Genomic DNA, 72,089 nt, shown 5'->3' with positions numbered 1-72,089 from the left:
TCATACATACAATCACTCATCTTTACAACACTATCATATGCACTCATACACCTATACAGACACTCACACTCTGCCATTCATCCATGGAGTTACTCACACACCTAGTCAGTCCTGTAAAGAATCAATCACACTTCCATTTTCTAATCAATACAGTTAAACATAGAGTACCTTACATTTTCAAACATATACTAACACATACTTACTCTCTTATACAATCATTGATACAAGAACACATTGATCTCCACAGAGTCATACATCTCCCAGCCAGCCACACACACACTCAGTCTCCCATACAAATACTTGGGCAACCAATCAATAACCCATATAGTTACTCATATAGCTACTGATCAACACATGCAGCAGTTTACAGAACAACAGACATAATGATGCACAAATTAAGACAGTTTAGTCACTAACCCATGCACTTAGTGAGACACATTTGATCACTCACTCATACAGTCAGTCACGCACCTACTAAATCCTTCATCCAGACACTTCTACATCTACTCATTCTTCAATATGTAAAACATATTTAAACTTTACAGAAACACACAGTCACTGGATGATGTCCTCAGTGATGTCATCAGTGATGTCACTGACCATGTCATGAATGATGTAATATGTGACATCATCAGCAGTGGATTGCGGGTGCGCGATATATAGTTAGCGCATCTAACTATATATGGAATTTCAATGGTTTTATGCGAGTAAAATAAGGTTTTGTAAATGCAAATTCCTAACTATATATGTTCTATAACCAATGGTTTTTTCATTGAATTTTCAAGGTTTTGTAAATGCAAATTCCTAACTATATATGGACTATAACCTATGGTTTTTTCTGTGAATATATATATATATATATATATATATATATATATATATATATATATATATATATATATATATATATATATATATATATATATATATATATATATATATATATATATATATATATATATTCACTGAAAAAACCATAGGTTATAGACCATATATAGTTAGGAATTCGCATTTACAAAACCTTATTTTACTCACACAAAACCATTGAAATTCCATATATAGTTAGTTGCACTAACTATATATCGCGCACCCGCAATCCACTGCTGATGATGTCACATATTACATCATTCATGACATGGTCAGTGACATCACTGATGACATCACTGATGACATCTCAAATGACATCACTGATGACAACATCCAGTGACTGTATGTTTCTGTAAAGTTAAAATATGTTTTACATATTGAAGAATGAGTGGATGTATAAGTGTCTGGATGAAGGATTTAGTAGGTGCATGACTGACTGTACGAGTGAGTGATTAAATGTGTCTCACAGAGTGCATGGGTTAGTGACTAAACTGTCTTAATTTGTGCATCATTATGTCTGTTGTTCTGTAAACTGTTGCATGTGTTGATAAGTAGCTATATGAGTAACTATATGGGTTATTGATTGATTCCCCAAGTATTTGTATGGGAGACTGAGTGTGTGTGTGGGTGGCTGGGAGGTGTATGACTCTGTGCATAGCTGTGTGAGCAGTTGATTCACTAGATGTATGGTTTCAAAAGTGCATGTGGAAACAGCTGTATGGGCGGTTGACTGTGTGCATGAGTGTATTGGTGAGTGAATGGATATCTCAGTTCTACATGTCAAAGTAAGTACATATGTAAAACACAGTACATGTGAGAGTTGACATATATAAATAACTGTGCATAAGAGCCAGTGAATGTGTGAGTGGCTGTATGGATCATTGTGAACTTGTATCAGGGATTGTATAAGAGAGTAAATATGTGTTAGTATATGTTTGAATAAGTAAAGTTTGTATAACTGTATAGTTGAGGAAATGGAGGTGTGATTGATTCTTTGCATGACTGACTAGGTGTGTGAGTAACTCCATGGATGTGTGACAGTCTGTTTACACTGAGTGTATCTAAGGTTATATTACAGTCTGAAGATGTTCATTGTATTATCACATAAATGATATCATCAGTGATGTCATCAATAATGTCAAATGAGATGTCAGTGATGTCATCAGTGATGGATTTGAGATGTCATCAGTGATGTCATTTGAGATGTCATCAGTGATGTCATCAGTGATGTCACTGACCATGTCATGAATGATGTAATATGTGACATCATCAGCAGTGGATTGCGGGTGCGCGATATATAGTTAGTGCAACTAACTATATATGGAATTTCAATGGTTTTGTGTGAGTAAAATAAGGTTTTGTAAATGCGAATTCCTAACTATATATGGTCTATAAACTATGGTTTTTTCAGTGAATTTTCAAGGTTTTGTAAATGCTAATTCCTAACTATATATGCTCTATAACCTATGGTTTTTTCAGTGAATTTTCAAGGTTTTGTAAATGCAAATTCCTAACTATATATGGCCTAAAACCTATGGTTTTTTCTGTGAATATCAATGGTTTTTTAATAGCAAATATCAAAAGCTGTCAAATGTCAAGTACGTGATAGGTAAAAACTTTTTTGTGTTTATGCACGCTGATGTGCTTTGAACGCTGCCCCCCTCCCCTCTTTTCTCTTAGTAGTACTCTCTCTTTGCAGATAGTGAAGGGTAGTTAACGCAGGCCTTTACCCCCGTTGTAATCCGTCGTGCCTGCTTGTCTCTCCATTTGATTGATTGTTATCCAAGCATTTACTGTTTTACAATTGATTCTCTTTGGTTCATTCTCTATTTACAAACAAGCACAAAGTCGCAATACTCTGTTTAGTCTTTGCAGATAGTGAAAAATCGTGTAAAAAAATAAAAGTAATCGAGCAAAATCAGTAGGCCACTAATTGGATCTCTTTTTGACCTCGCTAAAATAGAAACATTAGGAACAACCCTTCATGAGAAATACGAAAATAGTGAGATGAACTGAGCTCCACACCATGAGGGCTGCAAGACAGCTCGGCTCCGTCACCCACCCCGCCCAAAATAACGACAAACCCTATGCAAATATTAAAAATATATACAACACACCAGCAAAGTAACAGGGTAAAACATTTTATTAAATAACTATTTACATAACTATTTGATACTTTTTGTTGCCCGATCCGGCTAGCTCAATCGATCGAGCATGAAACTCATGCACTCTGATAGCAAGCGTTGCTGCTGATGCTATGCAGACCAAAACTGGTTTTCAGTTTGTACATTCTTCTAGATTTTTCCATCCAAGGTTGGTTGAGTTTGTAGAACGATGGCTTCAGATTTTCAACATACGGTGTGGTGGCGCGGACTGGGAGGGGGCGCTTGGCTCCTGCCCCCTCCCCAAGTAAGATTTTCATACGTGAAAGTACGTTAATGGTTTTGGTCCCTCAGTTGCTTCGATGCCACTGCCATTCTCAAATGGCATAAGTTCTGGATGTTGGGTGCCATAGTTCAGAGTTCTGAGCAGCGCTTGTAACACTGTCTGAAGCTTATTTGCACCTACTGCAGCTTCACTATTCTCAAAGTAAGTGAGGGCCGTTTGTGGACCTGACTGCATTTGAAAACAATGTGATATGGTACCTCCCTAAACCGCTTGACGGAGGCCCCCGAGGGGCGGTGTGATGGCACGGACTCGGAGAAGAGGCTTGGCTCCGACCCCCTGCCCAAGTCTTATAGCACTGGTGTAGCCTGAGATCGCCCCCGACATAGGCGGCCGGCTCCCGGGGTCCGGCGGAACTTTTTGCCTTTTGATGACTCTTCTATTCTGGACCTTGTCCCACAATCTGTTTGACCTGAAGACACGCTGTAGTGGGGCGCCCCTTTACCGTTTTAGTTGCCATTCCGCCCGCTTTTGCTACACTGTGCCTCTTCCACCATTCAGCTGTTTACCGCCCGCTCTTGCGACTACAGCGTCTCGCTCACCATGTAGTTGAGTTGCTCCCGCTCTTGCGATGCAACGATAGGCGGCTGCCACAGGACTCTCAAAATGGCGGCCGGCTATTCAGATTTGGGCGTGGTCCACTAAAATGGCCCTGGGACACCTTGCAACTCGGACGCTTGCCTGATAGGGCTTGGGTCCCATTCTCGAAAGCGTCCCCTCAGCCGTGAAGATTCTACAAAAGTCTTGGGGGCCCCCGACTCCCGCAGGCTTCTGGTGGGGAGCGGCTGCCATGATTGCTCGTGGAATGGCCACGACGGAGCTACGAGATAGTGGTGCTCTCATGCTGACCCCAGCTTCAGTCTGAAACATCCAGAAACACTGTAGACTACCAATTCGATCAGTTCCGGTAGCGCCCCAACATGACCCGGTAGAGAAGAACTTGCACTCCCCTCTTTGACTGATGGTTCTTGTTGCCTGTCCCCTCTGTTGTCATTTAACAGAACTTTTTGGACTGCTGAAAGGGGTTGTGTTCCGAACGCTGGTTGGTGGAGACATTTTGACTATATTCTTGACCTACGTTGTCGCGTAATGCGTTATATGACACGCCGCGTTAGCGCACCCGGAAGTGCTCCGGTGCGCGAAGCGCAGCTTCCCGGAAGCGATCCGGGGCGCAGCGCGTAACGTAAGCATAACAGGTCATGTGACTTGTTAATAAAACTTTTCATTGGTTCATTTTACTTTTGTTATTTTAATGATGAAAAGCTTGGTCATATGACCTAAAAATTACGCTTTTTATTGGTTTCGAACATTATTTTTTTTTAAACATATATGTTATAATGTTCCAGGCTAATGTACTTTCCCGGAAAATTTACAACTGTCCTGCAAGTAAAATATATTCCTTTTTTGAGAAAAAGGGCGTTTCTTCGTCCCATGACGGAGCCGTTGAGTAAAAGAGGCTCGGCCTGCTGTCTTAGTCGCCGATACGCCTGATTATCAGATTCTTATCGATCACTTTATGTTGCAGGAGTGGAAAACACAACTGCCCTTGACCATTTATCTTTACTGCGTTCCTACGTATTATACCTTTTATCCGTCATGTAATTGGACTGCTTTATTTCACTTGCCTTTTACTGATTCGAACACAGTGACTAAAAGTAAAAACTTTACCAATGTAAATACTACTACCATGTTTTGTTTTAAAAACCTTTATTGTGAAAATGTCAGTATACAAATACGGGCCTATAACCACGTGGGCCGGCCACGGAGCAAACGGAAATCGTATATAATGAGGAGACATTTACATTGTAGAAGAACGTAACAAGCGGGCCATTAGGTTGCAAGAACTAAGGTGTCTAACAGTTGCGGAATCGGTGGACGTACATTTTGTAATTAAAATACGACAGGGCCACTTACAAAAAAATTATCTAGATATACATTTGCGGGCAAGTACCATGGGTGACGTTAATTCGAACTTTCAATAGTACAGTAATCAATAACACATCAGAACTTAATATCAATAGGGATGTTGAAATGTTCAATCAGTACTCGTCCCCGCCCGCCATGTGCTTCAAAACTGCATACGTATCTCGTGATATCAAGGTTGGGCAACCAGTACACAACAAGGAGTTACGAGTCCCATTTATACCAGCGCCATTTTGGGCGAGGCCGGGCAGGTCCAGAATATAGTCAAAATGTCTCCACCAACCATCGGCCAGAACAGAACCCCTTTCGGCCCTTTATGCTACAAGATGGTGTCTTCCATTCAGAAAATATTGTTGGCAGCATTTTGAAAGGAAAGATAAACAGCCGTTCTCCTAGTGAGTCTCACATTGTTACATTTAGGAAGAATGTTGTAGAGTAGTATGTTGAAAATCTGAAGCCATTGTTCTACAAACTCTCAATCAGCCTTGGATTGAAAAAAAAATCCTAAAGAATGTACAAACTGAAAACCAATTTTTGTCTGTATAGCATCAACAGCAACGCTTGAGTCAGCTTTGTGTGAAGCCGCCATTTTGATTCAATCAATAACGTCCCCCTGCACACATTCAGGGACCTGGTCGTGTCTTCAGGTCAAACGGATTGTGGGACAAGATGCAGAAAGGAAAAGGAAAAAAGTTCCGCCGGACCTCGGGAGCCGGCCGCCTATGTCATGGGCGATCTTTGGCCACACCAGGGCAATAGTGAAGCTGCAGCAGGTGCAAATAAGCTTCAGACAGTGTTACAAACACTGCTCAGAACTCTCAACTATGGCACTCAACATCCAGGACTTGCCATCCGGATCTTGGCGCCTTGTGCTGGTTCCGACCTATTCACACATCGGTCCACTACTGACATCACCTCATAAGCCAACGGGGCACCCCACGCCGACTTTCGGCGCAGCATTGTAGGATGGCCACACCAGTGCAGCAACTTGCTGGACACCACCTCGGTGCCATCCGGATCTCGGCGCGTTCGAGTCACTGTACCGCAAGAGTGACCGGAACTCAGCTGGACACGCCGTCTTTCGGCGCAGCATTGTAGGATGGCCACACCAGTGCGGCAACTTGCTGGACACCACCTCGGTGCCATCCGGATCTCGGCGCGTTCGAGTCACTGTACCGCAAGAGCGGGAGAAACTCGGCTGGACACGCCGTCTTTCGGCGCAGCATTGTAGGATGGCCACACCAGTGCAGCAACTTGCTGGACACCACCTCGGTGCCATCCAGATCTCGGCGCGCTGTGCTGCCTTCGGCCTACTGTAGCCGCAAGTGCGGACGCAACTCAGTTGGACGGCGAGTGAAACGCTAAGGGGCGCGCCACTGCAGCCGAGGAGCCTCCATCTTGGGGGAGACGCACAGCCCCCACTGACTGACGCGACCTCACAGGCCAGCGGGGCGCCCCACGCCGACTTTCGGCGCAGCATTGTAGGATAGCCACAACAGTGCAGCAACTTGCTGGACACAACTCGGTGCCATCCGGATCTCGGCGCGTTGTGCTGCCTTCGGCCTATTCGCACATCGGTCCGCTACTGACGCCGCCTCACGTGCCAACGGATTTACTACGCTTTTTGTAGCCCTATGCCGCATAACAGGTCATGTGACTTGTTTATAAAACTTTTCATTGGTTCATTTTACTTTTGGTTTCCTAATGACGGAAGGCTTGGTCATATGACCTAAAAATAACACTTTTCATTGGTTTAGAACATTTTTTTTTCCCAAACTATGAAAGCCCCACCTTGTTTCTGGATGTTTCAGACTGAAGCTGGCGTCAGCATGAAAGCACCACCATCTCGTGGCTCTGTCGTGGTCATTCCGCGAGCAATCATGGCAGCCGCTCCCCACCGGAAGCCTGCGGGAGTCGAGGGCCCCCAAGACTTTTGTAGAATCTTCACGGCTGAGGGGACGCTTTCGAGAATGGAGCCCAAGCCCTAGCAGGCAAGCGTCCGAGTTCCAAGGTGTCCCAGGGCCATTTTAGTGGACCAGGCCCAAATCCGAAGAGCCGTCCGCCATTTTAAGAGTCCTATGGCAGCCGCCTATCGCTGCACCGCAAGAGTGGGCGCAACTCAACTACATGGTGAGCGAGACGCTGTAGCCGCAAGAGCGGGCGATAAACAGCTGAATGGAGGATGAGGCACAGTGTAGCAAAAGCGGGCAGAATGGCAACTGAAACGGTAAAGGGGCGCCCCAGTACAGCAGACGAGCCTCCACCTGGGGAGGCCCGTTCACGCCGCCTCCCCCACGCCCCCCCCCGGGGCGCCCCACGCCGTTTTTCGGAGCAGCATTGTAGGATACCAAAACCAGTGCGGCAAGTTACTGGACATCACCTGGGTGCCATCCACATCTCAGCGCGTTCTGCTGCCTTGGGACTATTCGCACAACAGACCGCTACTGACGAGGCCTCCCCGCGCACCCCCGGGGGCGCCCCACGCTGTTTTTTTGAGCTGCATTGTAGGAAACCAAAAACCAGTGCGGCACCCAGGTAACATCACCTGGGTGCCGTCCAGAACTCAGCACGTTGTGCTGCCTTGGGACTATTCGCACAAAAGACAGCTACTGACCATTGTTGCTTCTTTTTTCCAAATTTTTTTTAAATGTATTTACAGTTTTTGTTGCGTTCTATATATTTATAAGTTAATAAAGTTTTATAATCCTACTACTTTGTTGGAGTGCTATATATTTTTAAAAAATCGGGTGAATGGGGCCTTGAATCGGGTTATTGTCATGTGTGGGCTTTGGAAGTGTGCTGCTACAGGATCGGACATTTCAAACTCAAATGCACGTTCTTTTTCTTACCTTTCCGAAGCATGGAGCGCAATAGCAGGCAGAGAAAGGGTGATGCAAGTGTTGAACACTGCCTGGCCTGGCAAATTGCTGGCAGTGCCCCCCCCCGCCCGCTCCTGAAAGAGGGCACACACACACCGCCGCCCCGAGTACTTCACAGATCTTTAAAAGACCATGCGCTTGTTAATGAGGCTTAAATGGTTTATCACCCCTTCTAGAACCCCTGCATCGGCCCTCTGACGTTTCCTGCAAGAATTAGCACGTAACACAATACCAAGCCCTGTCAGCTGAAACCCCCGAGGAATCGGGTTTTTGCTTGCAGGAATCGGGAGGCGGGAGACTAGCACTGAAATCGGTAGTCTCACGCCTGAATCGGGAGGGTTGGCATGTCTGGATTCTCTACAGCTGGGGCCATAAACTACATCCGCAGGGCTAGGTGATAGCCTGGGACCGGCCTGGACAATCGGACACAGAGGAAGAGGAGTGTCAGAGGGTGCGGTAGTGAATAGGGTGAAAGGGAGGTGTCGGGCGGGCACAGGGTGTTATTCTCAGGGAAGAGCAGCGCAGATGGGGGGAAGTTTATGGCCCATGCATGAGAGAGAGAGCGGGGGTGACCAGTGCGTGGGGGAGATGATTGCGAGGGTGGAGAGCCGTGCTGAGAATCGACGGCGTGCAGAGAGTGGGTCTGGTCAAGGCATCTAAAATGGCTGCCGTGCACGACAAAATTGTGGCATTGGAAAAAAGGCAAGATGGCGCAGACAATGTTTATCAATAAGGATTCATTTATAACAAAATATTTTATCGCAGTGACAAATTGGCGGTCAACACTTCCTGATTTCCATCGAATCGAACGTTAACAGACGTCACGCAGCAAAAAAAAAAAACGCTCACGCACAGCCGCTGGAAGACATGTATCAACATATATGAGCCTCCTCAGCCACCCTCAGAAAACATAAGGGATCAGGATACGTCTCCCGCACCCCCTTATACCTAGTAATTTAATTAAAACGAAACACAAAATGGCGAATTCCCGTTTCGCTACCAGTTTGCGGCCCAGTTCGCGGCCCGGGAAGCGCTTCTACCGTGAAAAATCTTTTTTTTTTTATTTTCCCCACGGGACCCTTTAATAACCCCAACATCATTCCTAGGGGGTCAAGAGGGGTCTACCTTGCCCCCTTTCATTCAATTCCCCCTTCGTTTTTCACCTCCTCTTGTCTCTCGATCCTACCGAGAGACAAGATGGCGGCCGCTCCGGACTGTTTAGAATGTTGACAGACACCGGAAAGCCAATCAGCTTCGCATCGCAAAGTTCCGTTTCGCGAAAAGTACGCGAACTGGAGCGCAGCCCGGAGCGCTGTTACAGATATATATCTTTTTTTGAACGTTAATTTCTCAAAATCCACTGAAGCACATATATTGAGACCTAGCAAAGGCACATCGGGCTAACAGTCCCTACAATTTTGCCAAGTTTCGTGCAAATCCATTCAGCCGTTCGAGCTAAAAGTGAGGCCAACCGCCCTATGGAAATTAACATGGGAAAAACGCGTTTTGGGACCCCCCTTTTTTCTCGGCCCCCCCTTGACGAAACCCCCCCCCAAATTTTCAAGGGCTGCTCAGAAACAAAATGTGCCATTTTCCTGAAAATTTTAGCCGATTCCGTCCACAAACGCCAAAGTTATTAGACATAGGATTTTTTCCCTAGGGGATTTTTGAAAATTCTAACTATATATACCTACTGGTAACAGCCAGTAGGTAATATATATATATATATATATATATATATATATATATATATATATATCGTGAGAGACAGCTCCGCTTTGCTGGGGGCCACCGGTCCTGCAGGGCGAGCTCCGGCCAGGAACGGAGATCCTGGAAAACTGCGCGTTCAGCCACAAACAGAACAGAGCTCTACAGTGTCTCATGGTGCAGCGGACCTTTATTCGTCACATCCTGTACACAAAAGCTCATTACCTAACGCGTTTCAACGTCCCTGACGTCTTGATCACAGGTGAGCAGTTAATTAAAACCCAATGGTCACGTGCCTGTTCGTATTCCTTCAGGCCCCAGAATGCATCAACATAGTCTTAAGGGATGTGCACGTTATTTCAAGTACTGCTTAATAGCGTTTTTACAAAGTTGCAATGCTGTTCCCAGTTAATGCCATTCATATTTGTTGCATAGTGCTGGTTGTTGTGGCAAGATGTTCAATACTTGCTGCATCTGCACTGTTCCAAGGAGAGGCGTGCCCTCTCCTATCTCCCTTTCTCCCTCGCTTTAGCCAAATTGCCACGGAAAGTCCATTTGAGCTGGCAGAATGCGGGGAGCGGTCCATGCCCCCTCATTCAATATCGTGAGAGACAGCTCCGCTTTGCTGGGGGCCACCGGTCCTGCAGGGCGAGCTCCGGCCAGGAACGGAGATCCTGGAAAACTGCGCGTTCAGCCACAAACAGAACAGAGCTCCACAGTGTCTCATGGTGCAGCTGACCTTTATTCGTCACATCCTGTACACAAAAGCTCATTACCTAACGCGTTTCGACGTCCCTGACGTCTTGATCACAGGTGAGCAGTTAATTAAAACCCAATGGTCACGTGCCTGTTCGTATTCCTTCAGGCACCAGAATGCATCAACATAGTCTTAAGGGATGTGCACGTTATTTCAAGTACTGCTTAATAGCGTTTTTACAAAGTTGCAATGCTGTTCCCAGTTAATGCCATTCATATTTGTTGCATAGTGCTGGTTGTTGTGGCAAGATGTTCAATACTTGCTGCATCTGCACTGTTCCAAGGAGAGGCGTGCCCTCTCCTATCTCCCTTTCTCCCTCGCTTTAGCCAAATTGCCACGGAAAGTCCATTTGAGCTGGCAGAATGCGGGGAGCGGTCCATGCCCCCTCATTCAATATCGTGAGAGACAGCTCCGCTTTGCTGGGGGCCACCGGTCCTGCAGGGCGAGCTCCGGCCAGGAACGGAGATCCTGGAAAACTGCGCGTTCAGCCACAAACAGAACAGAGCTCCACAGTGTCTCATGGTGCAGCTGACCTTTATTCGTCACATCCTGTACACAAAAGCTCATTACCTAACGCGTTTCGACGTCCCTGACGTCTTGATCACAGGTGAGCAGTTAATTAAAACCCAATGGTCACGTGCCTGTTCGTATTCCTTCAGGCCCCAGAATGCATCAACATAGTCTTAAGGGATGTGCACGTTATTTCAAGTACTGCTTAATAGCGTTTTTACAAAGTTGCAATGCTGTTCCCAGTTAATGCCATTCATATTTGTTGCATAGTGCTGGTTGTTGTGGCAAGATGTTCAATACTTGCTGCATCTGCACTGTTCCAAGGAGAGGCGTGCCCTCTCCTATCTCCCTTTCTCCCTCGCTTTAGCCAAATTGCCACGGAAAGTCCATTTGAGCTGGCAGAATGCGGGGAGCGGTCCATGCCCCCTCATTCAATATCGTGAGAGACAGCTCCGCTTTGCTGGGGGCCACCGGTCCTGCAGGGCGAGCTATATTTATATATATAAATGAATGGATGACATCCATAAATCAACAATATATTATTCCAACTTCGAACAAAATATGCCACTCGAAATTTATGCTAAACCTATGGTGTATTGTAAAGTGATCCACTAGTATTTTCTTTATAATTATTATTTGAGCATCACATGGTGTATACAAACGTGGTTAAAAAGAGGGCATGATGGGAAATATTTTTTATGTGAGCAAGGGCAACCGCCCGAAACGCGTCATCTGCTAACGCTGCTGTGACCTTTATGAAATAAAGTACCTTTTACCAGCATCTTTGGGATTCGTTGGTCTCTTCCTTGTGGAAATCTCCGAAGCGATTGGTGATTTAGGAGTGATCTGTGTTGCTGATATATATATATATGAACCAAAATACCCAACTCCCACAGAAATTCCATGGAAAAGCAGGCACGGACACGAAGTGGCATTGGATTCAGCATTTATTTCTTAGTGCAAGACGCCCTCAATCACGAGCACAAGGAGAGACGCGTTTCAGCCTACAAGAGGCCTTTGTCAATCTAGTTTGGCAATGTATAGCTCATAGGTTAAATAGCCCATCCCACTGACCCAATTGGTAAACATGGAAAACATACTATTCCGTGTGAATTCCCATTACAGCTGAAATGCAAGATGCTCACGTTGCCTGAAGCTCTTCATCAACATAAATGCAGGTAAAATAAAACCTACTGATATAAAGTGCCCAATGCAATTACCAAAGTAGCAATGTTACCAGTAAAGCAGACAAAAATAATACGGTGAAACATGTATAGCAATTGAAACACAGCTCAGTGGGAAGCATGCGGGCATTTAAAACAGTTCTGCCAAACTCGCATCCAGTGTTGCCTGTATATTCTAAAGAGTTATCACAAACTAGTAATAAAAGTAAAACTGCTGCCGCATATACTTTCAGGACTGTCCCATGTCCCCTTAGCTTAATGACGCTGTTATTGGTCCAGCCACAACACAGTATCTGACATTGTCCAGGAAGGTGATATAATCTCTGCCTTATCTTTATCAACAGCAGCTGCTGAGTGGAGCCCCGTGATCGAAAAAACAGACACAGCGCTGGAGGTAACACCCTTGCCTCGTTAGTGTTATCTCACCTCAAAGTTCATTCGAGCACATATTCTGCCACATTAATATCAGCAGTTCTCAGCAAATGTTGCCGCGTGGAGCCCCGGGACATGTACAAATTCTTCATGCAAGAGTGCACATTCTTATATCATTGAAGAAATGCAGCCTCACCGTAAAAACGGGCACATGCTTGCTGTCCCAAAAGACTGCAAATCCCACAATGCAGTATAATACTCTGTTGAATAACGGCAAAGTGAACCTCCTGAAGTTCTTGCACAGTTAGTGTCAGAGGCGGTTCATATCCAGGCAAGGACAGCCAATATCTTGTGGAAAAACGGCAAGCATCGATTATTTAAATGTCACAACCTCGTGATGGAGGGGGGCCCATTCGCAAAATAGATAACGCCATCACCACCTCACCGCATCAGCAATGTAGTATCTGCGGTGCCCAGTCATCAGTATGCGCCAGTAATCCAGGCAAGGCATTTCTTGTCGGTGGGATACAGATCCATGCTGGCAGTCGCAAAAAAAAAACGCCCCTCATATATATATATGTCCTCCAAACGCCCTTGCTCTCATGAGAGCACTCTCTGATGCTCCTTTCAGTCAATGCCTCGATGTAGCGCACACACTCCTTGGACTCACAGTTTCCAGTTCAGCTCGACGCGTTTCGAGGCAAACGCCTCTTAGTCATGAGCTTTTGACAAAGGCACGAACAAGCTCACCTGTTTATCCACTTCATTTTATTGATTGAAGCTGCGCCCACTAGGCGTTGCATTATGGTACTTGCAGTTCCATCAGGTGAGTATTTAGTGATAGACCTTAGGCTTCATGTCCTTATGTACATTAACAAGCTTTATCAAATCCTTTGGTAGGTAAGAGCCTTGCGGGGTGCGTGCTTTAATTTGCCTGGAACATCGTGACCTTTTGAAGAAAGAGATCATCGCTTTCCTCAGCCTTCCCAACTTGTAAATGGTGCCAGTCATGTTAGCACGGCTCGGGCAGCCGCGCATGATAATGTCCTCCAAGAGCCCTTGTGCTATTGAGAGCACTCTCCGATGCTCCTTTCAGTCAATGCCTCGATGCATCGAGGCATTGACTGAAAGGCACATCGGAGAGTGCTCTCGTGAGCGCAAGGGCGTTTGGAGGACATATATATATATATATATATCTATACTACTATTATAAAGAGAGAACTTGCACCTTTTGGCCAGGTAAACTCGGGAACCACAGCGCCAATCTACACACCCGATACATCTATGAAAATGTCAGGGTGTATAGATGGACATATGCTATATAAATTAAAAAAAAAAGTAAATTAAAAAAATTAAGTTTGTAAACAAAGTAGTCGCCTGAAAGTAGCGCCGGCCAGGACCTAGCGCTTGCCGCGACGTTCGTGATGACGACGAAGGAGGAGCTGCGGTGCAGTGACGAGCAGCTGTGCAGTGAGGAGCGGCGCCACAGGTAAGGAAAGGGAAAGTGAGACTGTGTGATGCAGGGGGAGGCAAGAAGGAGGCACTAGTAAATGAAAATGTCGGAGCGCGAGTGAGTCGGGCGGGAGGAGGGCGCGAGTGAGTCGGGGCAGGAGGGGGGGCGCGAGTGAGTCGGGGTGGGGCGGGAGTACTGCCCCCAGCCCCTTTCTGCCCCAGGCAACGCTGGGGCGGGCTGCTAGTATATTTATATATATATATATATATATATATATATATATATATATATATATATATATATATATATATATATTCACTGAAAAAACCATAGGTTATAGACCATATATAGTTAGGAATTAGCATTTACAAAACCTTAATTTACTCGCACAAAACCATAGAAATTCGCATATATAGTTAGTTGCAATAACTATATATCGCGCACCCGCAATCCACTGCTGATGATGTCACATATTACATCATTCATGACATGGTCAGTGACATCACTGATGACATCACTGATGACATCACTGATGACATCTCATTTGACATTACTGATCACATCACTGATAATATAATTCATGTGATAATACGATGAACCTCTTCAGACTCTAATATAACCTTAGATACAATCAGTGTAAACAGACACTCACAGATTGTCACTCATCCATGGAGTTACTCACACATTTAGTCAGTCATGAAAAGAATCAATCACTCCTCCATTTCCTCAACTATACAGTTATACACACCTTACTAATTCAAACATATTCTAACACATATTTACTCTCTTATACAATCTCTGATACAAGTTCACAATGATTCATAAAGCCACTCTCACATTCACTGGCTCTTATGCTCAGTTATTTATATATGTCAACTCTCACATGTACTGTGTTTTACATATGTACTTACTTTGACATGTAGCACTGAGATATCCATTCACTCACCAATACACTCATGCACACAGTCAACTGCCCATACAGCTGTTTCCACATGCACGTTTGAACCCATACATCTAGTGAATCAACTGCTCACACATCTATGCACAGAGTCATACACCTCCCAGCCACCCACACACATACTCAGTCTCCCATACAAATACTTGGGCAACCAATCAATAACCCATATAGTTACTCATATAGCTACTGATTAACACATGCAGCAGTTTACAGAACAACAGACATAATGATACACAAATTAAGACAGTTTAGTCACTAACCCATGCACTCAGTGAAACACATTTAATCACTCTCTCATACAGTCAGTCATGCACCTACTAAATCCTTCATCCAGACACTTATACATCCACTCATTCTTCAATATGTAAGACACATTTTAACTTTACAGAAACATACAAACACTGGATTATGTCATCAGTGATGTCATCAGTGATGTCACTGACCATGTCATGAATGATGTAATATGTGACATCATCAGCAGTGGATTGCGGGTGCGCGATATATAGTTATTGCAACTAACTATATATGCGAATTTCTATGGTTTTGTGCGAGTAAATTAAGATTTTGTAAATGCTAATTCCTAACTATATATGGTCTATAACCTATGGTTTTTTCAGTGAATTTCAATGGTTTTTTAATAGCAAATATCAAAAGCTGTAAAATGTCAAGTACGTGGTAGGTAAAAACATTTTCGTATTTATGCACGCTGATGTGCTTTGAACGCTGCCCCCCCCCCTCCTCTTTTCTTTTAGGAGTATTCTCTCTTTGCAGATAGTGAAGGGTAGGTAACGTAAGCCTTTGCCCCCATTGTAACCCGTCGTGCCTGCTTCCCTCTACATTTGATTGATTGTTATCCAAGCATTTACTGTTTTAGAATTGGGTGCTCTCATGCTGACTCCAGCTTCAATCTGAAACATCCAGAAACACTGTAGACTACCAATTCAATCAGTGCGGTGGAGCCCCAACGTGACCCGGTAGAGAAGAACTTGCCCTCCCCTCTGATTGTTCTTGTTGCCTGTACCTTCTCATGTCATTTAACAGATCTTTTTGGACTGCTGAAAGGGGTTGTATTCCGACCTCTGGTTGGTGGAGACATTTTGACTATATTCTGGACCTGCGTTGTCGCGTAATGCGTCATATGACGTGCCGCGTTAGCGCACCCGGAAGTGCTCCGGTGCGCAAGGCGCAGCTTCCCAAAAACGATCCAGAGCGAGGCGCGCAGCGTGTAACGTACGCATAACAGGTCATGTGACTTGTTAATAAAACTTTTCATTGGTTCATTTTACTTTTGTTATTCTAATGATGAAAGGCTTGGTTATATGACCTAAAAATAACGCATTTAATTGCTTTCGAACATTTTTTTTCCCAAATGATGAAAGCCCCACCTTTTTTTTCTCACTCTGACTTGTAAAGCAAAGGACCCAGATGCATTTACAGTTTATCACTTACAATGTTCCAGGCTAATGTATTTTCCCGGGAAATTTACAACTGTCCTGCAAGTAAAATATTCCTTTTTCGAGAAAAAGGGCGTTTCTTCGTCCCATGAGGGAGCCGTTGAGCAAAAGAGGCTCGGCCTGCTGTCTTAGTTGCTGATAGGCATGAATATCAGATTCTTATCGATCACTTTATGTTGCAGGAGTAGAAAACACAACAGCTCTTGACCATTTTTCTTTACTGCGTTCCTGCGTATTATACCTTTTAACAGTCATGTAATTGGACTGCTTTATTTCACTTGCCTTTTACTGATTCGAAAACAGTGGCTATTATTCAAAACTTTAGAAATGTAGGTACTACTACCATGTTTTTTAAAAAAAACCTTTATTGTGAAAATTACAGTATACAAATACGGGCCTATAACCACGTGGGCCGGCCACGGAGCAAACTGGAATCGTATATGATGAGGGCACATTTACACTGTAGAAGAACGTAACGGGCGACCCATTAGATTGCAAGAACTAAGGTGTCTACCATTTACGGAATCGGTGGACGTACATTTTATAATTAAAGTACGACAGGGCCAGTTACAATAAAATTATCTAGATATACATTTGCGGGCAAGTACCATGGGTGACGTTAATTCGAACTTTCAATAGTACAGTAATCAATAACACATCAGAACTTAATATCAATAGGGATGCCAAAAAATGTTCAATCAATTGTCGTCCCTGCTCGCCATGTGCTTCAAAACTGCATACGTATCTCGTGATATCAAGGTTGGGCAACCAGTACACAAAAAGGAGTTACGAGTCCCATTTATACCGGCGCCCTTTTGGGCGCGGCCGAGTAGGTCCAGGATATAGTCAAACATAACAAATGAGGCTGACGTCTCTGAAGCAGTTGATGCACAGCAGGACATAGCAAATAAACATGAAGTCTCCGAAGCTGTTAACTCACTGCAGGACAAAACAAGTGAACCTGAAACCTCTGGAATAATTGTCGCTCAGAAGAACAACACACAAAACTCTGTAGTGTCTGAGGAAAGTAAAACAGAGAAGGGCACTGTAGTTTCAGACACACTTAACACTAATGACTTTACAAAGATATCGTCTGTCTATGAAGCAGCTGTCATGTTCACAGAATTGACAAAGAAGTGTGCAGACACCAATGCTATTAAGAAACACAAGGAAATCCCTAATGCATCAGCATTCTCGGAAGAGGATGACACAGATGACATCTTAAGGAACAAAGAAAGACAAATTAAGAATGAGGAAGTTGTCACTTTAGTTTTTTCATCAGCTAGCGACAGCAACAAACACATTGTAATGGAGATTAGAGAGGCTACGGATGGGTGAATAAATTATCAAAAGAAATGGCGACTCCCCCCTTTAGTAGATTAGCTAAATCTTTGCGTAATTTGGGCATAAAAGTTATATTATTGGAAGTAGATGGTTATAGTTCTGGTTAATTTCTATTCAGAGTGTCCTACACAGCACCACTCTAGGTAAATACTACTTTATGTAAAACCTGGGACATAGCACTCATTGGAATGTTTGTAATCTTTCCTGTTAAGTTGCATCATAAGTTATTTTAACCATTCCATATAAAGTCATGCATAAAAATGAATACACAGACACAAATAACATGTGTATCCAAAAACAAAATTCAGATTTCGGCCTTATTTATTGCCTCTAGTTTTCATAGGCAAATTTCTGTGGAAAACATGCACATTAAGGGTTGCCTTTCCTTAAACCTTTGTTTTTAAAAAAAAATTGGAAGAAACAAAAAGTCTTCCCTTCCATAAATAACCCAAGACTTTTATTTTGTTATGGCAAGGGAACGAAATAGAGAATAAACTATAGTTGGTCACCATGGGGTTTAAAGAAGGGATGGTTCTTCACCAGATTAGATATTTACCCAGACCCTCATTCTCCAATGTGATGAACTAGGCTAAAATTCTTCTGGTGCCTGCACCCTGTCACAGAATATCACCCCAAAACATGGAAGCGCCCAAACACCAGATTGAGTTGAACCCCACAGTAAGCCTTATTTCTTCAGGGCCTCAGAATTTCTTTTGCTTTGCTCATGGAAATTGTGGGATATAGGAGAGATAAGGTGTCACCATTAAGAAAAGGTAGTATTTAAATTTGCATATCAATTATGTTTAACCTTTTAGACATATGATATGCTAGCTTGAACTTATGCTTTACATTTGAAGCCGAATTCAACAGCTTAAGTAAGTAGGTTTTCGTAGTTGTAACTTTAAAGGGTGATCTAGCAAGCTGTAAAGATTTTCTAAAACAGTGGAGCGTATTTAGTTTTTTAATGTACATGTTTATGAAATGATTACACCCCCTCCCCCCGGGCACCCCACGCAGTCTTTCGGCGCAGCATTGTAGGATGGCCACACCAGTGAAACTTGCTACACACCACCTCGGTGCCATCCGGATCTCAGCGCCTTCGAGTCACTGTACCGCAAGAGTGGGAGAAACTCAGCTGGACACGCCGTCTTTCGGCGCAGCATTGTAGGATGGCCACACCAGTGCGGCAACTTGCTGGACACCACCTCGGTGCCATCCGGATCTTGCCGCGTTGTGCTGCCTTCGACCTACTGTAGCAGCAAGTGCGGGCGCAACTCGGCTGGAAGGCGAGTGAACCGCTAAGGGGCGCCGCACCGCACATGAGGTGCCTCCACCTGGGGAGGCGGAAGAGGGCCGTTTGCGCCGCCTCCCCCCGGGCACCCTACGCCATCTTTCGGCGCAGCATTGTAGGATGGCCACACCAGTGCAACTTGCTGGACACCACCTCGGTGCCATCCGGATCTCGGCGCGTTGTGCTGCCTTCGGCCTATTCGCACATCGGTCTGCTACTGACGCCGCCTCATGGGCCAACAGGTTTTGTATGCTTTTTATAACCCAAAGCCGCATAACAGGTCATGTGACTTGTTCATGAAACTTTTCATTGGTTCATTTTACTTTTGGTTTCCTAATGATGGAAGGCTTGATCATATGACCTAAAAATAACACTTTTCATTGGATTAAAACATTTTTTTTTCCCAAACGATGAAAGACCCACCTTTTTTTTTCTCACTCGGCTATCAAAAAAGGTTCCGTTAGATGACAACAGAGGGGACAGGCAACAAGAACCATCACTCAAAAAAGGGGAGGGCAAGTTCTTCCCTACCGGGTCACGTTGGGGCTCCACCGGAACTCATCGAATTGATAGTCTACAGTGTTTCTGGATGTTTCAGACTAAAGCTGGCGTCAGCATGAGAGCACCACCATCTCGTAGCTCCGTCGTGGCCATTCCGCAAGCAATCATGGCAGCCGCTCCCCACCGGAAGCCTGCGGGAGTCGGGGGCCCCCAAGACTTTTGTAGAATCTTCAAGGCTGAGGGGACGCTTTCGAGAATGGAGCCCAAGCCCTAGCAGACAAGCGTCCGAGTTCCAAGGTGTCCCAGGGCCATTTTAGTGGACCAGGCCCAAATCCGAAAAGCCGGCCGCCATTTTAAGAGTCCTGTGGCAGCCGCCTATCGCTGCACCGCAAGAGTGGGAGCAACTCAACTACATGGTGAGCGAGACGCTGTAGCCGCAAGAGCGGGCGGTAAACAGCTGAATGGCGGAAGAGGCACAGTGTAGCAAAAGCGGGCGGAATGGCAACTGAAACGGTAAAGGGGTGCCCCACTACAGCAGACGAGCCTCCACCTGGGGAGGCCCATTCACGCCGCCTCCCTCCCCCCCCCCCCCAGGGCGCCCCACACCATTTTTTGGAGCAGCATTGTAGGATACCAAAACCAGTGCGGCAACTTACTGGACATCACCTGGGTGCCGTCCAGATCTCAGCGCGTTCTGCTGCCTTGGGACTATTCGCACAACAGACCGCTACTGACGAGGCACCGCGCAGCAAAAGTGGGCGGCAAACCGCTGAATGGCAAGTGAAACGCTAAAGGGGCGCCCCACTACAATAGACGAGCCTCCACCTGGGGAGGCCCGTTCACGCTGCCTCCCCCCCACCCCCTCCGGGGCGCCCCACGCCGTTTTGCGGAGCAGCATTGTAGGATACCAAAACCAGTGCGGCACCCAGGGGCGCATACGGTGCATACGTATCTCGTGATATCAAGGTTGGGCAACCAGTACACAACAAGGAGTTACGAGTCCCATTTATACTGGCGCCATTTTGGGCGCGGCCGGGCAGGTCCAGGATATAGTCAAACATAACAAATGAGGCTGACGTCTCTGAAGCAGTTGACGCACAGCAGGACATAGCAAATAAACATGAAGTCTCTGAAGCTGTTAACTCACTGCGGGACAAAACAAGTGAACATGAAACCTCTGGAATAATTGTCGCTCAGAAGAACAACACACAAAACTCTGTAGTGTCTGAGGAAAGTAAAACAGAGAAGGGCACTGTAGTTTCAGACACACTTAACACTAATGACTTAACAAAGATATCGTCTGTCTATGAAGCAGCTGTCATGTTCACAGAATCAATTGACAAAGAAGTGTGCAGACACCAATGCTATTAAGAAACACAAGGAAATCCCTAACGCATCAGCATTCTCTGAAGAGGTTGACACAGATGACATCTTAAGGAACAAAGAAAGACAAATTAAGGATGAGGAAGTTGTCACTTTAGTTTTTTCATCAGCTAGCGACAGCAACAAACACATTGTAATAGAGATTAGAGAGGCTACGGATGGGTGAATAAATTATCAAAAGAAATGGCGACTCCCCCCTTTAGCAGATTAGCTAAATCTTTGCGTAATTTGGGTATAAAAGTTATATTATTTATACCACGCCGTTTTTCGGAGCAGCATTGTAAGATACCAAAACCAGTGCGGCACCCAGGTGACATCACCTGGGTGCCGTCCAGAACACAGCACGTTGTGCAGCCTTGGAACTATTCGCACAACAGACCGCTACTGACCATTGTTGCTTCAGTTTTAATAAAAAAAAATTTAAGGTGTTTACTGTTTTTGTTGCGATGTATATATTTATAAGTTATTAAAGTGTTATAATCCTACTACTTTGTTGGAGTGCTATATATTTTTAATGTGACACGTAATTGTGAAGACTTTGATGTACAAAATGGCATCCCTGGAATCTTCCGCTTCAGGCTCGGTCCCACACACCCTTACAGTGAGAATCCCCTCCCCAATCACAATACAGGATCGTTATCAGATAGTAGGAACGCGTGTGGTGTGACGGATCTCATGGGGTGGGGGCCTTGATCTACTGTAACTCCTTTGAAGAGGGGTGATTCTTTACAGTTGGGGCCATAAACTACATCCGCAGGGCTAGGTGATAGCCTGGGAACGGCCTGGACAATCGGACACAGAGGAAGAGGAGTGTCAGAGGGTGCGGTAGTGAATAGGGTGAAAGGGTGGTGTCGGGCGGGCACAGGGTGTGATTCTCAGGGAAGAGCAGCGCAGATGGGGGGAGGTTTATGGCCCATGCATAGGACAGAGAGCGGGGGTGACCAGTGCGTGGGGGAGATGCTTGCGAGGGTGGGGAGCCATGCTGAGGATCGGCGGCGTGCAGAGAGTGGGTCTGGTCAAGGCATCTAAAATGGCTGCCGTGCACGACAAAAGTGTGGCATTGGAAAAAAAGCAAGATGGCGCAGACAATGTTTATCAATACGAATTAATTTATAACAATTATTTTTAACAATATATTTACTCGCAGTGTCAAAATGGCGGTCAACACTTCCTGATTTCCTTCGAATCGAACGTTAACAGACGTCACGATCGGCGTCGTGCAGAGAGTGGGTCTGGTCAAGGCATCTAAAATGGCTGCCGTGCACGACAAAAGTGTGGCATTGGAAAAAAAGCAAGATGGCGCAGACAATTTTTATCAATACGGATTAATTTATAACAATTATTTTTAACAATATATTTACTCGCAGTGTCAAAATGGCGGTCAACACTTCCTGATTTCCTTCGAATCGAACATTAACAGACGTCACGCAGCAAAAAAAAAAAAAAAACGCTCACGCGCAGCCGCTGGAAGACAAGTATCAACATATATGAGCATCCTCAGCCACCCTCAGAAAACATAGGCGGTCAGGATACGTCTCCCGTACCCCCTTATACCCATTTCTCACATTGTTTTTCCTCCATCTTGTAATTTAAATAAAACGAAACACAAAATGGCGAATTCCCGTTTCGCGTCCCGATTCGCTACCCGGTTCACGAACTGGAAAGCGCTTCTTCCGCAAAAAATCAAATTTTTTTTATTTGCCCCACGGGACCCTTTAATAACCCCAACATCATTCCTAGGGGGTCAAGAAGGGTCTACCTTGCCCCCTTTCATTAAATTCGCCCTTCGTTTTTCTCCTCTTCTTGTCTCTCGATCCTACCGAGAGACAAGTTGGCGGCCGCACCGGACTGTTTAGAATGTTGACAGACGCCGGAGAGCCAATCAGCTTCGCTTCGCAAAGCTCCGTTACGCGAAAAGTTCGCGAACCGGAGCGCTACCCGGGACGCTGTCACAGATATATCTGTTTTTTAAAACGTTAATTTCTCAAAATCCACTGGAGCACATATATTGAGACCCAGCAAAGGCACATCGGGCTAACAGTCCCTACAATTTTGCCAAGTTTCGTGCAAATCCATTCAGCCGTTCGAGCTAAAAGTGAGGCCAAACGCCCTATGGAAAAATAAATGGGAAAAACGCGTTTTGGGACCCCCCTTTTTTTTCGGCACCCCCTTGATGAAACCCCCCCAAATTTTTAGGGGCTGCTCAGAAACAAAATGTGCCATTTTCCTGAAAATTTCAGCCTATTCCGTCCACAAACGCCAAAGTTATTAGGCATAGAATTTTCAAAAGTTCCAGAGAGAAAAAATCCTAACTATATATACCTACTGGCGACCGCCAGTAGGTAATATATGTATATATATATATATATTCACTGAAAAAACCATAGGTTATAGACCATATATAGTTAGGAATTCGCATTTACAAAACCTTATTTTACTCACACAAAACCATTGAAATTCCATATATAGTTAGTTGCACTAACTATATATCGCGCACCCGCAATCCACTGCTGATGATGTCACATATTACATCATTCATGACATGGTCAGTGACATCACTGATGACATCACTGATGACATCTCAAATGACATCACTGATGACATCTCAAATGACATCACTGATGACATCACTGATGACATCTCATTTGACATTACTGATCACATCACTGATGATATCATTCATGTGATAATACGATGAACCTCTTCAGACTCTAATATAACCTTAGATACAATCAGTGTAAACAGACACTCACAGACTGTCACTCATCCATGGAGTTACTCACACACCTAGTCAGTCATGCAAAGAATCAATCACACCTCCATTTCCTCAACTATACAGTTATACAAACTTTACTTATTCAAACATATACTAACACATATTTACTCTCTTATACAATCCCTGATACAAGTTCACAATGATCCATACAGCCACTCACACATTCACTGGCTCTTATGCACAGTTATTTATATATGTCAACTCTCACATGTACTGTGTTTTACATATGTACTTACTTTGACATGTAGCACTGAGATATCCATTCACTCACCAATACACTCATGCACACAGTCAACCTCCCATACAGCTGTTTCCAAATGCACTTTTGAAACCATACATCTAGTGAATCAACTGCTCACACATCTATGCACAGAGTCATACACCTCCCAGCCACCCACACACACACTCAGTCTCCCATACAAATACTTGGGCAACCAATCAATAACCCATATAGTTACTCATATAGCTACTTATCAACACATGCAACAGTTTACAGAACAACAGACATAATGATGCACAAATTAAGACAGTTTAGTCACTAACCCATGCACTCAGTGAGACACATTTAATCACTCACTCATACAGTCAGTCATGCACCTACTAAATCCTTCATCCAGACACTTATACATCCACTCATTCTTCAATATTTAAGACATATTTTAACTTTACAGAAACATACAGTCACTGGATGTTGTCATCAGTGATGTCATCAGTGATGTCATTTGAGATGTCATCAGTGATGTCATCAGTGATGTCACTGACCATGTCATGAATGATGTAATATGTGACATCATCAGCAGTGGATTGCGGGTGCGCGATATATAGTTAGTGCAACTAACTATATATGGAATTTCAATGGTTTTGTGTGAGTAAAATAAGGTTTTGTAAATGCGAATTCCTAACTATATATGGTCTATAACCTATGGTTTTTTCAGTGAATTTTCAAGGTTTTGTAAATGCTAATTCCTAACTATATATGGTCTATAACCTATGGTTTTTTCAGTGAATATATATATATACATACATATATAAACATATATCATCTGTATATCTATATAAATACAAACATAAATGCATGCATACATATACTTATATGCATTTTAGGGTTGTTAGGGCGTTTTCATGTGTATTATGTTGCTTTTTTAGGGCTTTTGGGTCAATTAAGTAGGGTTCCCAGAGCCTAGGGCTGAGGGGCCGGTTCAGTTTCGTGCGTATTGGTGTTGGCAAGGTTTTGAGGGATTTTGGCGGTTTTTGGTCGAGATTTGGCCGTTTTATGGCTTTTTTTTGTGTTTGCGGGGGGCGCGTATTCGGGTTGAAATTCGTCCCCGTTCCAGTGGATGGATTGGGCTGATTTTTGGTGAGATGTTAGGGAATCGCTGGAACTAGTGTCCAGCCAAGTTTGAAGCGGATCGGAGCAATGGAAGTGCTTTAAAGAGCAATTTTTGTGCGGAGTAGCGAATTGCAATGTTATTCAATGGGAGTTTTTGGTGCGCATGGAGAAGGTGAATTTAGGGTGTTCCAGTTGCGCTAGAGGGACGGGGCTTGGGTGAGCTGTAGGGAGTGTGGATCGGCAGGTGTGCCGAATTTTTGGGATTTGTTGGCTGAAGGGAAGGGTGTGCTTGGGCAAAGTCGATTTGGTGAACACGGTGCGTTATTTACATGAAAGTTGAAAAAACACTAATAAAAGCAAAGCTAAAAAGCCACCTCATTACAAACAGAATGGCTTTAACTTAAACGAGGGCGAGATCTATTGCATTTTCAATGCTTGTTTACTTTGGTTCCATCAAGAAGGCATTCAGATGTGTCACACATTTGCCATAAATTCTGAATGTTAGCACTCTAGTTGCACATTAGATCACTGTAGTAAAGCTACTGCTCACCAGGGACGTCTGCTGCTGGTATTCAAAGTGCATGTTTCAGTCTGCATGTCAGAATTTTTTTAATGAAATAGAAGAGGATTTGAGAAGTCACTCAAAATGATCCCTAATTTTTCTTTCTGGAGCACTAATCATACTTTCCATGGCAAAATTAACCCCCTCATGTTGTTCCTTTTTAAATTGAGTGTTTTCAGACTTTCCACTTCATTCCAATCAAGATGGCTTCTGGTGTGCCATACTTTTGTCATAAGTAAGACTGTTAGTGCTCTAGTTGTTCTTTAGAACACTCTGGGACATTCTGTCATTGGGCTATACTTGGGGTACATCTGGGTGATATTTGGGCTACATTTAGGCTCTTTTGTCTCTGGTGGCCATCTTGGGAGACTATGTCAGAATTTTTTAATGAAATTGAAGAGGGTTTGAGAAGTCACTCAAAATGTGCCCTAATTTTTCTTTCTGCAGCACTAATCATAATTCATATGGCAAAATATACCCCCTCATTTTGTTCCTTTTTAAATTAAATGTTTTAAGAGTTACCACTTTATTCCAATCAAGATGGCTTCAGGTGTGCCATACCTTTGTAATAAGTAGGACTGTTAGCGCTCTAGTTGTTCTTTAGAACACTCTGGGACATTCTGTCATTGGGCTATACTTGGGCTACATCTGGGTGATATTTGGGCTACATTTGGGCTCTTTTGTCTCTGGTGGCCATTTTGGGAGACTGCATGTCAGAATTTTTTAATGAAATAGAAGAGGATTTGAAAAGTCACTCAAAATGTGCCCTAATTTTTCTTTCTGCAGCACTAATAATACCTTCTATTGCATAATATACCCCCTCATTTTGTTCCTTTTTAAATTAAATGTCTTAAGAGTTACCACTTTATTCCCATCACGATGGCTCCAGGTGTGCTATACCTTTGTAATAAGTAGGACTGTTAGCGCTCTAGTTGTTCTTTAGAACACTCTGGGACATTCTGTCATTGGGCTATACTTGGGCTACATCTGGGTGATATTTGGGCTACATTTGGGCTCTTTTGTCTCTGGTGGCCATTTTGGGAGACTGCATGTCAGAATGTTTTAATGAAATAGAAAAGGATTTGAGAAGTCACTCAAAATGTGCCCTAATTTTTCATTCTGCAGCACTAATCATACTTTCTATGGCAAAATATACCCCCTCATGTTGTTTCTTTTTAAATTAAATGTTTTAAGAGTTACCACTTTATTCCAATCAAGATGGCTTCAGGTGTGCCATACCTTTGTAATAAGTAGGACTGTTAGCGCTCTAGTTGTTCTTTAGAACACTCTGGGACATTCTGTCATTGGGCTATACTTGGGCTACATCTGGGTGATATTTGGGCTACATTTGGGCTCTTTTGTCTCTGGTGGCCATTTTGGGAGACTGCATGTCAGAATGTTTTAATGAAATAGAAAAGGATTTGAGAAGTCACTCAAAATGTGCCCTAATTTTTCATTCTGCAGCACTAATCATACTTTCTATGGCAAAATATACCCCCTCATGTTGTTTCTTTTTAAATTAAATGTTTTAAGAGTTACCACTTTATTCCAATCAAGATGGCTTCAGGTGTGCCATACCTTTGTAATAAGTAGGACTGTTAGCGCTCTAGTTGTTCTTTAGAACACTCTAGGAGGCTGCAGTAGAACACAAAGGAATCAACTGACAGTCTCTGTCCTTGTTGGATGTACATGTTTTACTGAGAATGTCAGACTTCATTTTCACATGACTGAGAAAGATAATGTGAATTTACAGAAAATATGCTTTCAGTTTAGCTTATAGATCCCCTTCCAAACCAGTGTGGGAAAATCATGAGATATTAGTTTTCTTTCAAACAATATGCATGATATCACAGCAGAAGGTTTTTTCACATGGTAAAATCACCTTAGAACCCACCACAATTCCTAAAACGAGTATGGTACCATCAACAAATGATTTATAATGTAACTAAAGTCCTAAAACCCTCTATTAACTACAATGCTTTTTAATGAGGTGCTATCATGTATATTGGTCCCAAGATGGCTGCCAACACTTCTTGGATGAAGCGCTGACAGCCAATCAGATCAGATGTGTGGTTAGGCTCCGCCCAGATATATATCTTGTTTTGAACCTAAATTACTCAAAATCCACTGGTGCACATATATTGAGACCTAGCAAAGGCACATCGGGCTAACAGTCCCTACAATTTTGCCAAGTTTCGTGCAAATCCATTCAGCCGTTCGAGCTAAAAGTGAGGCCAACCGCCCTATGGAAATTAACATGGGAAAAACACGTTTTGGGACCCCCCTTTTTTCTCGGCCCCCCCTTGATGAAACCCCCCCAAATTGTCAGGGGCTGCTCAGAAACAAAATGTTCCATTTTCCTGAAAATTTCAGCCAATTCCATCCACAAACGCCAAAGTTATTAGACATAGAATTTTCAAAAATCCCATAGAGAAAAAATCCTAACTATATATACCTACTGGCGACCGCCAGTAGGTAATATATATATATATATATATATATATATATATATATATATATATATATATATATATATATATATATATTACCTACTGGCGGTCGCCAGTAGGTATATATAGATAGGATTTTTTCTCTATGGGATTTTTGAAAATTCTATGTCTAATAACTTTGGCGTTTGTGGACGGAATTGGCTGAAATTTTCAGGAAAATGGAATATTTTGTTTCTGAGCAGTCCCTGACAATTTGGGGGGGTTTCATCAAGGGGGGGCCGAGAAAAAAGGGGGGTCCCAAAACGCGTTTTCCCATGTCAATTTCCATAGGGCGGTTGGCCTCACTTTTAGCTCGAACGGCTGAATGGATTTGCACCAAACTTGGCAAAATTGTAGGGACTGTTAGCCCGATGTGCCTTTGCTAGGTCTCAATATATGTGCTCCAGTGGATTTTGAGTAATTTAGGTTCAAAAAAAGATATATATCTGGGCGGAGCCTAACCACACATCTGATCTGATTGGCTGTCAGCACTTCATCCAAGAAGTGTTGGCAGCCATCTTGGGACCAATATACATGATAGCACCTCATTAAAAAGCATTGTAGTTAATAGAGGGTTTTAGGACTTTAGTTACATTATAAATCATTTGTTGATGGTACCATACTCGTTTTAGGAATTGTGGTGGGTTCTAAGGTGTTTTTACCATGTGAAAAAACCTTCTGCTGTGATATCATGAATATTGTTTGAAAGAAAACTAATATCTCATGATTTTCCCACAGTGGTTTGGAAGGGGATCTATAAGCTAAACTGAAAGCATATTTTCTGTAAATTCACATTATCTTTCTCAGTCATGTGAAAATGAAGTCTGACATTCTCAGTAAAACATGTACATCTAACAAGGACAGAGACTGTCAGTTGATTCCTTTGTGTTCTACTGCAGCCTCCTAGAGTGTTCTAAAGAACAACTAGATCGCTAACAGTCCTACTTATTACAAAGGTATGGCACACCTGAAGCCATCTTGATTGGAATAAAGTGGTAACTCTTAAAACATTTAATTTAAAAAGAAACAACATGAGGGGGTACATTTTGCCATAGAAAGTATGATTAGTGCTGCAGAATGAAAAATTAGGGCACATTTTGAGTGACTTCTCAAATCCTTTTCTATTTCATTAAAACATTCTGACATGCAGTCTCCCAAAATGGCCACCAGAGACAAAAGAGCCCAAATGTAGCCCAAATATCACCCAGATGTAGCCCAAGTATAGCCCAATGACAGAATGTCCCAGAGTGTTCTAAAGAACAACTAGAGCGCTAACAGTCCTACTTATTACAAAGGTATGGCACACCTGAAGCCATCTTGATTGGAATAAAGTGGTAACTCTTAAAACATTTAATTTAAAAAGAAACAACATGAGGGTGTATATTTTGCCATAGAAAGTATGATTAGTGCTGCAGAATGAAAAATTAGGGCACATTTTGAGTGACTTCTCAAATCCTTTTCTATTTCATTAAAACATTCTGACATGCAGTCTCCCAAAATGGCCACCAGAGACAAAAGAGCCCAAATGTAGCCCAAATATCACCCAGATGTAGCCCAAGTATAGCCCAATGACAGAATGTCCCAGAGTGTTCTAAAGAACAACTAGAGCGCTAACAGTCCTACTTATTACAAAGGTATAGCACACCTGGAGCCATCGTGATGGGAATAAAGTGGTAACTCTTAAAACATTTAATTTAAAAAGGAACAAAATGAGGGAGTATATTATGCAATAGAAGGTATTATTAGTGCTGCAGAAAGAAAAATTAGGGCACATTTTGAGTGACTTTTCAAATCCTCTTCTATTTCATTAAAAAAATCTGACATGCAGTCTCCCAAAATGGCCACCAGAGACAAAAGAGCCCAAATGTAGCCCAAATATCACCCAGATGTAGCCCAAGTATAGCCCAATGACAGAATGTCCCAGAGTGTTCTAAAGAACAACTAGAGCGCTAACAGTCCTACTTATTACAAAGGTATGGCACACCTGAAGCCATCTTGATTGGAATAAAGTGGTAACTTTTAAAACATTTAATTTAAAAAGGAACAAAATGAGGGGGTATATTTTGCCATATGAATTATGATTAGTGCTGCAGAAAGAAAAATTAGGGCACATTTTGAGTGACTTCTCAAACCCTCTTCAATTTCATTAAAAAATTCTGACATACAGTCTCCCAAGATGGCCACCAGAGACAAAAGAGCCTAAATGTAGCCCAAATATCACCCAGATGTACCCCAAGTATAGCCCAATGACAGAATGTCCCAGAGTGTTCTAAAGAACAACTAGAGTGCTAACAGTCTTACTTATGACAAAAGTATGGCACACCAGAAGCCATCTTGATTGGAATGAAGTGGTAAGTCTGAAAACACTCAATTTAAAAAGGAACAACATGAGGGGGTTAATTTTGCCATAGAAAGTATGATTAGTGCTTCAGAAAGAAAAATTAGGGATCATTTTGAGTGACTTCTCAAATCCTCTTCTATTTCATTAAGAAAATTCTGACATGCAGACTGAAACATGCACTTTGAATACCAGCAGCAGACGTCCCTGGTGAGCAGTAGCTTTACTACAGTGATCTAATGTGCAACTAGAGTGCTAACATTCAGAATTTATGGCAAATGTGTGACACATCTGAATGCCTTCTTGATGGAACCAAAGTAAACAAGCATTGAAAATGCAATAGATCTCGCCCTCGTTTAAGTTAAAGCCATTCTGTTTGTAATGAGGTGGCTTTTTAGCTTTGCTTTTATTAGTGTTTTTTCAACTTTCATGTAAATAACATGCATCTGTATGCATATAAGTATATGTATGCATGCATTTATGTTTGTATTTATATAGATATACAGATGATATATGTTTATATATGTATGTATATATATATATTCACTGAAAAAACCATAGGCTATAGACCATATATAGTTAGGAATTAGCATTTACAAAACCTTGAAAATTCACTGAAAAAACCATAGGTTATAGACCATATATAGTTAGGAATTAGCATTTACAAAACCTTGAAAATTCACTGAAAAAACCATAGGTTATAGACCATATATAGTTAGGAATTCCCATTTACAAAACCTTATTTTACTCACACAAAACCATTGAAATTCCATATATAGTTAGTTGCACTAACTATATATCGCGCACCCGCAATCCACTGCTGATGATGTCACATATTACATCATTCATGACATGGTCAGTGACATCACTGATGGCATCACTGATGACATCTCAAATGACATCACTGATGACATCACTGATGACAACATCCAGTGACTGTATGTTTCTGTAAAGTTAAAATATGTCTTACATATTGAAGAATGAGTGGATGTATAAGTATCTGGATGAAGGATTTAGTAGGTGCATGACTGACTGTATGAGTGAGTGATTAAATGTGTCTCACTGAGTGCATGGGTTAGTGACTAAACTGTCTTAATTTGTGCATCATTATGTCTGTTGTTCTGTAAACTGTTGCATGTGTTGATAAGTAGCTATATGAGTAACTATATGGGTTATTGATTGGTTGCCCAAGTATTTGTATGGGAGACTGAGTGTGTGTGTGGGTGGCTGGGAGGTGTATGACTCTGTGCATAGATGTGATCCCCACGGAGACCAGGAAGACCGTCACCCAGGCCCTCGTCACCAGCCGACTGGACTACGGCAACGCACTCTACGCCGGAACCACCGCCAAGATCCAGAAGAGACTCCAGCGCATCCAGAACGCCTCAGCCAGACTCATCCTCGACATCCCACGACACAGCCACATCTCCGGACACCTAAGAGACCTGCACTGGCTCCCGGTCAACAAGAGAATCACCTCCCGCCTCCTTACCCACGCACACAAAGCTCTCCACGATCAAGGCCCGAGCTACCTCAACAACCGCATCAACTTCTACGCTCCCAAACGCCACCTCCGATCTGCCAGCCACGCCCTCGCCACCGTCCCACGCATCCGTCGAGCCACTGCAGGAGGAAGGTCCTTCTCCTACCTGGCCGCCAAGACCTGGAACTCCCTCCCGGCCGACCTGCGCCTGACCCAAGACCACCTCTCCTTCAGGAAGAAGCTCAAGACCTGGCTGTTCGAGCAGTAGCGGCACCCCCCCCCCCCCCCCAAGCGCCTTGAGACCCTACGGGTAGGTAGTGCGCTCTATAAATGTTCTTGATTGATTGATTGATTGATTGATTGAGCAGTTGGTTTCAAAAGTGCATGTGGAAACAGCTGTATGGGCGGTTGACTGTGTGCATGAGTGTATTGGTGAGTGAATGGATATCTCAGTGCTACATGTCAAAGTAAGTACATATGTAAAACACAGTACATGTGAGAGTTGACATATAAATAACTGTGCATAAGAGCCAGTGAATGTGTGAGTGGCTGTATGGATCATTGTGAACTTGTATCAGGGATTGTATAAGAGAGTAAATATGTGTTAGTATATATTTGAATAAGTAAAGTTTGTATAACTGTATAGTTGAGGAAATGGAGGTGTGATTGATTCTTTGCATGACTGACTAGGTGTGTGAGTAACTCCATGGATGAGTGACAGTCTGTGAGTGTCTGTTTACACTGATTGTATCTAAGGTTATATTAGAGTCTGAAGAGGTTCATCGTATTATCACATGAATGATATCATCAGTGATGTGATCAGTAATTTCAAATGAGATGTCATCAGTGATGTCATCAGTGATGTCATTTGAGATGTCATCAGTGATGTCATTTGAGATGTCATCAGTGATGTCATCAGTGATGTCACTGACCATGTCATGAATGATGTAATATGTGACATCATCAGCAGTGGATTGCGGGTGCGCGATATATAGTTAGTGCAACTAACTATATATGGAATTTCAATGGTTTTGTGTGAGTAAAATAAGGTTTTGTAAATGCGAATTCCTAACTATATATGGTCTATAACCTATGGTTTTTTCAGTGAATATATATATATATATACATATATATATATATTCACTGAAAAAACCATAGGTTATAGACCATATATAGTTAGGGATTAGCATTTACAAAACCTTAATTTACTCGCACAAAACCATAGAAATTTGCATATATAGTTAGTTGCTATAACTATATATCGCGCCCCCACAATCCACTGCTGATGATTTTTTTTTTTTTTTTAAGACGTTTATTAATGTTCAAAGGTGCAGTACATATAGCAAAGCCTACAACCCTGCGGGCCGGCTGCAAAGGAACGGTAAATCGTGAGGGTGCAAGTCTGCATAAGAGGGCATGTCATTGCGCCCCTTGTGTCCCCGGTACACTAGGACCTAGATAGTATAGTCACATTACCTTGAATCAAGAAAAGAAAAGGTCCATAAATGACGTCTTATTTTTCATTTTTTCTAGAACTGAGCCATGAAATCGGCAAACTAAACAAAACAGTTCGTATCGGTATGTCCCAATGTTCCTATCGCGACTTCACCACTTAAAGTCCGTCCCATTTGCACGGTGTTGGTAGGAGACACCTCTGATCAGTGTGGTATATGTCGATGATGTTACAGTACATCAGGAGGTCAGTGGTGTGCATGCGGAAGTGTTCTCCTTTGGGCCATGGTATTTCGCCGGTCGCCGGCCTGATTAGTGGAGCATGTAGCAGTCAGTTGGAGTAGCCTCGCTGTCGGTATATCAAGCGGCGTCTACGCCTGCAGTCGCCGCCTGGAGCGCCGCTGATGGCTTCTACCCACCGTAGCATGGGGGGTTGGAGAGGCCACCGTCGGTGAGCAGGGGTCCGATACTACAAACATGTGAACATATATGAGGAAGGGGGTGGGGGGGGTGGAGTGTACTTGCGGGGGCGATGTCAGCAACTCTGTGCTGGGGGCGTATTGCTGGGCAATGACTGCTGGTGGGCGCCCGCGTGGGCGTCGAGCCGTGTCTGAGGTCTGCGCGCTGGGTGATTCGTGTCGGTGTCGGGGGGGGGGGGGCGGCGCCGCATGCGGTGGTTCCTGCAATAGAGCATTAGCCTCTGTGGCCCACCTCCGGTGTCGCTTATTCTACGTGAGCCCCCTGGCAGTGCCCTCCCCCTGCAGGGACCCCAGGATGCCATCCCAGAGCTTTGCTATCGGGAACTGCCTCAGACCCGCTATTTCTTCCCGGTGGAGCGCCGTGCCTTCCGCCCTGGCCCAGTTAGTAAAGGATGTGAACCAGTGTTTCGGGGTGGGCGGTTCCCGCCGTTTCCAATGTCGTGTGAGCAGCCGTTTGGCCGTGATGAGGCCCAGATCCCAGAACCGTGCCTGTGTTTTGTTCAGTTTGTTTCTTTTATAGAGTCCGAGAATGCACGCCTCCCACGTGTCCGGCAGACCCGGGCCCGTGCTGTGATTCAGGAGTGAAATCACCTCCCCCCAGTACGCGGTCAGGGTTGGGCAGTGCCAAAGCATGTGCAGGATATCTGCACCCAGCAGGTCACATCTGGGACAAACGGCAGTGTCGATCGCCAAGTATCTGTTTATTCTATCTGGCGTTAGGTATGCCTGGTGCAATATGTACAGTTGAATGACACGGAAGCGGGAATTGCGGGGGACGTTCACGGGACTGGCTAGGACTAGGTTCCACTCCTTATCTGTCCAATCCCTCCCTCGGTGCGCCGCCCATTTAGCCCTAATCTGCTGTGTGGGTTTTTGCGTGTGGATGAGAAGCGCCTGTGCTAACCAATGCGTGATGTGCGAGCCTCTGCCCATTGCATGTAGATATTGGATCAGGTGGTGCATCGGCGGCTCATCCTGGATGTCACCCCAGGAGTCAGTGTATGCCCGTAGTTCCGACGCATGGAATAGGAATTGCCCAGCCGGGAGTCCCGTGTTTTCCGATAGTTCCGCAAATGGGAGCAGGGCCCCGTCAGCATACAGGTCACCCATGGTCTCTACTCCAGCTGTGATCCAGTGGTCCAGATTGCGCGGCGTAACCATCCCGCTCCTCCTGGGGGTGCCCAGCAGGGGGAGGGCAGGAGCATACGGTCTGACATTTTGTGTCAGCTTCAGGCTACGGAGAAAGCATTTGCGGGCCACGGCCATATGCAAGGGCAGAGGACGGGGTCCTTTGGTCAATGGGTGAAACAGGGCGCAAACCTGGGGGTGGGTCCATTGGTAGTCCGCAGTGGCCGTATCGTCTAGATGCGTATCGCTGAGCCAGTACGTCACCCATTGGAGCTGTGCAGCTAGGTAATACAGCTCCATGTTGGGGACAGCCAATCCTCCCTCGGCAGTCGGGGAGTACAGTTTAGCCAGCGCCACTCGTGGTCGTCCCGCGTTCCAGATCAAGCCGCGAAGCATTGATTCCAGGTCGCGGAATATCCGCGTGGGGACATACGTGGGGATATTCGTGAAGTGATAGAGTAGCCTAGGGAGCGCTATCATTTTGGAAAGAGCTATTCGGCTGGGCACGTTCAGCGGCAGAGTTTTCCAGAAGGACATCTGGGCTCGCAGGGAGGAAATGGCGCGCACCAGGTTGCCCTCCAGTATGTCCTGTGGGTCTCTATAGATGTGCAGCCCTAGGTATTTAAACGTGGTCGGGTACCAAGCGAGCCGGGCTCCTCCAAGATGCACATCGCATTCCTCCTGGTCGCGGCTGAACGAGTATACCCCGGACTTGGCCCAGTTGACCCTGAGGCCCGAGACCTCCGCGAAGGTCTGGAAGATGTCCGATAGCTCGGCCGGTACCGCGGTGAGGTCCCGCACATAAAGCAGCAGGTCGTCTGCATAGAGTGACACTGTGTGCGTTCCGTCAGCCAATGGGATCCCCCATTCCGCTCCTCTGTCCCGTAGCAGAGCCGCCAGTGGTTCAATGGCTAAAGAGAAGAGGAGGGGTGACAGGGGGCAGCCTTGCCTGGTGCCTCTGCGCACCCTGATCTTCTCCGACAACAGCCCACCCGTCCTCACTTGGACACTGGGTCTCTGGTAGAGCAGTCCGACCATGTCAGCAAAGGCATCTCCCACCTCGAATCTGTCCAACACTGCTCCCAGGTATGGCCATTCTACTGAATCGAAGGCCTTCTCCAGGTCTAAGACCAGACACCCCGATCTAGGCCAATGCGTCAAAGCCGCTTCCTGAATCCGGAAGAGGCGGCGTAGGTTACGAGACGTGCTCCGCGCCGGCATGAAGCCGTTTTGATCCGCATGCACCAGAGTTGGTACCTCCAGGGCTAAGCGGCGGGCCAGGAGGGAGGTGAAGATTTTATAATCGGTATTCAGCATGGCCAACGGCCTATAGGACCCCATGAGTGCGCCATCCCTGCCGGGTTTCAACAGCGAGACCAGGTTTGCCTCGTTGAGTGAGTCTGGGAGTGCTGATTCCTCCATCGCAGTATGGTACAATTTGAGCAGCTCCGGAACCAGCGTGTCCGAACACGCCTTAAAGAATTCGGCGGGTAGTCCATCCGGACCAGGTGATTTGCCGTTGGACAGTGCGAAAATGGCCTCGTGCATTTCTTCCGGGGAGAATGGCGCCCCCAGGGCGTCTTGCTGCGAGTCTATAAGGGAGGGCAGCGGGATGTCCGCCAGGTATTCTGCTATGTAGGCCACGGAGACTCTCAGTTGCGATTTGTATAGGGCCTGATAGTGCCCCACAAACGCTTGATGTATCCTGCTTTGGGTGTACACTAGCTCTCCCTCAGCCGTGCAGATGACGGATACTGGCTCCGTGCGTTCCTCCTGCCTGACTAACCAGGCCAATAGCCTACCGGGCTTGTCACTGTGTTGGTGCACCCGCGCCGAATGGGCCGCAAAGTTGACGTGTCGCAGCCGTTCCAGTAGTGTTTCGTGCTCCGCCCGGGCTGCCTGCAGCCGGTCTCCTGCGCCTCCCACCGCCTCCTGTTCCCTGCCGAGTAGGTCCGCTTCCACCCTGCGCAAGTCCTCCTCCAGCTTCCACCGTATGCTCCCCTGAGTGCTCAAGCAATGTCCCCTTACCACCACCTTGAATGCGTCCCACTCTACTCTCGGGGAGGATGCTGTATCTGAGTTGTCAGTGAAGTATTGTGCTACGCAGGCCTGCAGGGAGTCTCTGAAGGGGCCATCTAGCAGTAATGCAGGTTGCAGTCGCCATGTGGGGATTGGTGGGCGCGGGCGTTCCCAAGCCATGTGTAGTGTGTGGGGGTTGTGGTCCGAATGTGTCCGACCCAGGTATTGAGAGTCAGTGATATGCAGCAACATTTCCGTTGATACCATGTATCTGTCAAGGCGAACGTGTAACGTATGTGCTCCCGAGAAATAAGAGTACACCCTAGTGTCAGGATTGTGCGCACGCCATGCATCCTTCAGATCCCACTGTGTCGCCCACTGTGTGAGTGCCCTCGTGGCCCCCTGGGATGTTGCCTCTGGCCTTGGCGGGACCGAGCGGTCCAGCACTGGGTCTAGTACCGTGTTATAGTCGCCTCCCAGTATCCATGGGATGCCGTGCCAGGGCGCCAATTTCTCTGAGATGCGCGCCAGGAAGGTGCCCTGACCGTGTTTGGAGCGTAAATGGACGCCAGGACCACTGGTTGCCCGTCTATGCGACCCTTCACCAGGACATACCTCCCCTCCGTATCTGTGTGAACTTCTGACATTACGAAGGGAGTTCCCGGCTTTACCCACAGCAGCGCTCCGCGGGCATATGAGGAGTATTCAGTGGCATACAGTTGTCCCCTCCATCTTCGCCTCAGCGCTGTCACCTCCGCCCCACTCAGGTGTGTTTCCTGCAATAGCGCGACCTGCACGTTTTGCCTCTTCAAGTAGGAGTATATTTGATACCTGCGCGCGGGTGTGTGCATACCTCTAATGTTCCATGTACATATTTTTATGGCAGACATTTTGGCAATACACAGTCCTCCCTGACATTCCCAACAGCAGCGGCTCCACCAAAGGCCCCAGCAGTGGCTCTCCCAGCTCTCCCGTTCCCACCCCCCACAGTACACTCAGCAAAGTTTGGGAAGACATTAGGACAGGGAAAAAAAACAATGAATAACAACAACCACCAGCGGGCTATCCCCACTAAAATACCAAAAGGGCAGTGGCGGAACGGGCCACCGTTTATGCTCTCAAGGGAGAGGAACATTCTTACTTGTCTAAGGGGCAGTGCGTGCTAAGCACAAGTTCGGCAGGAAGGATATATAGTCAGTTAGGGGAAGCAGGTCACTTCCCTGAGCCATTCAATACAGGGTGTTAGTGGCCACCTACTACGGTCCAATGCTCCGAGTAACCCATCCTGTGTGCGGCCAGGTGCGGATGTGTGCTGAAAGACCACCCCTTTAGTGCCCTCCCTGCTTACCACTAGTGCCACAAGGGCATTACTCACTGTTCCAGGTGTCCACAGTTCGGTCAGCTGGCAGGGGGGGGGCTGGGGGGGGAGGGAGGTGGCCCCAGCAGTGGCGGGCGCCAGTCGCGCATCATTGTCCAGTCGACCACTGCCAGCCCTCCCTCGTTGCGGCAAGGCCAATGCAAACATCACCTGTAGAATCAGTGGATCAGGTCAGAGGTTTGCGGCGTGACGATAGGCAGTTCCACCGAGATCTGTGAGTTCGGGATCCCCTATATGGCCTCGTCGTCGTCGCTTGGTGCCGGCTGTTGGCCGTCCTCCTGGGCTGTCTCTTGGGAGGGTGAGTTGCTCATTTGAGAAACCTTCTGTAATGCATCACGTTGTTCTTGGAGCATCTGGTCTAGTGTGGGAGAGTGTCTCACCCCCTCCTCCGCGTGCTGGGACTGTTGGGTCCTGTGTCTGCGGCGGCGTCGCGGTCCTCGTGGCCTGGTCCTCGACTCGCCTCCGCGAGAGTGCTTGGGTGCCGTGTCCGTGCCCCCGTCCAGCCACTCGCTGGCCTCCACGGGTGTGCTAAAGAAGTAAGTGTTGTCTCCCGCCACTACTCTCAGCTTGGCAGGGAATAGTAGGGAGTACTTGAGGCCCGCGGTGCGTAGCCTCCTCTTCACTTCCATGAAGTCGTGCCTCTGGCGCTGTACCTGGATGGTGTAATCGGGGAAGAACATGATCGACGCATTGTCTATGCGTACCTCGCCCAATCGCCGTGCCTCTCGCAGCACCGTGTCTCTGTCTCTATAGTTCAGTATCCTGAAGAGCAGCAGCCTTGGGTTGGCGCCGGTGGTATAGGGCCTCGTTGGCACCCGATGTGCGCGCTCCACAACGAAGTGTGGTGACAGCGAGCCTTCGGGCAAAAGTGTCCGCAGCCAGTCTTCCACATGTTCGGCCGGGCGGGCCCCCTCCCATTTTTCAGGAACCCCCACAAGTCTGATGTTGTTGCGCCTCGCCCTCCCTTCCGCGTCCTCGGCCCTGTCCTCCAGGAACTCCACTCTGTTCAGGAGGTCCTGCATTTGCCTGTCTGTCTGAGTGACCTTGGGCTCGATCTCCTTCACTGCGCCTTCCAGGGTCTTGGTTCGGTCGGACAGTTTCCTGTGGTCATCACGCAGGAGGGTCAGGTCCACTGCGACCCCATCTATTTTGGACTCCAGGGAGGTTCTAGTTTGCTGGAGGGACTGTTCCATTCGTTCCATCGCTGCCAGCACGCTGTCGAGCCTCGCAGCCAGTTGCTCGGCGGCCATTTTGTGTATCGGTCTGCCCGTCTTCCCCTTCGGCGGGGCCCCACCAGTCCCGGTGCGGGTCCGCACTCCCCCGGACATGTGCGGGTGGCGCCTGTCCGGCAGGGTCGTCCCCCGGTGCTGCTCCAGTGATGGTGTCTCCTGATGTGCTGCGCTCCTGGGTGGGGGACTCTGCGGGTGCCAGCTATTCCCTCAGGTTAGGCCATCGTTGTTGCCCCCGAGGGGGGGGGAGGGGGTCCACCAGGGGGTGCTTCGCCCTATCGCCCCATGGCTGCGCCTCACCGGCTCGAATGTTGCAGTGGCCGAGGGGGCGTGTATGACACGTGTGCCGGTGTGGTCTGGGCAGGTCGGTCTGGGCCTGGTCCTCCCTTCACTCATGCCCCACTGTCTCTCCGGCCGCCTTCACCTCCATGGGGGGGGGTCCGCAGGAGCGCCCCTCCGTGCGTCTACAGTGTGGGGGGGGATGGCTGTTCTGTCCCCGGTGGTACGCTGCCCCCCGGTCAGAGTTCCAGGCCCTCAGTGTCTGGCTCGGGGGCCACTGCCTCCTGCCGGCCCCTCGGTGTCTGCTTCAGCGTGGAGGGCACCCCGGGTGGCGCCGGTTGCTGTGTGGTCCCTCCGGGGGGGGTAGTCTGCCGTTGGGGCAACCGCCGTCGCCTGCGTCCCCCCCCGGGTCGACCACTGCCCCGCCGTGCCTCACCTTGGTCCGGGGCAGGTCGTGTGTAGGGGCCACGGCGCGAACGGGGGGCGCCTGCTCTCCCCGCCGCCGGGCTCGTCCCTGGCGGTCTGCAGCAGTTTAGGGTGTCTTCCGGACCACCGGCGGGTCCACCCGGCAAGGCAGTGTGCAGCCCGTGAGGCCCGGGCAGTTCGGCGAGGGCGGGCTGTCGGGCCTGTCTTCCGGGCCCAAGCCTCGGTCTTTCCTGGATGTGCCACCGGCCCGGGAGCGCCCTGTCCCGCAAGAGGGCTGTGGGAGAGGTCGGGGTCGGCCCCGTCGGAGCTCGGGAGCAAAAATTTGCCAGATGTGCCGCGGCGGGTTCCGGGGGGGTCCGCTCGAGGTTTCGGGCGGCCACGTTCAAAATTGCCGGATAATTGGCTTAGGGAAGGGGAGCCGTAGCGGAGCTCTACCCAAGAGCGTCCGTCGCCATTGCGTGCTTAGCCACCATCCACTGCTGATGATGTCACATATTACATCATTCATGACATGGTCAGTGACATCATTGATGACATCACTGATAGCATTATCCAGTGACTGTATGTTTCTGTAAAGTTAAAATATGTCTTACATATTAAAGAATGAGTGGATGTATAAGTGTCTGGATGAAGCATTTAGTAGGTGCATGACTGACTGTATGAGAGAGTGATTAAATGAGTCTCACTGAATGCATGGGTTAGTGACTAAACTGACTTAATTTGTGCATCATTATATCTGTTCTGTAAACTGCTGCATGTGTTGATCAGTAGCTATATGAGTAAATATATGGGTTATTGATTGGTTGCCCAAGTATTTGTATGGGAGACTGAGTGTGTGATTGGGTGGCTGGGAGCTGTGTGCATAGATGTGTGAGCAGTTGATTCACTAGATGTATGGGTTCAAAAGTGCCTGTGGAAACAGCTGTATGGGCGGTTGACTGTGTGCATGAGTGTATTGGTGAGTGAATGGATATCTCAGTGCTACATGTCAAAGTGAGTACATATGTAAAACACAGTACATGTGAGAGTTGACATATATAAATAACTGTGCATTAGAGCCAGTGAATGTGTGAGTGGCTGTATGGATCATTGTAAACTTGTATCAGGGATTGTATAAGAGAGTAAATATGTGTTAGTATATGTTTGAATAAGTAAGGTGTGTATAACTGTATAGTTGAGGAAATGGAGGTGTGATTGATTCTTTGCATGACTGACTAGGTGTGTGAGTAACTCCATGGATGAGTGACAGTCTGTGAGTGTCTGTTTACACTGAGTGTATCTAAGGTTATATTAGAGTCTGAAGAGGTTCATCGTATTATCACATGAATGATGTCATCAGTGATGTGATCAGTAATGTCAAATGAGATGTCATCAGTGATGTCATCAGTGATGTCACTGACCATGTCATGAATGATGTAATATGTGACATCATCAGCAGTGGATTGCGGGTGCGCGATATATAGTTATTGCAACTAACTATATATGCGAATTTCTATGGTTTTGTGCGAGTAAATTAAGGTTTTGTAAATGCTAATCCCTAACTATATATGGTCTATAACCTATGGTTTTTTCAGTGAATTTCAATGGTTTTTTAATAGCAAATATCAAAAGCTGTAAAATGTATTCTTCTTTTACGCCCCCCTTGCATACATTATACCTGACGCAGGTATAATGTGGCGCAGGGTTTTAAAAAGTGACCCATCTATCTAGATGCGTCACTTTTTCAATATAGCGCAACGAGGTGCATTTTTTTACACTGCTGGTGCGATGCATCACTTTTCTGTGCGCACTCCTTACGACATTCCAGATGTGTCATATTTAATGTATGACGAATCATGTCGCAAGGAGTTACTTTCTCCTCTCATACCTTTCTGTTCTTTCTTACTCATTCTCCTTTCAATTATCAATGCACTCTATTTCACTTACTCTTTTTTCATTTTTTTAAGAATATAGCTCTTTGATGAGAATTGGAGGTAGTTCTGAAAAGAACTTTTGGTTTTCTTCTTTTTCAAAACTGGAACAAAAACAGGGAATGGAAACTGCTCAACAGGAGCAAAAAAAACAAAAAAATTAGGGGTGGGAAGGGCAGCGATGGTTCTCCAATGCTCGAACCATGAGCTGGACACTTTGCTCCCCATAGGTGAAGAGTTGATTGCAGTATCTGCATCTGACGACCCCGTGGTTAAATGCAGGTTGAATGTTTGGCACCTGCTCCTGTGATTGCTCCCTCCCAGAAGAAGTTGCTCCTCCGGTTGATGTAGAGGCCCCATCTTTGGGAACCTCTTGTGCCAGAGCCCTGACACTTTCCCTGGAAAAATTCTGGGGGTGCTTCCTCTCCACATGCCGGATCATTGAAAAGTTCCCAAAAGAGTACTTTTTCAAAGGATTACCTCGAGACAGCTCTTCTTTGCAAATGAAATGCTCCTTAACTTTTTGTTGAGGAGGCTGTTCATTGATGAATTCATTGGAGTCATCCTCACTGCTGGATTGTCTGGCAGCCATTGAAAAACCAAGAAATATCCTGGAGCAAAAAGGCAGGTCTTTCAGTCACAAAAGTGAAAGAAGAAGTGAAGGAAATGGGTGGGGATTTCATTCTTTGTAAAAAAAAACTGTTAGCAACCAATGAAAAGTGTTATTTTAAGGTCACATGACCCGACGCGCTTACGCTGCGCGCTCAGGAGCGATTCCGGGTGCGTTTACGCGGCGCGAACGTAGGCGCCTCCGGGGCGCAAACGCACAAACGCGGCGCGAACGTAGGCACGAACGTAGGCGCTTCCGAGGGCGCTTACGTTGCATGCCGAAGTGACGTCAACAAACTTTTACGGAAATGCATAATTATTTTCCTTATCTCTGCTGATATATTTATTTTTTATGCAAATTTCAGCACAAAAAAGAAGGAGAACAGAACGTTTCCTTTGAAAATTGCCCCAGAGATGAACAATGAGAAAATCATTGAACGCATTGACTTGAAATTCATGGACGAATCACGAGACCAAGAACTTCTACAATGTGTAGAATCTGTGGATTTGTTACTTCATTATGAGGACGATAGAATGTGGTGTTGTTCACTCAACAAGAGGACATTTCGGACAGTCAAATATTAGACAGTCTATTAAATATTGAAAAAAAATCAGAAAAATCAGAAGAATAAATGTATATTTAATAATCAAAAATTGTTCGAGTCTTTAATATTTTTTATATGTAATTCATAAACTAGTACCAAATTGATTATAATGTAAAGTCAGACTTATAGTATACTGTAAAACTTGTTTATGTTACGTAGTAAATTTCCTCATAGTTACTTCCTTTCTCCAACTATATTATCTCCAATGTGTATTTAACATCTCTTTATCATCTCCTGCCTCCATATTGTTTCGGCTTTCCAGACAGACTATGGTATGAATTCCATATACCACAATAACTTCTGAAACAACTTGCAAGATATCTACAAAGGAGACGGCGTTTATTTATTTTTACACTCTGCATTGGTACCTACATGTTGCTAGGTAAATAAAAATAAAAAAAAAATAAAAAAACGAACAATCAATAAACATACAATATTTAAAAAGTCTTTCATTCTTGTTTCCCTATAGTAGGCTCCCTGGACCGCTTTCGAGTGCGCGTACCGGGCGCACCCCACGTAAAAAAAACGTTTTTTTTTTTAAAACCCCGCGGGCCCTTTTAAAGCCTCCACATCAAACCTAGGGGGTCAGGGAGGATCTACTATGCCCCCTGATGGTCATTTGCCCCTTCGTTTTGGCCTCCTCTTGTCTCTCGATCCTACCGAGAGACAAGATGGCGGCCGCTACGGACTGTTTAGAATGTTGACAGACCCCGGAGAGCCAATCAGCTTCGCTTCGCAAAGCTCCGTTACGCGAAATGTACGCAAACTAGTTCGCTATCCAGGACGCTGTCACAGATATATCTGTTTTTTTAAACGTTAATTTCTCAAAATCCACTGGAGCACATATATTGAGACCCAGCAAAGGCACATCGGGCTAACAGTCCCTACAATTTTGCCAAGTTTCGTGTAAATCCATTCAGCCGTTCGAGCTAAAAGTGAGGCCAAACGCCCTATGGAAAAATGAATGGGAAAAACGTGTTTTGGGACCCCCCTTTTTTCTCGGCCCCCCCTTGACGAAACCCCCCCAAATTTTCAGGGGCTGATCAGAAACAAAATGTGCCATTTTCCTGAAAATTTCAGCCGATTCGGTCCACAAACGCCAAAGTTATTAGACATAGAATTTTTAAAAGTTCCATAGAGAAAAAATCCTAACTATATATACCTACTGGCGACCGCCAGTAGGTAATATATATATATATATATATATTCACTGAAAAAACCATAGGTTTCACACCAGTTATAGTTAGGAATTAGCATTTAAAAAACCTATTAAATTCACTGAAAAAACCATAGGTTTCACACCAGTTATAGTTACCTGGAAATTTTACTGACATAAAACCATTGAAATTCCCACGTTATAGTTAGTTGGACTCACTATAACTTGCGCGCCTGCAATGCACTGCTGATGACGTCACATATTACATCACTCATGACATGGTCAGTGACATCACTCATGACATCACTGATGACACCATCCAGTGAATGTTTGTCTTTCTTAAAAAAAAATTTTTTTATTTGTATTTGTAAAGTACGATGCAAGAATAAATGGTTAAATAAGTGTGTAAATGGATGTTTGTTTTTAAAATAATTGATTGGTTAACTGCCTTATTAAGTGTATCTTAGTGAATACATATATTAGTTAGTAACTTTTATATATTGAAATGTATGTATCAGTGTTTCACTTTGTGTATAAGTGACTGTATGGGTTGGTGACTGACTCACTGTTTGTATGTGTTTTGAAGACAGCATATGTACAGGACTGTATAGATGTATGAGTGTGTATATCTGTATGTTAGTGAGTAAACAACTGTCTCACTATTGTCTTTTTCAGTAACGACATATGTTTTAATCTAGTATATGTGAGTATTGATTTATAAAACTGAGTATATGTGAGAGTGAGAGATTATAAGAGTTCCTGTTTAAATTAGTATGTGTTTATATAAGTGATTATTTTAAGAGAGTAAGTATGTGTAAGTATTCTTAGAAGTAAAGTGGTAGTGTGTGTATAGCTGTATATGCAAATAAATGAATGTTCATTAGTTTTTTTGCATGTTTGAATATGTGTGTGAGTAACTTTTGGATGACTGTCGAAGTGTAACAGGATGTATAGGTGTATCACTACATATAATGAGTGAGTATATGTATGAGTGACTATATAGAACTGTTGGTGAATGAGTGGATGTGTATATAGATGGTGGAATTACTGAATTGTTTGTTGTAACTGGTAAGGGTATCTCCATTTTTTTGAAAATGTTAAATACTATTTTTGAATTTGTGTTTCAAGGCTTACATTACACTGAAAGGAGGTCTGTCACTCTGTCACAAGGATGGTGTCATCAGTGATGTCATGAGTGATGTCACTGACCATGTCATGAGTGATGTAATATGTGACGTCATTAGCAGTGCATTGCAGGCGCGCAAGTTATAGTGAGTCCAACTAACTATAACGTGGGAATTTCAATGGTTTTATGTCAGTAAAATTTCCAGGTAACTATAACTGGTGTGAAACCTATGGTTTTTTCAGTGAATTTAATAGGTTTTTTAAATGCTAATTCCTAACTATAACTAGTGTGAAACCTATGGTTTTTTCAGTGAATTTCATAGGTTTTTTAAATGCTAATTCCTTTCTATATCGAGTTTGTAACCTTTTTTTCTTCACAATTTGCTGTTTTCTGTAAGTATTCATTTTTTATTTTTTTTTTATATCATTTTTTTTCTTTTGCGCTCTGGGTGCGCGCTCCGGTAAGCTCTCCGGTAAGCTCTCCGGTAAGCTTTCCGGTAAGCTCACCGGAAAGCGCACCCAGAGCGCTACTTTCGTTCGTGAAAAAAAATATGAATGAAAAGTTAATAATAATGCAAAACTTTCGTACCATACAAATAAAATCAGTTTTTTTATAAGGAAAATGAATATGCATTTACGTAAAGGTATGATGACGTCACTTCGGCGCGCAACGTAAGCGCCCTAGGAAGCGCCTTCGTTCGCGCCACGTAAACGCACCCGGAAGCGCCTACGTTCGTGCCACGTATGCGCCCCGGAAGCGCCTACGTTCGCGCCGCGTGTGCGCACCCGGAAGCGCTCCGGAGCGCGTAGCGTAAGCGCATCGGGTCATGTGACCTTAAAATAACACTTTTCATTGGTTGCTAACAGTTTTTTTTACAAAGAATGAAATCCTCACCCATTTCCTTCACTTCTTTCATTTTTGTGACTGCAAGACCTGCCTTTTTGCTCCTGGATATTTGCTGGTTTTACAATGGCTACCAGACAATCCAGCAGTGAGGATGAACCGGAATTCATCAATGAAGAGCCTCCTCAACGAAAAGTTAAGGAACATTTCATTTGGAAATTTTTTTAAATCCCACCTGGCCAAAAAAAGGTGAATGCTCAAAAAGTGGAGTGCAGGATCTGCAAAGAAGAGCTGTCACGGGGTAACCCTTTAAAAAAGTACTCTTTTGGGAACTTCACAATGATACGGCATGTGGAGAGGAAGCACCCCCAAAATTTTGCCCGGGAAAGTGTCAGGGCTCTGGCACAAGAGGTTCCCAGTGATGGGGCCTCTACATCAACCGGAGGAGCAACTTCTTCTGGAAGGGGGAGATCACAAGAGCTGGTTCCGAACATTCAACCAGCTTTTAACCATGGTGCCCTCAGATGCAGATACTGCAATCAACTGCTTACTTTTGGAGAACAAAGTTTACAGCTCATGGTTTGAGCACTAGAAAACCATCGCTGCCCTTCCCACCCCTAATTTGTTTTGGTTTTTTTGCTCCTGTTGAGCAGTTTCCATTCCCTGTCTTTGTTCCTGTTTAGAAAAAAGAAGAAAACCAAAAGTTATTTTCAGAACTACCTCTAATTCTCATCAAAGAGCTATATTCTTAAAAAAATGAAAAAGAGTAAGTGAAATAGAGTGCATTGATAATGGAAAGGAGAATGAGTAAAAAAGAACAGAAAGGTATCAGAGGAAAAAGTAAGTGAAGTAGGAGGACTGAAAGAAGGTGAGTGTTAGGAAAGAAAGTTATGAGAAGAAGATTGAATATGGGGAATGTTTATATTCAATGAAAATGTTGAAAAGGAACAGGGGTGTGGAAGGATAAGAAAAGATGCATTGCTGGAGTTGAAGGCAGAAGGCCTCATTTATGAAGCCATGCGTCACTTTAACGCCACCAAAGCATCACTTTTTGTGACACAACAGTCCAATAAAAAATGCACCTTATTTATTCATATTTACAGAGTGGCGTTTCTAGGTAAATACGTCACTTTGTAAACCCCTGTGCCACATTATTCCTACGTCAGGTGTAATGTATGCAAAAGGGACGTATTGACGCAAGAAAGGATCGTAGAGGTGACACAGTGAATAAACTGGAGGCCTCATTTCTGAAAAGTGACACATCGCTACGTGAAAACAGCGATGCGTCACTTTTCTGGGCGCACTCCTTATGACATTCCAGATGTGTCATATTTAATTTATGACTAATCAATTCGCAAGGAGTTACAGATACGTCAGTATTTCTGACGTATCTGTAAACACAAAAGTGACGCATTGCTGGAGTGCGTCACAAAAGCGACGCAACTCCAGTAATGCGTCCTTTCACATGGGGAAAGCACTATGTGAAAGGTCTTGCGTCAGTCTTACGCCTGCTGTGAGGCAGGCGCAAGATTTTGACGCAACAGCATCCTAAAAGTGACGCAGTGAAATCTCATAGATTTCACTGGTTCGCTATTACTAAGCTTTTTGCAGGGGAACGCCCCCTCTGCATACATTATACCTGACGCAGGTATAATGTAGCGCAGGGTTTTAAAAAGTGACCATTCTACCTAGATGCGTCACTTTTTAAATATAGCGCAACGAGGCGCTGGAGTGCGTCACAAAAGTGACGCAACTCCAGTAATGCGTCCTTTCACATGGGGAAAGCACCATGTGAAAGGTCATGCGTCAGTCTTACGCCTGCTGTGAGGCAGGCGCAAGATTTTGACCCAACAGCATCCTAAAAGTGACGCAGTGAAATCTCATAGATTTCACTGCGTTGCTATTACCAAGCTTTTTGCGGGGGAACGCCCCCTCTGCATACTTTTTACCTGACGCAGGTATAATGTGGCGCAGGGTTTTAAAAAGTGACCCATCTACCTAGATGCGTCACTTTTTAAATATAGCGCAACGAGGTGCATTTTTTACACCGCTGGTGCGATGCGTCACTTTTCTGTGCGCACTCCTTACGACATTCCAGATGTGTCATATTTAATGTATGACGCATCATGTCGCAAGGAGTTACAGATACGTCAGTATTTCTGACGTATCTGTAAACACAAAAGTGACGCATTGCTGGAGTGCGTCACAAAAGTGACGCAACTCCAGTAATGCGTCCTTTCACATGGGGAAAGCACCATGTGAAAGGTCTTGCGTCAGTCTTACACCTGCTGTGAGGCAGGCGCAAGATTTTGATGCAACAGCATCCTAAAGTGACGCAGTGAAATCTCATAGATTTCACTGCGTCGCTATTATCAAGATTTTTGCGGGGGAACGCCCCCTCTGCATACATTATACCTGACGCAGGTATAATGTGGCGCATGGTTTTAAAAAGTGACCCATATACCTAGATGCGTCACTTTTTAAATATAGCGCAACGAGGCGCATTTTTTTACACCGCTGGTGCGATGCGTCACTTTTCTGTGCGCACTCCTTACGACATTCCAGATGTGTCATATTTAATGTATGACGAATCATGTCACAAGGAGTTACAGATACGTCAGTATTTCTGACGTATCTGTAAACACAAAAGTGACGCATTACTGGAGTGCGTCACAAAAGTGACGCAACTCCAGTAATGCGTCCTTTCACATGGGGAAAGCACCATGTGAAAGGTCTTGCATCAGTCTTACACCTGCTGTGAGGCAGGCGTAAGATTTTGACGCAACAGCATCCTAAAAGTGACGCAGTGAAATCTCATATATTTCACTGCGTCGCTATTACCAAGCTTTTTGCGGGGGAACGCCCCCTCTGCATACATTATACCTGACGCAGGTATAATGTGGCGCAGGGTTTTAAAAAGTGACCCATCTACCTAGATGCGTCACTTTTTAAATATAGCGTAACGAGGCGCATTTTTTTACACCGCTGGTGCGATGCGTCACTTTTCTGTGCGCACTCCTTACGACATTCTAGATGTGTCATATTTAATGTATGACGAATCATGTCACAAGGAGTTAGAGATACGTCAGTATTTCTGACGTATCTGTAAACACAAAAGTGACACATTGCTGGAGTGCGTCACAAAAGTGACGCAACTCCAGTAATGCGTCCTTTCACATGGGGCAAACACCATGTGAAAGATCTTGCGTCAGTCTTACACCTGCTGTGAGGCAGGCGCAAGATTTTGACGCAACAGCATCCTAAAAGTGACGTCGCTATTACCAAGCTTTTTGCGGGAGAGCGCCCCCTCTGCCTACATTATACCTGACGCAAGTATAATGTGGCGCAGGGTTTATAAAAGTGACGCATCTACCTAGATGCGTCACTTTTTAAATATAGCGTAACGATGCGCATCTTTTTTACACCGCTGGTGCATCACAAAAAGTGACGCAGAGGCGGCGCAAAACTGGTGGCGCAAGGCCTTCATAAATATGGTCCTGGGTTTTCCCCTTACTTCGCTCCCCGGTGTGCTTCCCAGTGCGCGTACCGGGCGCTCCCCCCGCAAAAATTGAAAAATAATATTTTTTTAAAATGCCCCGCGGTACCCTATTTTAGCCCCCACATTAAACCTAGGGGGTCAGGAGGGGGTCTACCCTGCCCCCTTATGGTCAATTCCCCCCTTTGTTTTTGCCACCTCTTGTGTCTACCGAGACACAAGATGGCGGCCGCTCCAGACTGTTTAGAATGTTTACAGACAACTGAGAGCCAATCAGCTTTCTGCGCGCAAGTCGCGTGGCGCGCCTGGAGCGCTCTCCGGTGCTCGCACCGGAGAGCGCCTATAGATATATATTTTTTTTTTAACCTAAATTACTCAAAATCCACTGGAGCACATATCTTGAGACATAGCAAAGGCACATCGGGCTACTAGTCCCTACAATTTTGCCAAGTTTGGTGTAAATCCATTCAGCCGTTCGAGCTAAAAGTGAAATCGACCGCCCTACGGAAATTAATATGGGGAAAACGCGTTTTGGGACCCCCCTTTTATCTCCGACCCCGCTTGACGAATCCCCCTAAACTTTCAGGGAAGGACCGGGGCGCCGCGAGGCCATTTTGAGGAAATTTTCAGGCAGATTTGTCAACCGAAGCCAAAGTTATTCCAAATAGAATTTTGAGATTTAACATTGAAAAAAATCCTAACTATAACTACCCACTGGCGACCGCCAGTAGGTAATATATATATATATATATACATTTTCAAATACATTTGAGACTGTAAATCGACAAGCACTTATGGTTAAAGCACCCACAGCTCCGGTAAAGGGCACAAGAAAATACTGAATCAACTGACACAGATCACAGCTCAGTGGTTAGTAATGCAGACTCAGACGAGGATAATCAGGGGCCAGACAACATAAGCTACAAAGCAATTTCAGCCCATCAGAAGAATTGGGGTTTATAATAGAGGATCGGCGGCACACACTCAGGCCGAGACTCCCCCAGAAGAAAGACGTCGAGCGCGGAACCAATGCCGCAAACAGAGGCTGAGGCAGAGGAGGCTACAAGAAAGGGAAAAGAGGGAGAGGGAACTTGCAGTCCCAATAATCAACAATAGAAAAGTACAGTCAACACTGTAATCAATCTAACGGAACTAGACCTCAATGCAGCTGAGACTCAGCTTTTAGCAGTAGGCCTATCATTATGTCAGAAGAATGGATTCAAATATGTGCAGTCACGTATAGACGTGGTTAAATTTATACGCAAATTGAAACTAATCAAGTTTTTAAGTTGAACAAAGTGAACGATGCTGCTACTAATATCATAGCAAATTCTCAGCCGAGAATGAATATTCAAGTTTCAGATGTTGCAACTCTTAAAACAATGCATTTTCTATCAGATCAAAGGGACAATACAATTGCAGACTCCCAGGAATATTTACAGCAAATGGGTATTAGTAGTGGGAGTGCAGCAAAGAGTCCTTTTTGCCCCCGGTCAACCTTTATTCCTATGATGCCTAAGGACGTTATCGACGTCTTCAGCGACCGTGTGATAGAGGATTTGAAAGAGCTGAATCGATCTATTGCCCTTAAGAACAAACATAGAAGCTATGCTGAGAGGCATTACTCAAATCTTATCCGCAAGATTTGCGATTACGGAAATATAATAGTGAACAAGGCTGACAAAGGGGGAAATGTAGTATTATGGCCTAAGGATGATTACATAAAAGAGGCGGAGAGGCATCTAAATGACCCCTTATGTTACAGGAAAGCTTCCTTCCAAGAATTCAATCGAGTGAAAGATCTGATTCAGAAGGAGTTGGGACAATGGAAGAGGGAGGGGTAGATGAGCAAAATGAATACAACTTTTTAAAGAAGGATCACCCCATTACCCCAACCTTGTACTTTATACCTAAAGTGCACAAATGTGTATCACCTGTACCAGGGCGTCCTATCATTTACGCCCAGAATAGGCTCCTTGAATCTATGTCTAAATATGTAGACTTTTTTCTCCACAAATGTGTGGAAGCCCTCCCATCCTACATCAAAGACACTGGACATTTCCTAACTAAATTGAGGGAAGTTCCTTGGAACTCTGAATACTATTTTATTGTTATAGACATTTGCTCCCTCTACACATCTATTATCCATCATGATGGATTGAATGCAATACAGCAGTTTTTTATCTAGCAGAAGTGTGAGGTTCAATAAACACAACAAAATGTTATTGAACATGACCAAGATGTGCTTGTGCAATAATTCTTTCCTTATTAATAACGAAGTTTATCAGCAACTTCAGGGTGTGGCTATGGGGGCATTCCTCTCCCCCAGCTATGCGTGTTTACAGATGGGCTAGTGGGAGAAGTATGTCCTCTATCACACCCATGAGGAAGAAGATGCTGCAGGTGTCATCAAATGGTGGTGTTTCATAGACGATGTTTATATAATATGGCCTGGGTCTAAGGAAACTGCTCAGAAGTTTGTTGATGATGTTAATGTCAACACACTTAATCTGGAATTTACTGCAACTATCAGCAATGAGAGAGTTGAGTTTCTTGTTGTTGAAATGTATGTCACAGACAATACTGTACATACAAAATTACATAGGAAATCAACGGCTGAAAACTCAATTCTGCCTGCCTCTATTGCCCATCCCTGTCACCTTATCAAAAGCATCCCCTATGAGGAGTTTTTAAGGATTCAGAGAATCTGTAGTAGCTAGAGTGATTTAAAGGAATGTTTAGATGAATCTATACAAAGATTTTTGGCCCGTGGTTACAAATTGATTGATTTACAGAGTGCCATGACTAAAATGTACAATACAGTGAAGGAATCAGCCCAGACAACTGCTATTGAAAGTGTAGTATCAATGGGAGCTAGACTCCCTATTAAAGAGGACACTACGGTCAGGTTGATCACTACTTACAGTTGTCAAGGGAAACAAGTAAAGGAACATTCTTAACACAAACTGGCCTTTTTTAAAAACAGACATTACTCTAGCCCCATTATTAAGTGATTTACCAGCTATCACTTTTAGAAGAGCATCCTCTATGAGGGATGCTCTAGTGAGGAAGAGTCCTGAAATTGTGAAATCATCTAGTTGGCTCTCCAACAGATCTGGTTTTTATAAATGCATTTCCTGCAGGGCCTGCAAATTTGAAGTTAATACTCAAGAATGCCCTGACGCTCTCAAACATCATGTAAAATTAAGGGACTGTTCAAATGCAAAACTGACCATGCTGTTCATGTATTACAATGCACATGTCATCTACAGTATGTTGGGAGCACTAGGCTCCAGGTCTTCAACCATATTTTGCAGCATCTTCGTGCTATTGTAAATTCTGACTCCAACTACCAGTAGCGCGTCATTTTCAATTAGTACATCACAATAATTTAATTGATCTTAGGTACTATGTAATTGACGTGGACTCCCTCGTTCTGCGACCAGCTAGAAACCTGTTGCTGTCAGTGTGTCAGTGAGATTAGTAAACGTGTGGCGTTTGAATTAGTCATAAACAAGGGACTACAGAATGGTGAAAGAACCAGCGCCATATTGAAAGGGTCAAAAGAGTGCAGATGTAGCTAAACAAACAAACGATTGGTAAAGCTGAAACTTCAATGTTAAACCATGATATTAAACAATATTTCAATTGGGCTACTGTGTGTTTAAAAGAGATTTTGTCTAAACCCAGAGAGCAGATTAAACCAGAAGTGTTTAAGGGTCTCAGACTAATCTCACTGAGACACTGATGGCAACAGGTTTCTAGCTGGTCGCAGAACGAGGGAGTCCACGGATTCTAATAATTGTAAGTACCTCTACCGAGGACTACTGCAATAGTGTAGCGTTCATGCACGTGTACCGTTTGTGTTTCTTATGCGGTTTCACGTTCTTATAGGTTTTGACGACCTTGTTGTTACACGGATGTAATCATCCCCGTGAGTATTGTGAGCAGAGGCTTATGGTTTATCGTTTGTTGGGCACATGGAACTACGTTCCGCATATCACTGAGCACATGGGTCCAGGTGATCGTTGTCTCATTATTATTGTGATATAGCGCACTATCCGTTTTTTGTACAGTGAATTCCCCTGCGCTACTAACTCACTCACACCCCCTGAGCTTGTGAACCGACATTACCTCCTTGGTTTTTGCACTTGGTTACATTTTGAGCATGATGGTACATCATCACCAAACACCAGTTGATGTAACTGCATAGCATGGCATCTTTAGTAACTGCTTAGTAACAGTATGACGTTCATGACCTTCTCAGTGATAGTATGATGTTTTCCTTTATGTTGTAGAGCATTCCCCTGAAGAAGGGCTAGTCATCAGCCCGAAATGCATTGGGACTGTTAACGCTGGATGATACTTTACTTGGATTATGTTTATAAAACCTATTTTCAAGCATTGATGAACTACTCATGAAGCTAATGAGTGCGGGTTAAAAACATGAGGAACCTTTCAAATTTGTGAATTTAACTTTTTGATGAACTGTGTATAAACTTTCAGACTTTGCAGTCATTTGAGTGCTGTGCACCGGGGAGTCTTCCTCCAAGTTGAGGAAGCTGTGTAGTAGTCTTCTGTTGTTTACGCTGACTGGCACAGACAGCGTTATATCTGGAAGCACGCCACAGACCGTTAAAAGGGGTTAATTTTGGATTTACCCAGCTGTGCAAGTCCTTCTCCAACTCTTTGTCAGTCGTGTATTTGATTGTCACATGGATGATGTCATCAGTGATGTCATCAGTGATGTAATTTGAGATGTCATCAGTGATGTCATCAGTGATGTTACTGACCATGTCATGAATGATGTAATATGTGACATCATCAGCAGTGGATTGCGGGCGCGCGAGTTATAGTCCAACTAACTATAAAGTGGGAATTTCAATGGTTTTGTATGAGTAAAATGTTCAGCTAACTATGACTGGTGTGAAACCTTTGTTTTTTTTTGTGAATTTCAAAGGATTTTTAAATGCTAATTCCTAACTATAACGAGTGTTAAACCTATGGTTTTTTCAGTGAATTTCAAAGGTTTATTAAATGCTAATTCTTAACTATAACGAGTTAGAAACCTACGGTTTTTAAAGTGAATTATTAAGATTTTTTAATAGCACATTTTTATAGCTATTAATTATTATATTTTTTTCTAATTATTCCAATATTCTATATTTTTGTAATATTAATTTTTGAATGTATTTTTCCTGTTTTTTTATATATTTTAACCCTGGTGCACTCTGGGTGCGCGCTCCCGTAAACGCACCCGTACACGTAGCGTGAGCGCAATTCCCTTGACTGAAAAAAATATATATTTATGTATTTAAAGTAAATAATAATGCAATATATTCAGTGGCATACTAATAAAAGTAGTTTTTTTGATTTTTAAAATCCGTATTTTAACTTTAAACACATTTCCGAAAAATTAGCAAAATGTCATTCATACGTGCCGCGTAAAGGCCCCCGGAAGCGCCTCCGTAAGCGCCAGCGTAAGCACCCCGGAGTGCGCAGCGTAAGCACGCGTCAAGCCATGTGACCTTAAAACAACACTTTTGATTGGTTCATAACAGTTTTTTTCACAACTATGGAAAGTCCCCATCCATTTCCCTCACTACCTCTTTGCAATTGCTGAGAGAACACCTCTTGCCTGTTTGTCATACTACACACACTCATTTTTCAAAGATGTCTGCTTCCGAGGACCCCTCCACAGATTCTGATGTGGAATTCCTGCCTTAGGCCCCCTTCCAAAGAAAAGTTCAAGAGCATTTTATTTGGAAGTTCTTTACTTTCCCAGAGGGGGAAAAGAAATGTACTGCTGCAAAGGTAACATGCCGGATATGTGACACAACTCTGTCACGTGGGGATCCAACCCAAAAATACAGCTTTGGGAATGCCACCTTGATCCGGCATGTGGAAAGGAGGCATCCTAACAACTTTGCTAGGGAGAGCACCAGGGACCTGGCACACAATCCCCCAAGAGATGGCTCCTCCACCTCCACCGGAGCATCTACATCGTCTGTGAGAGGAACAACAACAACTTTAATCCCCAACGTACAGCCGGTGTTTGCAGATTTGAAAATACACTGCAAACAGTGTGATCAACTGCTCTGCTACGGGGAGGAGAGCATTGAACTAATTGTTCGAAAGAAGGAGGAACACCACTGCTCCACCCAGACCTAAATCTTCTCCTTTTTTTGCTGCTGTTGAGCAGTTTTGCATTTCCTGGTTTCGTTTTTGTCCTGAAAAAAATCCCCCAAAAATTTAAAATCGTTCTTAAATAGTAGAATTTTTTTTTTTTTTTTTAAAGAAAAAAAAAATATTTTTAGAACTACCTCAAATTTTCTAAAAAGGCTATATTCCTTATATATTGTGTCATTCTGTTTTTCAATGAATGTGTACTGCATAAATGAATGGATAAAATGACTGAATGAAGGGGAGAAAGTGACTGAGAGAACAAATGACAGAAGGGGAGTGAGGGAAGGTGAGTTGTGAACAGGAGTGAGTCGAAGTGGAGTGAACGAAGGAGAGTGACAGGGAGTGAGGGACTGAGTGAGGGAGCAAAGAAAGGTGAGTGAGGGAGTGTTCGTGAGTTAAAGGGAGTGAGGGAAGGGGGAGTGACAAAGTGAGGGGATAGAGAGAGTGAGGGTAAGAGAAAGGGAGTGAGGGAAGGGGAGTGAGGATGTGAGAGGACAGAGGGAGTGAGAGAAGGAGTGAGTACGTTTTTTAATAGCTAATTTTTATAGCTATTTTTATAAGTTTTTCTAATTATTCCAATATTCTATATTTATGTAATATTAATTTTTGAATGTTTTTGTCCTTTATATATATTTTTTTTATTGAAACTCCGGTGCGCTCAGGGTGCGTGCACCCGTAAACGTGCCCTGAACATACTCCGCAAATTTAAAAAAATAATAATAATAGCTTTTTTGCCCTTCAGGTCCTTCTAGGCCCCACTGAGAAAACCTAGGAGGTCAGGGGGTCTCTACCCTGCCCCCTTTTTACGTTTTTCCCTTTTGTTTTTCACCTTTTGTGTCTCGGATCTACAGAGACACAAGATGGCGGACTCCCCGGACCATTTGGAATGTTCACAGACACCCGAGAGCCAATCAGCTTTCCACTCGCGCACTTCCGTGGCGCTCGGGTGCGCTTACTGGTACGCATCCCCAAAGCGCTTGAAGCGCGCATATAGATATATACATTTTTTTAAGCTAATTTTCATAAAAAACACTGGAGCGATTTTCACCAAATATGGAAAAGGCCCTACTGCATACCAGTCCCTACCCTTTTGCCAAGTTTAGTGTTATTCCGTTCAGCGGTTCGGGCTGAAGCCGTGTCTAATCGTCCTATGGAAATTAACATGGGGAAAACACGTTTTGGGACCCCCCTTTTTTCTCGGCCCCTGCTTCACGAATCCCCCCGACACTTTCAGGGAAGGAGCGGAGCGTAACGGGTCATCTTCTTTGAGAAATTCACAAAGATTCATCATCCGGCGCCAAAGGTATTTCCAATAGAATGTTGTGGATTTCCTAAGGAAACTAGGCCCTATCTATAACTACCTACTGGCGACCATATATATATGGTATATATGGGAATTCCTTAATACAATTTTAAGCTGTAATTCTTATTAGATGGGGGAAGCAGGTCATGTTTTAATTTCATTGAAATGGTAATTATAGATCCTCTTTACTAGTAAGGTGGAGTTTAACATTACTTTTTTAGAAATGCCACTTTTAGAAAGTTTTATATACCAACATAGGGCAACCCAATCTACCACAAGAAACTGGGTAAACTAGTTAAATCATGAAAAATGTTTCCTGAGGAATCATTTATCTCAAACTTTAGTCTTTCCACTTGTCACTAGAAGTGATCCTGTTACTTATCTGCAAAACAATTATTTTTAAAACTCATATCATTATACCAGCATAGATGTGTTGAGGTAAAAACAAGTGTATTTTGTTTCAAGAAATTTTGCATATCAAACATACATGCCACATAACCTTGGGCGTAGTGTGTGTAGCGGAACTACGCGGAGGTCCACGAAGTTGCAAACAAACTCTGCGGAGCTCCGCTTCGCCGCCCGGCTCCACCCACCTATTTAGAAGTAAGATAAAGATTATAATAAATAAAATTAAAACCACTTACCTCTTTACTGTGGGGTCCCTGGGCCACCCTCTTCCTCGCTGTACTGGTAATGCTTAAGAAAACTGCATGTGCGCTCCAATGCATGCGCATTTCTTGTGAAAAATGCAAATGTGCGGGTCCGCGTGCTTGCGCAGTCTTCTTAAGCTTTACCAGTATAGTGAGGAAGAGGAGGAGGGCAGCCCGGGGACACCGCAGTAAAGAGGTAAGTGGTTTTAACTTTATTTTTTATTACTGTTATCTTACTTCTTAATAGGGAGGTGGAGGCGGGGCTGGCCAACTCTGCTCCACTGCGGCTTGTGCAGAGATTTGCCTTGTCTTCGTTCTCTGTGGAACACGGAGAAGGCAAATTTCTGCACACTCCGCAGGTGGAGAGGAGGTCTCCGCCCGGGGTGAATACCACAAAGTATATCACAAAATTCCAATGAGGACATAAACAAATTTAAATATAACCACTGACAAAACCATACAAACCCATAGTCTCATACAATATCTGTACAATATTGGAACCATTGGCAGTGTAATCAATCGTATTAACAAATATCTGGTTCACAAAAAAACATATCCCATCAAATAGAGTTTGCGAAATCCAAATGGGACTAGACATAGCAAAAGCTGTAGGTCTTAGTGTTAAGGAGGATGAGCTGTCCACGTTTCTGTCTTCAGTGGCCAACTAGGTCAGCGAGACCATACTCAGGACTCAATGTACAATTAATCCTGTATGTACTGATATAAAGATACCCATAAGTCAAAAATAAGGGGACCAACACATCTTGTCAGTATTGTGCGTCGCCTCCCCACAATCAAACACCTGCATGTGACCAAAATCACAGCCAAATTATATAACTAAGTGCATGATTTTATATAAACTAACACCACCAAAAAGTGCCAGTAAATAAAGTGAAAACCATCCAGTGTTCGAACAGAAGTGAACAGCCTAGGATAATTATACTACAATAACTTGCTTCTAAAATAAATTGGCTCTGGAGAGTAAAGTTACTCAGAAGTGTAGACTTACATATCTCCACTACCTGAAAATTGAATTGAAAGCCAAATGTACAGGTGTGAGTTACTATGGCAAAAAGAAACAGAAGAAAGGGCCTGATTAAGATGATGGTGGAACCGCCACTGACAGCCTATTGGAGGCAGTCCCATTGCCATCATAATTCTGATTACCGCCTGCCACATTAGGATGGCAGATAGATGGTTGGTGACCGGAGAGACTTACCACCATGGATCTGATGGGCTCAAAGAGCCCCTTGGTCTGTAGGAGAGACTTGTATCCCTAGAACAGTGCCAGTGCCTGCCAGGCAATGCTGTAAAGATTACAATGTCCCTTCTTGCTAAACATTTCATGGCGGTTTACCCGCCATGAAATGGCAGGCGGAAAGTGGCATTGGGGGCCCGTAGCTAGCCCCCTACCTCCCTAGTCCTCCGACATGGCACCCAACATATCCCTGCACTGTCTGGCAGGCACCACGTGGTGCCTGCCACATAGTACAGAGATATGCACGGGGTGCATATTTTGTACTGGGGTGTGTGCAGCAGCCAGCGGCACCCACCGCAATGCAAAATATACACTTTGCAACCGCCTTAAAGGCAATCGCACTGTGATTCAAGGTGCAGACCACCGACAGCTTATCAGGAGGTCTCGTTTGCCACCAGGATTGCAGTCGGACGTAAGTCCAACCTCGTCCTAATCCGGCACTAAGTCCAGCCCCACATATGGCCAACCACTGATAATGCAACGCCCTCCCTTAAAAAAAAATGGAGGAAGGGACCTAAAATAAATCTCAATGAGAATTTTGTTTTTAATTAAATTACATTATTTGAAATATTTAAAAATATAAACTAGTTACAGTTTAAAGTTAAAGAATATATGAAATTAAAATATTTATTATTTTATGAAATATGTTAACCTTTTTTGTGTTCAAAAATTGATGTAACATTACACTGTAATACAATATTATTACATTAATTATAATGAATTCTATATATCATTTTTATTCAATATGAATGAATTTTAAAACTTATTTTTTTATTTAATCTTCTGCTTAATATTTTGTATTTAATATGTGAGCGATAATGCAATATTTAATTCAAAATAAGATTAATTGTGCTTTCAGTTTTTATTTAATCCTGCATTTAAAATAAATGTTTTAAGTTAGTTGAAAATAAAATTAACATTAAATATTTGCACTCACTTTAATAAACTTTTTTTATTTTTCCCCAAACTTAACAATAAGGAGATCTCCATCCCTACTGTGGAGTCACCCTATGGTAACGTATATGGAAGAGTAAAATGTTTATTTACCTAAAAAAAATGTACAAATATTTTTTTTAATATTATTTTATAATTAATGTTATATATTTATTTAAATATACAAAAAATGCTGCTGAACTATTAGCTTCATTTTTAATTAAATTTGTTTTACTTTTAAAACAAATTGAATAAAAAATACTTTGTGAAGCTTAAATGAAAAAATAAATTTCCACCTATAGTAAAAATAATTAATGTTATTATGCATGACATTTTTTTACTTTGCAGTTACCCAGGGAGGCTCTTTGGGTAGAATACTAATAGCGGAATCATAAGTGACAGAATTCCATTTGTGGTGAACTAGCATTCATCAGCTCCTAACTGAAAAAATGTAATGCGAAAACATTTAATCATTAACTAATTCGATGTAAAAAAAACATAAATCTAAGACATACAACAGTACAGTAGTACATTTAAAAACACATAAAAATAAGTGCCGAGTGTTCTGATAGTGTATCAGAGATATTCGCCAAATAGTTTACAATTTGAATGGATCCACCTACCTCTTGCTATAAGTTTGAAACTATTAAAATCATAAAATGCATGTGCAACAATCATAAAAACTGCAAATTATTTATTGGTGACGAATATATATTGCACAATGGCCAGGGTCTTGTTAGAAAGATTATATCCTTGTGTCATATGAACAATAAAAGAACAGTGGAACATTAAATCTTAGGAGGGGTTATCAAAGGATTCATCAAGTTTCCCTGACCTGATTTTCCAGGCCCAGAGTATGTATCTAAAAGTGTTAAAGACACGTTGTTCAGTATTGTGACACCTCATGAGCCTACCAGCCTCCCAAAAATATGCTATGTCTAATAGCCTACAGATAGGGATAACCCACCATTTTCTTGGGGTCGGTTATCCAGGACAAAAAAGCAGAAAGTGATCCTCTGACTCTGAAATCGTCGGACAGAACGCACAGTCAGCAGAGAAATTAGATAAAATATTTCGCTGAGGTAAATAAAAAAATATACATTTTATTATGCATGAATAATTATTACTTTGCAGTTACCTAGGAATGTACTTTCTGTGGAACACTAACAACAGAATCAAACGTGACAGAATTCCATTTGTGGTGAACTAACATCCATCAATGAAAATGTAATGCAAAACGTATTTCCTTTATTGCCCACCTGTGAACAACTACAAAAGGTTATTAAAGAACACCAGTCATTACTTATCTCATAGCTACCAAATTATGGACTTTAATTGTGAGAGCTAAAATCGAATACACTGTAATAAATGTGGTTGTTCATTGCTGTATTTCTAAAAGGAGCATCACGTGTGAATACCATTTTGGAACATCATTTGTAACAAGCTCTGTTACAAAAACAAACAATGCCGTAAGATAGCATCAATGAGTGTCTTTTGTGTGATTCAGTGCTAATGCAAAAACAATAGGGAAGCCAAATAGTGAATGACCTGCATACATGATTCAAGAATCAGAAACTTGCAATATTTCATAAGAAACTTGACCAGACCATTTTACCCTTGCAGCCCATTTGCTGTCAGATTTGAAGATTTTGTCTTTAGAACGTGTATGACATAAAGACAGAACTACAGGACTCCAGACAACATCTTCCAATGTACTGCTGCTTGAAATCATGGCATCCAGATTGACTGAACAGTTCTGACAGTATACCCTGATTGCTGCATATCATAAGCGGTCTCATGAGTGCATTGTTTCTCATCCCAAATGGGATTTTTTCTCCTGGTTCTTTTTGAAAATGGACAGATCAACAATATTTTAAATTAGTCCAAGACAGCTGGCACATTCATGGCCACTGGTAACATGTCAACATTTCATCCAAGCCATACTAAAAATGAAAGAGGCCAAGAAGGAAGTGCAGCACCTCCCTTCTTGACCTCTGGGTCAGTTTTTAAATGGCTTTTGGATATTACTTTCAATGATGCATCCGTATATGCCAAGGCTCATTGAGTTCTATGATGAAATATCGCTTACAGAAATAAGACCTCCAAAAATTCAAAGACACAAATATCAACTTTACATATTTTGTATGTAGAGATATAAATATTGACAACAAAAATATAGACCTCAATATCATCATTAAATATGTATGGGCCCGATTAGGATAGCAGGCAGACTTTCATCTGCCCACCACCCTATCGGAAACTAGACTGACCATCTAGCCGCCGGCAGTCCTGCCATAGGCTTCACGATGCAAGGCAGTCACACTGCGTATTCTTTGCATTGCGGTGGGTGCTGCTAGCTTTAGCACCCACCGCAAAGCAAAAAATGCAGGCTGTATATATCTCTGTACTACGCGACAGGCAACATGAGGTGCCTGGCATATGGTGCAGGAATATGTAGGGGGCAACATAGGTGACCCCCAGTGCCCTCACTGGAGGGCCAGGGGAAGGGGGACTGCTACTGGGCCCCAAAGTCCCTTTCCACCTGCCTGTTCATGGCTGGTTAACTGCCATGAACAGGCTGGCGGAAAGGGACATCCTAATCCCTATGGCGGTGCCTGGTAAGCACAGGCACCATTGTAGGGAATATGGCCACCTCCACCGTAACAGCAGGCTCAAGGAGCCTGTCGGATGTGTGGCGGTCGGTCTTTCCGACTGCCACCCATCCACCTGCCATCGAAATATGGCAGACGGATATGATGGGTCTGATGGTGGTGGGACCGCCACCGTTAGGCTGTCAGTGACGGTCCCACCGTCATCCTTATCAGGCCCTAAGTAGTGAATTTTAATTCCGTTACAACATATAATCTTTAGAAATTATATTAACTTTAAAAATAATAGTACATTATAAAATATGTAAGTTTATAATATAAGAAAAATGAAAAACATAAAAAGACATAAAATAAAAAAGTAAAAAATGTACTTTAAAAAACTATTTAAACACAAATAATAAAATCAAAAACACTAATAATTAATTATAATTACAAATGCTGGATAGTTAAAAATTTTAAAAGGGTATACAGTAACCACATTAAAAAATGCTAACAAATAAATAATAATAAATAATTTACTTTAAATTAACTTTTGTAAATAAAATAAATATTTTTAAAGTTCAGATGAAAAAATTTAGTCTGTGAGCGATCAAATGAATTACCCCAATTTGCTCCTGACCAAAAGTACTGAAAGTCTTGCACTTTTTAGGGAGAATTTCATTTTCTCACTCCAACCTGAGCAACAGTAGATTTTGGAGATTTCAGATAATTATTCAGTCTGGAACATATTTGGTTTTGGTGGGAGATAAACTATTCTATATACTATTCCCACTTCAACCTGAGTCACAATAGGGAATGTTGTTGACTTTGAAGGGGTCAGATTCCCACTACCACAGAAGAAACAGTAGGAACAGTGTTGGGCTTTGTAGGTGTTGGATTTAATATTCCCACTTCAACATAATTAACAGTTGGGGACATTTTGGACTTCAGAAGGGTCACATTTGCTACTCCCACTTCAAAATGAACAAAAATGGGGAAAGTGTTGGTCTTTGGAGGGACTACATTTACTATTCACACTCCAATGTAAGTAACAGTAGGGAAAGTGTTGGATGCTGAAGGGGCTAGAATTACTATTATCACAGTGACATAAGCAACAGTATGGATAGTGTTGAACTTTGAAAGGGTCAGATTTAATATTCCCACTCCAACCTGAGCAACAGTAGGGAAGTGTTGAACTTTAAAAAGCTTGGACTTTACCTTCTCTGACCCAAATAAATACAAAATAAATTACTTATATAAAATAAAAGAACATAAACATTATTTCCATAAATATACATGAAAAACCTATTTTAACATTAAATAATTTGTATGAATAATTATAAGCTAAAAATACAAAATTTATATACAAAATTATGCATAAAATATACAAAAATTGTTTAACAGATTTGAAACACTTCTCACAGCACTGGGGTGTTTTTATGTCAGACAACCACACAATAAAAGGATTAGGTTGGCAGAATGGGGGACAGAGCTGGGCACAGCCACACTTGCAAATCCGTAGGCTGTCCATTGCCTTCACGCAAAAGACTTTGCACTATCTTATTGTTCTGTAGTAAGGCTGGAACCAGGGCAGGGGAAGCAGGAAACACCAAACACTCCAAAGGAATTCTTTATAATTTTGTCCTACTTCAAAAAAGGCACCAGGTATAAAAATAGGACAGTCAGATCCACTTGTCAGTTCGCTTACTGAATCTGAGGAAGGACTCTCAGAGGATTACCTGCTGCTGTCAGTAGCAGCTTGTTGAGGGAGTGCCGCAGGGTGGTGGGAAGGGGGAGGGGCAGGGTTGGGGTTTTAAACTCTGGCTCAAGGCTGACCAGAGTAATGTAAACAAATAAATAAAACAAATTTCATTGCGTTCACTGAAACACCAAATGAGTTTCAGCGTGCGCAATTAAATTTGATTTATTTATTTATTTGTTTACATTACTCCGGTCGACCGTGAGCTGGATTTAAATACCTCCACATCCTGACCCTCCCCCTCCCCGCGGCACTCTCTCCACGAGCCTCTACTGGCTGCTGTGCCTGCTCTGTACACCAGAAGACTGGTTTACTGCACCTGGAAGGACTACTCTGATGCCTGAAGCTTGCCTTGAACCCTCAGAGGACTGCCCTGCCCTGCCCTGCTGTTTCAGCTGTAATAGGAGAGGAGGATTTGCTTCCTATGGTTACCCCCACTTTTTGCTGTGTTTCACTGGTTTATCGACTTTAGTATGGCTGTGGCCCTGCTAATCAGGCCCACAGCCTAGCTATACTCTCTCTAAATTGATACCATGTACTTAAGGTACATCAAGATTGGTTACTGGGTCACCCTTGTGAGCCCCTGTATATGGTACCTTAGGTACCCAGGCCATAGCCGCACCCTAGGCCTACCAGGGCAGCTGCATGTGTTGTGCCACCCCTGGTTAGCCATCCAAACTGACACCACAGGTCTGTACTTACAGCCTGGGTAAGGTGGTGTAATCACCCCTTACTTAGATATACTATACATATATCTATCTATCTATCTATATATATAGACACATATTAACCTATAAGTCACTCCTATGGCAGACCTTGACAATCCTGGAGGCAGAGTGCTTGGTTTTGTGTCAGAGGGTACCCTAGCATGAGCTGAGCCCCTCTGCAGCTTTCGGAACCATCTCCTTATAGCTGTTCTATGATATAGCCATACCATATACTCTTAAGTGCATTATAATCCTCGCGGGTAATGCTAACTTTGGTTTGGCTTTATCAAACCATGTCGTGTAAGGTGTCAAACACTTTGGAATACTACCCCCCCCCCGCCAGTTCTGGCGGCGGGGGTAGCATTCTACCCTTCTAGAGGGAGAAGACAAGTAGTTACTGGTAAACCCGGTTAAAGTTAAACAGAGCCCCTGGATCACAAAATGGATGCTGCTGCCACAGACACGAGTCGGCCCTCCTTCTGCTGGATGAGTCTCCGGCAGGGGAGGCCTGGACTATAGGTTTCCTGTCCAGGGAGGTGCCAGCACCTCCCAGACAGGCTTTATTGTATTGGGGCAGGGTGGGTTGCATTCCGCGAATGCTTTTTAGACATTGCTGGGGCACACAAGGTGCTCCATGCATTTCCCAGTTAAAACCGGTTGCTGGGGTGCGCAGCCCCAGTTCTGGTGTGAAACTGGACACCCATAGGAGGGACCTTAGAATTAGTCCAACTCCTAAACTTGCTATAAGTATAGAGCCCCAGTCCCTAGGACTTTAGATTACCCTGGACAAAACTCTGATACATAATTCCTGGACCTTCGAAATTCCATATTGACTGGAAGATGGAAGAAATCTCCCTTGTGGTCAAGGAGTGACCACCCTGTCCAAACAGGCACCAACAGCATCTTTGCCAGTCTGCATTTTCGAGGCTCCCGCCATATCCCGAAGAATCTGCAACACAGGACACAGACTTCCAGACATATCTGACGCTGACCTGCGCTCCGAGCAAAACTGAGACCTGTAGTGGACACGAGAGATGGGGGACCAGAACTCCTGGACATCCTGCATTTTTGCTACTGCACTTACTTCACGAGGTATCCTGAAGTTGTGGATAGGAGTATTTGAAGCCTATGCCCTGAGCAGCTTTTGCCCCAAAGCTCACAGGCCTACACTCCACGAGCGTCCCGTGGGCCTGCGTTGTGCATTTCCGCTTGAGGTCCCTTTGCGAATCCTAGTCTATTGGCTAGTGAGCCCCTACTAAGGTTCATCTCTGATTTCTTGAGCTTTCCTGGTTGCTCCAGACTTGCTCCCACTCCTCTCCAAAGGAAGAGTTCCTCTGACCTTGCTGGTTTGCACCGCCGAAGCCCATCTTGACGTTCTGCGTGGATTGCGTTTGCCAAGGCTTGTTGGGTCCAATACGGATTCCGACACTGCAGTCAACTAGATATTTTGTGGGCAGCTCAAATCCAGCTCCTGGTTGTCATCGACACCTCCTGGTTCTCGTGGCTGAAGAGACAAGCTTCACCTTTTCACCTGAAATCACCCGACATTGGCTGGATTCTTCCTATCGCCATCCTGGGCCCTGGCTAGTGACCCAGACTCTGTCTCCTCTGCTTTCAGGTTCTTCACATCTCCGATCCACCCTTGGATCCAGCCAGACACTTTCCTCTGGTCGCTTGCAACATTTCTGTCCAGCTCTCCATTGGAATCGGCGACGAAACCCAACACCAAAAGACACCTATGCACCCGGCTTCCCTGGGTGAGGTAACACGAGAACTCCGGTGCTCTCATGGGTCTTGACTCTTGAAGTGTCCTAGTCTAAAAGGGTTCCATCGTAGTTCACCAAGAAGTGCCCTTAATCTTTAAAATTGTAACTTGTTTGTTTCCCATAGAAAGTCAATGGTGATCTGTGGCTGTGTTTAGACATAGCACTCGTCCCCCGTGGGCCTCTTGCATCCTAAACTTTAGTGATTCTAGGTAGCCCCAGTGGTTCTACAGGCCCTAGGTGTGCTTTCTAACTCCCGTGGTTCTTATACCAATATTTTAGTATATGGTTTGTGAGGCCCCTAGAGCATAACGTATACTGTGCAACTTATTGTATGCTAATTAGGTTCCTTGTATTGTACTTTTACCTGTGACCTCATAAAGAGTCTAGAGGAGTTGTGTTCAGAATAAATACCTCTATATTTGATATATACCTTGTGTGGTGTGCTTTCATTTGATCATTCCAAAGATTATAATTGGTAAAACAACTAGTTTAACTCGCCTCTAAGTCTTAGCCTGAAGGCTGCTCTCCACAGCTACAACTAGGATAGCTTTCTATAAGGTTGATTTTATAACCTACCATCAATAAGGGTCGTTTGGACTGGTGAAAGGTGCCCACTAGAATAGTGGACATCATATACCAGGCCAACTTCTCAGAGATGTGTTCCACTTCTTGAGCCCAGGACTATCAGAGTAACTCAAAGGGCTAGTAAGCTGGTCTCCTTGTCAGATTCTCAGGAACAGAAAGGGTTCCAACCTTCTTGAAACTGTGCCTGGACCCAGTCTGAGTGAGTCTTTACCCTCCACATGGTGCCTCTCCAGTACTGAACCCTTGGAAATGCTGCTAAACGTGCCTAGATAGCCAAAATCCAAATCTTGGGACATAGAAAACTTTGCCTCGAAAATGTTCTGAGAACCGAGAAGAGACCAGGACCTACCTGCTCATCAATCTGCCCAAGGGGCATCACCAGTAGGCCTGACTTGGCAGCCGCTCCCACTACATTCTGCCACACAACATCAAATCCTGTTTAGCGATTCTTTAGTTGCAGTTTCGTCATACTGGAGGTTTTTGACTTCCAAAAAAAGAAACTATGGGGCTTATTTGCAAATCCCCTGCACCGTTGGAGCATCACTTTTGGTGATGCTCCAGTGGCACAGATTACAAAATCATATCTATGAAGCCAAGCAAAGCCACTAAGCTTGGTTTTGATGGCCTCATAGATATGAAGTAAGGCAAGGCAGCACAAATTGCTGCATTGCCTTACTCTGAGCTCGGGAGGCGTTCCATGGGCATTGCAGTGGGTTTTCCCATGCAACACCCATCAATTTCAACGCTACTCCAGATTGGCATGATCACATAACCCTTGGGAAGCGCCAAATGCTAACGCCTCCCCAAGGTGAGGTGTAACAAGGAAATCATCTTTATTTCTCCTCGTCCTCGTTCTCCTCCATAACATTATTGGACTCTTTTGTTAAAGTTGTGGGCTCAAAAATTTTAGAACGTTTACACGCCTGGGCAGAAGATAATGAGTCCTTTCCGATATCAAATATGGCTTTAGGGAGGGCCTAGGAACAACTGAATAGATTCTAAATTTAGCCATCCTAATAGGGAAATGTATGCGGGTGAAAGGGGGTAGGCTGTTTTTAGCCTTTAGCTCTCACTGCTGCCTTTGACTCTGTGCAACACGAGAAGCTTTGGGAGACTCTTGAAGCAATGGGGGTGGAAACTCAACTAATACTTTTTCTCAGGCGCCTTTATAATAATGCCCAGGGCAGAGTTAGATTTAGACTGCGTGGTGAATGCACTCCTCCATTTCCTATAAAGAGAGGGGTCAGACAAGGCTATGTCTTGCCCCCTTCCTTTTTAACCTCTTAATTAATGGTCTGGAAGAGGTGCTGATCAAGGATAGATATGACTTCCCTCTGACAGCTGGATGTCTCATTCCCGCTCTCCTTTACACGGATGATGCAGTCTTAATAATCCGCATGCAAGTAGGTTTGCCGAGGGTTTTAAATAATTTCTATAATTTTATGAATGGTCTTGGTCTCAGGATTAATTTATCAAACACATTCGTTATGAGGTGTTGTGGTGTAAGTCAAAGATGTAAGGACATGTTTGTGGACAGACATAAGATCAAGTCCACAAACCGATTCTCATGTCTTGGGATACTCTTTGACCAAAAAGATCTATGGGCGCACGCTATATTAGCCAACAAATTAGCTTTCTCAATAACTACCACTGCCCTTGTAAATTTCTCAAGAAAACGGGGCAGGAGACCCCCTGTGGAGCCTATTAAGATATATAAAGCTAAAAGCATCTCCACAGCTATCTATGGAGCTGGGGTATGGGGCCTTGCTAATACTTCCCCGTTGCAAACAGTAGAAAGCATGTTCTAGAGATACACCTTGTCTGTCCCGACTAGCACATATATCAGACCTTATTAAACATGAGCCCATTCTGTTGTGGCACAGAGTGTGGACAACAACAAAGACCCAGATAAATAGAGACATATTGTTGGATAGCCGGAAATTGGAAGGGGCCTTAGAGATCCCTTGGGTAAGGTACGTCCGCAACTTTATGAAGGATCTCGGGCATCTTGAATACTTTACCGACCCAAGTACCTTACATATGGTCATGAGAGGGAATCTAGAAAAAGAGGGTCTCCAACTTTTGGACATCACAAGATTGTTAGCTGAAATTTTAAAGCCTAGCGTTCAGCAGAATCATCAGATTGTAACTACTTGTAATATCCAGCCATATTTGATACTCGTCCTTGGGGGCTACGATCGATTTTTACTGACAAGATTCAGACTGGGGATCTTCAACAGAATTGTTAGTCTTCCAATAATGAATGACTGGACCTGAGAAATACAACTGTGTATGTAATAATCTTTCAGTTCAATCCACCATACATGTGCTCTTGTTTTGTAAATTCTATAGAGAATTGAGAAAGGTGTGGATTCTTCCTATCCTAACATACTTGGGGATTAGACAATGTCAGCCAGCTTTCATTGTTTTACAATATTTAGACATAGTACCTGGAAGCTAGCAATGTTTTTAAAGAATGTAGTTAACCTCAGGAAAAGGATGGTAATTTAAGTCTAAAGGTCATATTGAAGCAAAGTGCATTTTTGTAATACTGATGAAATTAAAAATGTTATGAGCCTTGCTTCTTATTGCTATTTTTTGTAATAATGGGCCTGTTTTTATTACTTTATGATCAATTAATTTAATTAGAAATGTATATATAGGATGTTCTTTTTTACCTATTTTTAATTATGTGTATGTTTTTATATATGTGCTTTTATGATACTATGAAATAGCAATCGAATAAAGCTGTCCTTGACTTGACTACACATGTCAATAGCAGCTGGCAAACTCTTGTCTCTGTCACTAAAACCAAGAGTAAGACACCAAAAATGAGGCGTTAATGGTCTCCTGATAACTTCTGCTTTACATTTGTATATTTAATATTGTGACTTTTTATGTGCATGATCATGAATGAAGCTGGTTTGGGTCCGTATTGCACATCAGCATTGCCACAAGAAGCACAGCCATTATGTTACACGTTGTTGTGCAGCACACGGAGTACCAAATTATGGTGCAGGATTGGCTCAATTGTGCAGCAAACGGAAATGGCCAGCTGAAGTTTAAACAACTGAACTATTCCGCACATAAATCTACATTGCTGTTGGAAGGACACTGTCTCGGAAGTTCATAACTTGGAAAACACATTCCCTTTGAATATCAGTCTGATTTGTTTAACGACCCGGTAGCTGTTGTGTTAAATGGGAAGAGTCATTTAAGGGTCTTATGAGGTGAGCTGGTAATACAATTAATGTCTGTTGTCTCCGCCATGTTTACATGGCAGCCTGGACTTGGGAATAGCAAAGGTGCAGCAGTACTTGGTGCAAACAAAACAAAAATTGACCCGTTCCTGGAGGTTTGGTAGTAGTGGTAAAACACAGCAATACCTGGAGTTCAGAGGGCCCTTGTGGCCGTTGTTATGTTGTCCACCGGACTGGGGGATAACGCCAAGGCAATTACAACTAGGGGCCTATGGGGAACTTTTAATAAGAAGGAATCGGGAATGCAGTTTTCACTAGGCTCGCCTCCGTAGCCTGAATGGTGTACGTGAGTGCGCACCTAACTTTTATTAAACTGAGGTCAAATGACCTCCACATCACGTACGTGCCCGTTACTTCACGGGCACGATGCCACATTCCTCCTCAACAAACATCAAAACAACATTAGTATTGAGTCCCACGGCCGGATTGGTTATCAAACTATATATATTAGGCCCGGCATCATCATATTCAGTCAATACCAAAACAAGAACAGTCTTACGTCAGATAGTCCTTCAATTGGCAGGATGGTTCAGGATTTCTTCGCAGGCTTTACTGGGACAGACCCCGACTGGGTACCTTAGCATCTTCAGCTCAAGACGTAGACCCACAGCGACCAAACCCGGGCTGATCCGGAGAGACCAGTCCGTACTGCAGACACCATTTTGCCAGGATGAAGGGGAGTCACCGGACTCATCATCGTCCTCCCATGGAACCAGCTCCGTCACCTCCGCTACTTGATCTTCCCCGTCCACTGACATGTTACCATACTCAACCTCAGGCGGACACAGGGACGATGCCTGCACATCTCTGTGATACTTCTTGAAGTGCAACACATTTCGGGTGACAGTTTCTCTGCCACGAGTTGCGATGATCCGGGTTCCTTTGACATTAACCACAGTCCAAGGCTCCTTTTCATATGGCAACTGAAATTTGCCAGTGGCAAAGCGATTCCT

The sequence above is a fragment of the Lissotriton vulgaris genome, chromosome 10, assembly GCF_964263255.1.
Source record: "Lissotriton vulgaris chromosome 10, aLisVul1.2, whole genome shotgun sequence".
Lineage (NCBI taxonomy): Eukaryota > Metazoa > Chordata > Amphibia > Caudata > Salamandridae > Lissotriton > Lissotriton vulgaris.
The sequence above is the reverse complement of the archived record's forward strand: the minus strand, read 5'-3'. Positions refer to the sequence as shown.